Source organism: Onychostruthus taczanowskii, unplaced genomic scaffold (assembly GCF_017590055.1).
Source record: "Onychostruthus taczanowskii isolate IOZ18803 unplaced genomic scaffold, ASM1759005v1 scaffold55, whole genome shotgun sequence".
Lineage (NCBI taxonomy): Eukaryota > Metazoa > Chordata > Aves > Passeriformes > Passeridae > Onychostruthus > Onychostruthus taczanowskii.
The window spans coordinates 2,732,579-2,804,667 of NW_024503124.1; positions in this window are offsets into that span (position 1 = coordinate 2,732,579).

Consider the following 72,089-nt stretch of genomic DNA (forward strand, 5'->3'; position numbering starts at 1 on the left):
AGGTACCTTGCAAGCACAGTTCCAGACTGTTCATGGAAAAGAAACAGCTCTTATGGCAGCAGGACTGAACTTCTGAATCTCCTCTTCTCACAGCACTCACATGTGAGCAGTGGGCTCCTCTCCTTGGTGTTAGCCCTGGTGCAGGGGTGACTATTTCTGCACTGCTCTCCCTGGCTCTGGGCGTGGGGTTAGCCAGCAGCAGCAGGCTGGCCTTAGCCTGGATCCATGTCCTGATCAGGTTGCCCATATCCCACACATGAGCTCCAGTGCTTCACTACAGATTGGGCAGATGGGCTGATAGGAGATCTGTCCCTGGAGCACTGCTTCCACACCAGTGATTCAGTTGTGTAGCTCTCTGCAACCAAACTTACTGAGGATGGCAGCCTGGGCAGTCCCGTGGAATTCAAGATATGTTATTTTTGTTCTGAGGACGGTTTTTAAAGGGTTTTAATTATGTGCATGGTTAATAGATGCCATGCTATCCATCCTCAGTCATGCATACGCGTGTGGTGTGTGCTCAGGTACCCGCTGGCCCTCAGTGAGGGTGATGTGCAGCCAATTTTTGTGACATATCATTGCTTGGATTGCTTTTGGGGTAGGCACAGGAAGGGATTGTTCCCACTACCCCTAACAGACAGACACAGAGTGTGTAAATCTTTAATGTGTCTGCAGCTGGGAAGGCAAGCGGCTGCTGCCCTCTCCGCAGTCAATTACACTGTCTTAATTTGCTCTGACATAAAATTAGTTTTTCCCTCCCCGTCTTATTTCCTCACACAAAGCAGGGACAGAGATGGTTACTGTGGAAAATTAAGGTAGGTTTGGGACCTGAAAGGTGAGACAACAGGGAACATTTGGTTTTCTTAGGTTTTGAAATGCTGTTTGTGGAACAAGCCATTTCTTACTTATCCCAAATCTTGCCCAGATTTTGTGGTGGTGGCAACCTGAGAAGGGTTCAACATGCTGAGGTGGAAGTGTGCCTTCCTAGTGGTTCAGATTGCCATGGAAAATGCCAGCTCCAGCAGCACAGTTGAATCAGGGAATGACAGAACTGTCATGGTTTACTTTTAGGATTGTAATTATTCCTCTACTTATGAAAAAACCCTTTTCATTGCACCCTGCTTCAGGAATACACCCCAGAGGGTTCTTACATTTGGCTTCAAGTGGGAGTTCTGAACACACTGGGGCATCAGCCCAGAATTCACTGTGCAAGCGCACAAGAGAGGTGTGATGATAAACATTTCTCCCCCAAACTTTGTATTTCTCTTTCTGTACTTTCTCATTTGGGTTTGTTGTTTTCCATTGACCACCGGCTATGACCATATGGCTTCTCTTCTGTTTTCCTCTGTGTCTTCTACCCCCCCTGCTCTGAACATGTTATAATGTTCACAAGACATTTTAATATCAGTTCTGGTCTTGCCTAGCAGCACAAAACATCTTGTGTATTTGCATTTTTTAGTTTAATCATTATCTTAATAATTTTTGGGCAGTAGCCACAAAATCTTTTTCTCTCTGTCTCGTCTCATCTTTAAAGCAACAGTTCATGCATCTCCCTACCATGCCCCATTACACACACTTGTTTTAAACCCACAGCTGAGGTGTGGTTTGGAAAGAGGAGATGACACAATAACCTGCCTGTTAGACACTTTTCAGGAGCCCTGGATGCTCCAGCCCTCTCTGGAGCAGGCCTTCAGCACTGGCAGTGATTAGTCACAGAGAGCTCTCAGGCTCCTGCTCAGGACACCTGGAAATGGAACTCCTACGGAGGGATGAGCTGGCATTAAACAAGTTCTGGAGATTAAAATAATCCTGGGAAGCATTGGATTAGCAGGAAAGCCCTCCATTTTATGCACCCTGGCTACAGCAGACTCATTACTCTTTTTTCCATGTTAGTTATATTTTAGGTGCTATAGCCAAGGGAGGCAGTATTCCCATTACCATAAATCCCTTCTTTTTTCAAATCCAGCTTGATTTTTCTTAGCTTGGGGTTAAATTCCCTCCTTTTAATTTAGGTGTAGTCACACCAATTGTGCCTGGGCTAGGTTTGGTCCTGAATGTCAAACTCACTGTTAGCATCTTGGGATTACCTCATGATCTCCTTTGTAATCCTTTTACAAACATATTTTCTTTTCAGCTCATGACAAACCTAATTAGTGGTGTTTTCAGTAAATAGGAATACCTATAGCAAAAGTCTTTTTTCAAATACAGATTTGCCATGACCTGACTTTAGTTTGACCTTCCACGTCGTCTCTCAAGAAAGTATATTGCTCGTGTTGATTAATCAAAGTTCATGAAATGTACTAGACAAGTAAAAATTTGTTATTCCTAGGTTAGAAACAAAAAGGCTGTGGGTCAGAAAACCTTTCCAAAGTCATGGGAAGATTGAAAATTATAGCTAAACTGTCCTGGTTTTTAGACCTCTGCCATATTTCCAAGATGCTTTCCTTACTGACACTCCTGTTCTCAGCTAGCATGTCCTCGTTGTCTTTGCCTTGCTTGTCTTCCCTTAATCTTCAGCCTTTTAAATATTCCAAAGCATTTTCCTTTACTGTCTTGATGAAGTTTGAGAGAATCTCAGCCCCTGGCCCAGGTGACTCCTGAGCTGTCAGGAAAGTGTGAGCTCTGTGGGGAGGAGGAAACACCTCGTGGTGCATTGTGCAGCGCTGAGGTTCCCAGCATCAATTTCAAACTGCTGCATCTTACCCTCTAACATCACCCCACACCACAGTCTGTCACAGCAGCCACCAAAGGCAATGAAACCCTCTTCTCCTTTTTGGATGCTACTCACTGTTCTTGTTTAGAGAGAGATCTGGCTTCAATTATTGATTAAAGAGATGCTGGCTAGAGTTACATACCAGACAAGCTAGGCTGGCTTCTCACAATCTTTTAGGACTTTAGGACTGCCTCTCTCTCTCCATATATACATATATGTGTGTGTGTGTGTGTGTATGTGTTTGTTTGTTGGTTTGATTTTTTTTTTTTTTTTTTCAAAATCTTAATCTTTTTCCCCTTAGAGAAAATTATTTGTAATCATAAATGAGTATTTAGGAAATGTCACCTCCAGGTACTACAGATGAGGCCTTCCAGGCTTATGAAACCTACAGAGGGGTTAGCTAATGTGACATTTTTTAATCTGCTCATTTGTTTTCTCGTCATGGAACAAGGGCTTCTGCATCATTCAAAATGAGAGAAGAGCATTCTAACCAGTTATGTGGAGAAAGTTCAGTTTTTCTCAGATAATCTGCTTCTGAGTTTTGTACATATTCCATGATAATCTAAAAATCAAAACAAGATTGCCCTCTTTTTCTTTTATGTATTTGAGAGAGTTTTTTTTGCACAACTGCCCTTTTCTTAAAGCTAAATAAGGCTTCTGTTCAGATCATATGACTATCAGACACAGTAGATGTATCTTCATAGATTATGAACTTGCTTTACACTTCTTCCTTTTCTGGAACACAATTCCACCTCCTTGGCTTGCTCTCCTTCACTCAAAACTATTTTGTATCTTCAGTGAAATATATTGAATTAAGAATATGGGTTTTCCCCCTCTTTTTTTTTTTTTTTTTTTAATGTGTATGTGTTGACAGTAATTGTTTCCTAAGGGTTTGATTCAAAGGCTATATAAATCAATTGGATTTGGAATACAAATCCAAGGAAAAGAGAACTGGATGGGGTATCAAGAGATCAACTGATCCAAACAAGACCTATTGTATCTATTTAATTTCTAACAGATGATTCTCTAATCAACTCTTAAAAATTTCCAGTCACTATTTTTACTCTTAAGATAATGTCCTAGCACCCAGTGGATTTTCCCTTTCTGTCTGTGATTTCTTGTCCTGCCCATTCTGAATGGGAGCAAAGCAGTTCCCTTCCTCTCAGATGGAGTCTTCTTCACACCTGGATTTTCTTTTCCTGCCTCTCCGTTTCTCTTTTTGAGGATCGACATCCCTGTTTGCTCAGGAGGCCAACGTGGGGACTGCTGAGCATGTTTTTCCCAGGTGGGTTTTAACTGTGGGATGTCCTCTTTGACTTTTGGTGCTCAGAGGTGGATGCAGAAGTCCAGCTGACACCTCCTACCCTACGGATGGCAGACAGGGAGAAGCCAAAGGTCTGGAATTCTTGGGTGCGACCTGCCCAACCCGTGTGCAGTAGGCATGGGTGGCTTGGGGCTTTCCTCCTCACTCTGCTCATAGCTGCTGCTTCAGATTAAGGCTCCTCTGAGCTCTGCCAGAAGCAATCAGTCACGTTAACATATTCCAGAAGCCAAATCTGCCTGTGTGTGGGAAACTGAACCACGTGCTTTCTGATGTTGGCCGAGTGAGATGGTGTAGGGCTTCTGACACCTGGGAATTAGTCTGCTGATTAGATCTTTCACTGGTGGAGCATAAAGTACTCCCTCCCCCCATGTATTTTCTGTGACTTAGTTGTTGATAGCTTACAAATATTCCAGTGCTATCCCTTAAGCACTTCTGAGGGAATGTTCATCACCTGTTTTTCTTCAAATTACTTCAGAAAGACCAAAGGGGGACTGACATGACAAATCATAGGGTAAAACAGATTATTAGAAGCAAGAAGGCATCCTTCAAAATGTTGAAGTTCTGTGTTCAAGAATGAAAAGGGAGGACAAGGCTCACAAATCTTCAGGAACCCTTTGAAGGAGTCCCCAGGCAAATGAACAAAGAGATCTGGATGATATGGTCCTCAGGGAATTCACAAAGGCATTTGAAAAAGTGCTTCACCCAAGGGTCTTACAGGAAATAACCTCCATAAGTTTCTTGCATGGATAAATAATTGTTGAAAAGATGGGAAACAACGGAGAGGAGCAGAGAGGTCATTTCCACAGCCGGAGCTTGCAGAGGGCTGTGCTACAGCCCACATTTTTATAAATGTGCTAAAAAACCAGGGTGAGAAATAAGATGGCAAGTTTGGAGGTGAATGCCAACTTATTGAAGGTAATAAAGGCAAGGGCTGACTGCAAAGAGCCGAGGAAGTGCCTTTTCATACTGTGTCCCTGAGCAACAGAGTGGGAGATGAAATTCAGCGTGGATGTAAGAGAGGTGGGGTGAAAGTCGCAGCATTGCATTGATGGTGATGAGCATGGAATTGAATACTATCACTTGGGAAAAAAGATGTGGTTATAACACTGGGCTTTGAAAGCATCACCTCAGTGCTTAGTATTTATTTTAAAAAAGGCTGACTTACTGTTAGGAGCTATTAGTAAAGTAATACAAAACAAAAGAGGAGACACAAAAGAGGAGACACTCTTCAGCACTTTAGACATCCACACTTTGCCCACATCTTGAATACTTGGTTCAGTTCCAACACTTCAGACACAGCAGGAGTGGAAAAGGCATGGAAAATGAGTGATTAGAGTCAGAGAATGGCTTTGTATGAAGAATCGTAAAATAGTCTAGGATTCTTTAGCTGGGAAAAGAGATGAGGGGATATGACAGGGGGCTGTAAAATGATAACTACCAGCATCGAGATGAAGAGCAGGGAAAGATGGCTCTCATTGTTTCTTCTCATACAAAGCAAAGGAACATCAAATAAAGCTCCTGAGTAAGGCTTTGGGTAAACAAAGTGTTGCTGCTTCATGGCACATGTAAGATACACAGGGAACTTCTTTCTGCAGGATCTTGTGGATGCTGCAAATTTTCAGGTGCTTAAAGCGTGGCTGCTCAGATTTATGTGACAAAATATTTACCGAGGGCTGCTTTATGCAAAAACACTCTGGTTCAGAAAAACCCGTGCAGCCCAGATTGTTAGATGCTGGGAGGGTGCTCAGGGATGTTATGGGGTGGTTGTGTTCTCCTCTTCCCTGGGTATCCGCTCTTTGTGACTCTTGGAGACAAGTCACTGGATCTGCCTTGGTCTGACACGGTGCTGCTGCTCTCATGTTCAGTCTGTCATTCTTAGGGATGCTCAGCCATTGCTAGTTTTAATGAATTGTTTTCAGTGGTCAAAGCAAATTTCCCAGTTACTGTCAAAGAAATCCAGCCAGGATAGTGAGACATGGCAATTGCAAGAGTGCGGCAATATAACCTAGAAGACAAATAATTAAATAATTCTTTAAAAAAACCCCTCATTTCTCTTTAAAGGAGTATTAGGAAGGGGGAAAAAAATGCACCTAAACAGTCATATATCAGAGAGGCACGTAAAATGTCCAGCTGAGGAGTGTTATTAATGAAGTGGTGAACTTTAAGTCCATGCATAGCATGCCTCCAGTAGGAAGGCTCTTATTTCCAATGCCTGGGGTAATCTAGCAAAATCCAAGCCATATCTTTAATGAACAAGGTGGGCTATCAATCAACACGGGGATGACACAAGCATTTCATACAAGCCCAAAACCCGACCCCCCCAGCCCTAAAACCAAGGCCACTGCGATGCCTCCCAAGGCTGCCCGTCCTCGCCAGGCAGGCAAAGAGTCATGAAATCTGCATGTGACTGCTAAAGGCAGAGCTGCTCCCGAGTAGGTGGTAGTTATTTTTAGCAACTAGTTTAAATTGTTCTGATATTGAATCTGCACCGTGCAGGGGTAACATCTTTAAAATGCAATTCTATGGTAGGTGGCAACAATCAAGCTGAATTACTGACATTGTAAGGAAATGAAAAGTCAAACTGCTGACCATGTGTATTTTATGGTATTTAATTAAAAGTAGATAACATAGTGTGAATGAACCACAAATCAGATAAAAATGGCAGTATATTCTCATATTTAACACATATTTGACTTGTGGTTGCTTGACAATTTACCAGAACAGGTCTATGACGGTCTCCAAATATAAAATCAGGAGTGTAATTAAAAATACTGCAGGGAAGAAGCAATATTCAGTTCAACCCTGAACTACGTTAATCACAGCCACAGCTGTATCGCTTCCATTCCCTTTAACAAGAACCTCATTTCTTCTTCTTCTTCTTTTTTTTTTTTTTTAATAAAAGAGGGGGAAAAAAGTGTCCAGGCTTTTGCTAAATCAGAGTGTTGGGTTAGAAAAGTTTAAAATGTGGGTCTGGGAGGAAGAGGAGGGTAGAAGAGGCACAGCATGGTTTATTAGGAGCTCTGGTGCAGCTGCCTCAGCCTGGGGCTCTGCTGTGGCTGTGCACCAGGACTGTGGCTTCCCTTCTGCTTTGGCACAGGACTGTGCTGTGACCTTGACATTATTGCAGCTGGTGCCACAGCTCCTTCTCCTGTAAAGCAGAGCTCTCCTTGCTTTCTCTCCTTACTCCTGTGTTTGGCTAATACCCAGGAGAGCCAACCTTGATCTCACTTGCGCAACAAGCCCTGTCTCAGGGGCATTTAGCTCAGCTCTCCTCCCAAATCACCCCACACACTCATGATGGCTGCTGCAGGTCTTTCACAAGCAAGGAAACACAAGCTGGACCTGGGCTCCCACCTGCTTTTTTTTTTTTTTTTTTTTTTTTTTTTTTTGTTTTGTTGGTTCTGCCTCTGAAATTAGCCAGCCCTAATCTGTGAGGTTCTGCCAGGCACACGGGTGCTCCTGGTGTTCCCCTGTCCCAAGGGAAGGGAGCTCTCACAGCCTGGCAAAGAAAGTTGGCACCACACATCTTTTCACTGAGATTCAGATAAGAAGTCCCAAATTCTTCTTGTAACTCCAGCTGAAGAGGCAGCTCTTAGGGAATGAGTGTTTAGTGTTCGCTTGTTTGATGTCTGTCAGCACAGCTTTCAGCCAAAATAAATAAAGGCAGGCTCTCCATTCAGAGGGAGGGCAGAGAAAAGGGGAGTTCAGGCTTCCCTTGCTCACCTTTAGTATCCTCACAGGTGGTGCCTTGCCAGCTTCTCAGCTCTGCTCTCTGTTCCCCCCACCCACTACAAAATGTTGTTTTCTGCCCTGAGAAGCCCCAGCTGATTCACCTTGCTCTCATCTCTGTTGCCTGCTTGCTTTCACCAGCATGTGCAAATGAGCTGCAGTGAGACTAACTGTGGGGAAAGGAAAAAATCCCTCTGTGTGTTAGTGCGGGGAGTTTTTCCAGGTGACTACGTCTCCTGGAAATCCTTGGGAACCTGAAAGTGAAAACCAGGCAGAATGAATTCAGAAGTACATTCAAATTGAAAAATACAATTTTTCTTTTATTTTTTTGCTGCTGGACAGTTGAGTTTTACTTTTTTTTTTCCCCAGTGTATCACTGTACCAGTGGGGCTTCCAGTCACATCCAGGGATTTGTGCACAAAGAAGGTGTGTTTGGGATAAAGACTAAATAACCTCCTCTCTTTGGTGAAAGAATTCAAGAAAGGATTTCCATGTTTGCAATTCTCATTCCCCCTTCTCTTCAGTGGGTTACAGCTAATTAGGGAGAGGGTGACATTTAGGTTCTGGTAGCAGAATCATATTGTCTAAATCTCCTTGCTATTATTTTAGTTGACATGCAATTGCAGTAGTACCCACTAGTCTCCACAGATTTGTTTATTCCTTTGGGAAGGGCTGGTGTCTCCCTCAGTTTTGTGTGGAGTTTCAGAATTTCAGAGATTCTTTTTGGAGAAATTTTCTTCCACCTTGTAGAGTATAATTCAGTGTTTCTTGTCCCTCTATTGCAAAGCTAATTGTAACACCATTTGTTAACTTGAGAATGAGACTATTTCTTATCTATTTTTAAAATCTGACTTTTTTAGCTTATTCTTGACTTCTGTGCCCTGTAGCCTGAGTGAGCGTAATGCAACACAATGGACTTGCAGGTAATCAATAAAAGCTTGGAGGTCAGAGATGGCATTTGACAAACTTACACTCATGATTAAATATTCTGCTGAAGGAAATACTTAGTGGGTTTCTTTTTGAAAGGTAAACTCAGAGTCGCCCTGATGACCCTGAGGTTTGAATTCTGTGCTGCCATGAGGAGGAGCTGGCTCTGGAGTTCCTTTTTGGGACAACAGAGTCATTGGTTGCTGCACAGAGAGGCTGCTCCTGCTGTGATCTTTTTGAGGCTCCTTTTGGCTTCAGTGGTGCCAAGGTCTCGCTGGATTTGAGAGGTGTAACCAAATCACCTGGGTTGGGAGCCTCAACACCCTGGTCTCCTGTGTCTATCCAGTGGCGAGAAATTATTGCAAAAAATCTCTAGGGATGATGCCTTTTTAAGAAATACCAGATGCAATTTAGAATGCAACAGGTGGCTCTGCTGCAGCTCTATGTGTGTGATTCTCAGGGTTGACTTTAGACTAAAGTTATCAAAATATTCTCACCAAGCACTAGCAGCTATGACAGTTTGGTGTGCACCTGAGGTAGAACTTCTAGTTCTGTTTTTCTGTGAGGGAACTGGTTAAGGTGACGCACCCCAAAACCACCTTGTGCCACTGAGGAAAATCGGGGGATTTGCTTTCCAAGTTCCATGACTGCTCTGGAACAAGACACTGAGTTCTGGCACTGCTGCTGGTCACACGCTGCCCTTGGGTGGGAGGGTGGGAATGCTTTTGCATGTTGACAGCTGAACTGACAAACTCTGGATTCCCTGTGTCTGAGCTTTAATTCTGTCAATGAGCAGTGCAACCATGAGGTCCTGCTGGAAAGGACAAAAGGGAATTCATTCAGGAGGTACTAAAGCAGGATCCAAGTGTTTGACAAAGGTATCAGGCACCTCCAGGAGTAATCATCATCCCGCTGTCATTGTCATCTGGCTGTGGACATGATGGCTGGGAATTAGGATGGTCTGTCCACAGGAATTTATCTTTACATTGCCCAGACTCCCATAGCAAAAAATCCTCGCCAGTTGGACCTCTGTGAAATCCTTCCCCGCCGAGGCTTTGAAGACATGGAGAGCAGAGCTAGGAATAAGAGTTGTCTCCAGACTACGTGTCAGTGAATGATTTGGGCAGAATGAAGTTGCTGAAGCTGGAGGCTAATCAGGACATGGAGGCATTAATAGTAACAGGGAAGCACGGCGTGGTAGCAACAGAAAAATGCAGCAGCAGGAGATGGCGTTGGCAAAACTTTCCCACTCTAGAAGTTAACTCCATGAATTTTCTGAAGTCAGTTGTAGGCACTTTTGGGAAGTGATATTTGGGTGACAGCAGAACGAGTATATTTGTGGCATGGCATCCCAGTATGCCACCGAGCAGCTTGTCTCAGTGGAAGTAAAATGTGAGAGAAGTACATCATTTAGCACTGAAAACATTTCAAAAGGACACGAGCCAACAGACTCATAAAACTTGTCTCTCCAGATGTTCTCCCCAGAGCCATTAAAATAGGTGGTCTTAATATTTGCTTTTTGATCTTCAGCATGTTGCCTTCCCAAAAGCCAGCAAGAAAGCCCGTGATTAAATGTGTGCACAGATGAGTATCCGTGCTGGGGCAGCAGGAGTGGGGGGCACACTGACACCTCGTTTAGTTTGCCACTCCATTTCCCTCTGGCTGAACTCGCAGTCTACCTGCAGCACCTCGCTTGCAATCTGCATGCAGAGTGGGAGGCTTCAAAGCTCTTAAGGAAATGCATTTCAAATGTTCTTCCCGTTATAAAGCGTGCAGTGGAGCAGTCACCCAACCATGGCAGAGGAATCCGTAAAAATGAAGATAGGCTGGCGTAAATCAAAAAGTGAGGCTTGAATCCTGAGAGTTGTGCAACTGCAAGAAGTGTCACATCCAACAGGATGCAATATGTAATGGGTATGTACCACACCAGTTACAAAGCATGACAAATGGCCTCGCAGGCACCATGCTGGCTCCATTTATACTGTTTCCTTGCTGAGGCAGGATGGTAACTCCGTAATGGCTCCAATATTTTGTTGCTCTATTGAACCTCCTCTGCTGAGAGGAGAGAGAGTCGAGCGTGTTCCACTTGCATTCTCTCAGGTATAACATACAAGATCCATAATAATTCAATAACGTGAGAGCTCAGCTCTTGTGTTTGTTGAAAAGGATTTACTTTGCTTTCTTTGGGATAATTATGACTGGTTGTAATAAATACGGATATAAACTCTTGATCTTTGCCTTCAGAAGCACAGACTACAAGTTACATGCAAGTTGAGAACAATTACAGCTTAGTTCAAAGGCTGGAAACTTAAAAAAAATGATGATTGCATTTAGTAGATTATAATTCCACACTTTTTATTCTCTGTTGTTTGCAATTGTTCTGAAAGTTTTACTTGCACAGATGGTTTCCGGATTCCAGAGCAGACCAAGTGCATTTTGCAGTGTTCCTTGTAGATCCCATCTCAAACTACAATGGCAAAGGTCCTGATGGGAGCTCCCAGTCCCTTCCTGCTCCCCTGCTCTTCGGATAAATAGCCAAAACAGATGAACACATGCCAGATTCCTGGGTGAGAATTAATTTGGCTTCAAGCACCTTGACTACTTCATGGATGGAGCCTGGGATAACTTTTTCTGAACAGCACAACAGCTACAGCTTCAGAGGACAGTGGGCTTTTCCCTGGCAGTGCCGCCACAGCTCCTGGAAATGCTGTGGAAGCTGTTGTTTTTTGTTCAGAAAGCCAGGTATCTATGACTTCTAGTAGCCCTTTGCTTCCCTGAATCCGCTGGGATGCGGTATCCTCAGTTTTCCCTGACACTGCAAACAGGTTGAAATGATAGATGAAAGGGGAGTGGGACGGAGCTGTGAGTGAGTGCATTAGCCTTTCACTGCTGGAGTCCCGGGTTCAGAGTCTTGCTTTGAGCAAATGTAAAAAGGGGTTTAATAATTTCTTTCTAACATCCTTAGTGGACATTTGGCAATATCATAAATGATATTTGGCAATATCATAAATGCTGTGCATAGTGTGGAAAAGAAAAGCACAAGTCTCTGGAACAGGAGATGTGTCATGGAATGGAAGCTAGGTAGAAGGCAGAGAAACATCCTGGAGAAACATCCACAGCACCTCCAGCTAGGTGTTTCTAAAAAGCCCACACTTGTTATACAACAAGTGCAGCCACTAATTAAGGAATAAGAAGAAAAAAAGGTAGTTGGAAAGCCTGACTGTTTTCTTTGGGAAATACATTAGACAATTGGAAAGTGCACATAGTCCTATTACTCAAGTTAATTTACACTCACTCTCCTAGTCCACCACAAGAATTTATGAACCTGGAAGAGCTATAAGTCCCTTAACAAAGTAAACAAACTGTAACTCAGGCTTGTGTTCTTCCAGAGACCCACCACCTAAGGGTTTGGGTGGTTGTTTTGGTTCTGGGGTTTGGCTTTTTTAGCTAAAGGTGAAGAGATGATTCAGTACGTGGTGCTGTGTTGCTTTTCTCAGGGGCAAACAATTCACATTGCCAGGATTAGACCATTGGAATAGACTTCAAATGCACAGTGGACCTCAGCAAATAAAATCTAACAGCCTTCAGCTATGACTTGTCTTTGCACATCCAAGGAGTCTGGATAGGGAAGAAGCCTTGACCTGCTGGGCTCCTTGTGAGTGGCTCAGCCTCCCCCAGGCCCTACAAATTCAGAGCAACAACAGCCAGAAGATTAGGCAAGTGTAACTAAAACTATTCTGATGTCAGGCTCCTATTTTAATCTCCTCCAAACGATCCAGAGCGTTAGTCCTTACACCACATCGGCTCCTCCTGGATGTGTGAGGCACTTAAAGAAAGAAAGTTTTTCACTCTGTATACTAGACGACCTTGATGTGATAGACTGCAGGGTTTTGTGACACTGCACACTCAGTGCTATTCAACACTTTGCCTGAAAGGGAGGAAGGAATGGATTTATTGACTTGTGACTTTGACTCAGGCCTGTGTATCAGGACTGTTATTATGTGGAATGATTAGGCTGCAGTGTCAGGGACAAGTTAAACTAGAACAACAAAGGACCTCCTTAACCTTTACCTGGACACAAGGCCATTCATAATGACTTGCACGGTTTGGAAAACTAAGTATATCTTGCTGCACTCAATACTTCTGCAGCTACAGCAAATGAACAGAAATGGAAAAGATGGATTGCTGAAGGAGATGAAATGTAATTCAATTCTGCATAGTCCTGTTCAGAATATCAAGTTCAGGTCCACGTCAAAAAGTGGCAAAGGCATCATCTTTCTGTTCTGAGTGAATTTTAGAACTGGGTACAATACATATCTACCCAGAATTCTTCCTTTTCTTCTTTTTTTTTGGGTGGAGATGGTGGTGGTGTAGCAAATAATGCTTTCCATGAAGGAGATTTCCTCATATGGAGTGTGCAAGTAACCATAATCAATGTTAATGACAGCTGGTGCCAAATGCAAAGAGAAGGTCCTCAAATGGCAAGGGGAGGCTCTTCCACAAAGCCGGTGTGACAATATTCAGGGATCCTATCACTGTGTGTGAGGAACAGAACATCTCTTTGGAGCCAGTGCTGCATGAGAGCCCTGATGTGACAGTCCATTTGTGGTTTTCTATTAGATTCAAAATACTGCTCTCCTTTTCTCCATGGTCATTACCAGAGGACATTATGAATGAGCCAGTGCATTTTGGATGGCTGAGATTTCAGCCCTGCCCAAGCTGATGACAAATTTGTCCCTGTTTTCAGGAGGTGCCCAACTGGGGCTCAGCACTTTGCAGGGCTGAGTGCTTTGCTGTGGGCATTGCCTGGACTCTGCTGCTGACTTGAGAGTGCCTTGCAGGCTTCTGTCCTTCCTAACCATGTTTATTGGTGATATCCAATTGTGGAATCCTGGGCAATTTTCCTTTCGTGATGAAAGGCAAAGGCCCTTCTTGCATGAAGCAGTTGCATAAGGTGCTGTAAAAGTGTCTGCAGAAAGAAATTAAAATAAACATGATGTGATATGGGAGTTGAAGAAATAATGAAAAATAAGTGCCTAAATAGGAATATGACCAAGCTGCCTGGGGAAAGAGAGGCCAGTTTCTGATGAGCTGTATTTGATCTCCAGCACTGCACAAACGTCTGAACTTGGTGCTCCCGAGTGTCCCTCAGTTGCAGAGCTTGGAGAAACCACAGCTGGCCACTTGTCTTTGCTCCTCTCTAGAACAGGCCATCACAAGCTATAAAGGATAAGGAGAATTCTTCTCTTCTGCCTTGATGTGTATGGTGAGTGGGAATTTGTGTTTCAAGCTAAACATACCTGCTAGGTTTGAAAACAGCTGCAATATTGCTTCCCACTTTTGTTTTTAAATGCTCAGTAAAGCACATCATTTTCATGGATGTAAACTGCTCTGCTGGTGTATATGTTTGTAGAGGGGTTTGCATTTGGCTTGGAGCCCCAGAAAGTTCTATCACCTCTGTCTGTCCCTTTTCCTTTACTCTCTCCTTTCTCTATGAGCAGAAAAAAAGCCAAATGTGGTCCAAAATCCTTGGTCATCCCACGGCAGGTGAAGCCACTCCTCCCAGGGGCAAGGTCTGGTCACCAGAAGATTTCAGCTGCTTCCTCCAGAGCCTGTGACCACCAATGCCTGTGACCATAAATACTGGGTGTGTTTTAGCTCATGTCAGCCAAGAAACAAATCCTATGGAGAAGCTGTTTCTCTGCCCTGTCACAGAAATGAGGTGGGGCAAAACTGTGGCAACCATTTATTTCACTTCAGAGTTTATTTGGGCTTTCTCCCCCCTAATGAATTCAGTCAGAATTACAGCATTTCTTCTGTCAAAAGGCATTTGTCACATTTCACAGGTGCGAGTTAATTTAACAATAAGTGTGTTTCTCTGGTGCTATTATGAAAGTATTCTAGTTTTTTTGGGATGGCAGTGTCAAGATCCAGTCATGGGATAGGAACACTGCACATGCAAGAAATAAAATTAACAATAAGAAGTGAAATAATCTCTGTGTGGACCAGATTAATATTAGATAGAGACAAAGCAGAGTAGCTGAGAATTGATTTGAATGTTTTGCTGCTTACCTGAACTCAGGTCTTTTGAACTAAAATCTTCAAATAAATGGTCTTTACCTGCAGGCTGTGGCATATCATGCGTCTACCTGGTTTCTATCTGTAGTTACTCTCAGAGGTTTGTGGGGTTTTTTGGCTCTTGCATTCATTTTTGCTACATAAGAATTTTACTGCTCTTTTTTATCACCTCTAAATTGGTTTGTTGGAAATATCACCATCGAATGCTGTCTTTGTCTTTTATGCAGGTTGTCTAACACCAGAGAAATGCTAGGGTTTACTGAATAAGCCTTTATTAACTGCTCAGTCCTTGTTTAGCTGGTGAATGACAGTGAGCTTCCCTTTGTCGTTCACATGCTGCTTTCATTCTGTCATATCAATATTGCAGCAAATTAATTAACTCCTGTTCATTTTTTTTGTTCATTTAAATCAGAGGGCAGTCTGTTTCTGCAGGAGAAGGGTGGAAGGGCACCCTTGTACTGCTCCCAGATCCTGGACTATCTCAGCTTGCCTATGGGTAAAATCACCTGGAGGAAACCTTGCCTCCCATCTCCCAAGATATGGGCCCCGCACAGGAGGATTTGAAGGTGCTGTGTAGGATATGGTGAGACAGGGTTTCAGAAGCAGGATCCCTGTAGTTCAAACCAGGGTAAAGGACATCTTATCTTGAACAATTACAATCTTCTGCAACTACAGGCATCTGAAAAAAAGGGAGAACCTTATATCAGATGCAAAAGCCAACAGGAGGAGAGGTGCAATGTGTCCAAAATAACGCTCTAAAAGGAAGAACTTCAGGAGAAGCTGCCAAATGTTTCTTTCAGATAGTGCATGGAATGGGTTGTTTTACACAGAACCATAAAATACTTATGCAGAAAGAGAGCTTAGTGTTTGCATTGCCTATTTTGTTTTTCACTGTAAGCACTGAAAACTGTAGAAGAAACCTGCCTTCATATTTTTAAGTGAATCATAGTTTTAATGATAGCTCTTCAGCTAGGATGTTCTGAGAAGTTTTCCAGTCATGTGCCTGCCCTGCAAGAGTTCATAGACAGTGGGGAGGGGAGTTCCTTTACATTTGTGGTTCTCTCAGGATCAGACTTCTTCTTCCAAAAGCCAGCAGTCTCTGCAGGCACCAAAAGATCAGCAACCTCTAAACCGTTTCAGACAAATCCCCTTTTTGTGTCAGAGGGGATGTTCAGAGCAGCATATTAAATATAAGGCAGATAAAGGATCATGCCAAGGTTGGAAGATTCCTTTCTCCTGATTTGTTCCCAGTTAAAGATCCCATGTTTGCAACTGTGACTCCAATGCACTGGACATACTTTTTGGTCAGAAGGGATTGTGAGAGGAAGCCAACATGGGGAAGAAAGGAAGTAAGTGAAAGAACTACTGAGGGAAGCTGGGGGAGGAGGAAGATATTGAAAAGAGCAGATATTTTTGTACATTTTTACCCATGAGGTACGCACTACTGACTAGCTGCAGGTTTCTGGAGCTGCTTGGGTGAGAAAGGCCATCTCTAACCTCACTCACCATCCTTCAGGGCTCCTGTCAGCCACACTACTGGCTGCAAGTTGAAGCTGCCTGAGGCCATGCTGGCTACTAAAATCCCCCAGCTGTGGCAGTGAGTGATCACGAGAGTACAAGGTGAGGAGGAAGGATATGGAGCTGGTTACGGGAGTGTCACACAACCACTGACGTTATCTAGCTGAAACATCAGCATAGCTCTTCCCAAATTGCTCCAGTAATAACCAAAGTGGTCGTGGCCTGGCTGAACAGAGTCTGGCTGAGCCATGGGCTGACCAGGCTCACTGGTCACCATGGCAGCAGAGGTGGCTCTCTTTGAGCACCTCTTCTTTCTGACGCCTCACACAGGACACCGAGTGGGAAGGGACCTTGGGAAATGTCATTGTGCATATCCTTCCATGCTAAGGTGACACCTCCTGCGCCTCTACCAAGAAAATTCCACATGGTTCTTGCCAGTCTCTTCTAGAGCTTCACTGTTCTTGCTGTTGGAAGGACTTTTCCTAATATTTGACTCAAATCTCTTGTCTGCCAGCTTTTTCTTGTGCTTTTGGTCATGGAAAACAGATTGTTCCCTTCCTCTTTGCTGCAGCCTTTTATACACTGGAAGACTGTTATCATGTCTCCCCTCAGTCTCCTCTTTAGAGCAAACAACCCCACTGTGTTCAATCTCTCCTCACAAGTCATGGTTTTTAGACCTCTGATTGTTCTCCCCCCGCTCCTCTGAACTCTCTCCAATTGGGCCATGCCTTTGGAGCAGCGCGGTGCCTGCAGGAGAACACAATGCCCTGGGTGAGGCCTCCCTGGCACTCAGCAAAGTGCAAGCTTTGCTTTATGAGTCTTGCAGACTTTACTTCTGTTTAAACACCGCAGTGTGGCATTTGCCTTTTTCTCAGCTGCACGCCATTGTCGCCGAGCGCTCAGCTCGTGATCCACGGCCCCCGATCCTCTGGTTTCTTTTCTGCGCTGCTGCCGTCCTGGAAGTTGTTCCCTCTTTGCTGCTCGTGCAGGTTAATGCACAGGGTAGATGGAGCAAACACCTACTCCATCTCTCCCGGCCCCCAAATCCACTTAACGCCCATTTTGCGCTTTTCCTACTTCACACGGAGTCCGCGCGCTGAGGGAGTGCTGGGTATCAAATGGATGGGAGAGGTCTTTGTTGAAATTACAAGCACAGGATAACAGGGCAGGTACACAGCAGCAGGCAGTAGTACCTAGGTTGGGGTTTGGGTAGTAAAATGCTGGACTTGGCTGTCATTGGTGGTTATTCCTTTGAATACTGAAAGTGCTTAAGCTACAGGAAAACTAATGTGAGCTCACAGTTATTTATTTAATGATTCTGGGTGATTCCCTTGAGCTGATGTGTTTCCTGCACTTGGTATTTTTTTATTTTCAGAGGTAAGGCATATCCACTGGGGTTATTTGGGTTGGAGACGGCTTTCTGTGTGATGTGAAGAGGTCTGCTCCTCCCTGGTGCTTGTTTGTGGCTGGACAATACAGATGACATGGGAAAAGGACAATTAGCTGGAGCTTTTATTCTTATTACTGGGCCTTTAAGCTGGTCATTCCTCAGCTCCTTGTTTGTAGTTTTACCAAAAAAGTTCTTTATCTCAAAATCTTCTCTGAAAGTTTTGGGTGATGCTTCGAAGTAGGAAATAAATCTACCTCTATTTTACTGTAAGAGAGGGGTAAATTTAGGAGGATTTCTTTGTACATATGCTCCCCAGCCAGAGGACATGAAGGTTGAGCTTCAAGGTGCTTGACAGAGGCAATAGCTCCTACCAGGGGAGTCAGCACATCAAAATGTTGCTTTCTCTGTCAGAATAATGGAGATCTGGTACAGCACCTTCTAATTTTTCAAACAGCACAAAGTGCAATTCCAAATTAACCAGCACACCTCCACCTTAATTTTTCATTTTACTTAACCTCTCTGTGTCTGTTTTACCATCTGTAAAACTGAGATAATACTTACCTACCTCACAGGGATGTTATGAGGATTAATTAATTGATGTTTGTACAGCGCTTTGAATATGCAAAGCGTTATATGTGCTAAGTATTATTATTTAGCTTAAATGTGGCTGAGCAGGTTTAGAATGCTGGGAGAGAGCTCTGTCACTGACACCAATCTATCACAATGTGGCTAATGACACAGCCTTGGGAACCAGGCAGCCAATTTTCTTATTCTGTGCCATAATTAGCCAATATCAGTAACACAAAAAAAAAAAAAAAAAAAAAAAAAAAAAAAAAACAAACCCAAAATCCAGAACCTCACCTTTGCAGGAATTGCAGGGATTGACCACTACAGGATCACTGCTTGAAATCCCAAACTAAATACCTCACAGTGGGATCAACCAGTGGCAAATGGTTCACCCTCAAAAATCACCCAACCCTCGTGGAGATGAGGGGTATCTGTAGGGCTGGAAGAAGGCTGTAGTGCCCCATGGAGAAAGAAGAGCATTGTCTGACTTGATGACCGGAATAAAAATGAACAAAATATTCGCGGGGCGCAGTGGTGGGAGGTGGTGTCCTGCCCAGCTTTTGCAGCCACAGCTGAAAGCATCACTTGCCCCCCTGCCCGTGAGCAGAGGGTCCCAAGCCAGTATTTGTTCTGCTGTGTTAATGAGCAGTGGCAGCCCCAGCAGCCAAGGGGACGGTCGAGCTGGAGACACAAAAGGCTGGTTAAGAACTGGTAATATGGGGTCTGTGTATGCACTGGGGGAGAGCAACTTCTTCCAAGAAATACAAGGAGAAACTCTATAATTTTTCTCTTGGCTGCAGATTTATTTCAGTTTTAGTGGTTCTTATTCAAATTCATCAGGGGTAATTAATGAAAGATATAGGAAGGCCAGCACACACCTAGGATGCTCTGTTTGTAGCTTGAATTATGTTGAGCTGTTTGGTCTATTGGTTCACTACCTCAAGCCTAGTGCAGTATTGTCATCCTTTGCTTTACAACACAGTCATTATATCCCTAAACCACATTGTGATACACTGTGGCTTCTGTTTACGACTCCCGAAACTCCCACTCCATATATCACCTGCCATAAAACCCATCAAACTGCTGCTAGTAAAATGGTGCACAGTGGTCTAAGTAGGAGCCAGGCAAATTGTGTGATACCCTACTGTGGTTAATGAGAGTGAAAATGTGGTTAGGATTTTATTCAGGCGATGTTCATTTGCAGGGCCATTGTAGTGAGGTGGCAAAGAAAAGAGTCTTTTGTTAACCTGAATGACAATATATTTTCTATTGTACGAAGTAGCTGAATGCAGAGTTTGCCAAGTTATACATCAATTGTAAGTAAGTCAAACTGTGACCTTGAATGGCTACATTTTTATTGCTTGGGGGTCTTGAAAACTAATTAATACACTGAGATGTTATAGCGACCATATGAAACCTGTTACTGGGATTTAAACCATTGTGGAGCAGTTCAAACAGTCACTGGCAACTACAAAAATATAAAAAGTAATCTAGCTCTGTGTATCAGGAAAATTTTTTAATTTCTTGTTTGAGTGCTGTTGGGGTGGATGTGCCATTCAATTGTTTAGGGATGTAGGGGAAATAAAAATTCTGGTGGAGGTGTGGTCGATGCTGCAGATCCTGAAAGCTCCTGATTTAACCAACACTTTTAGCCCCTGAGGCCAAGGACACACTCGGCTGCATCCCAAGGCTGTTTTGGGCTGCACCCAGGGTATAAACCTTTCCCTCTCCTCCTTGCTCTTTCCACCCTGGTTTATGAAGGGACTGGATCCAGACATGTGGGACCAGCGCCTGGCCTAAAATCAAGCATGACAAACCCCTCCTTGTTAAATGCTGAGTGATGTAAAAATTGTCAAAGTGATTGTGGCTTGATTATTTTCCCCAGTCCTCATCATGTTTCTGCTTGTCTCATTCCTTAAAAGGCATTGTAGTTTTTTTGTTTGTAGTTGTTTCTGCCTCCCCCCACCCCCGTTTTTGAATTACAAGACCACATCTTCAGGACTATATAGCTTGAATACAGGAGAGCTGAGCTTTACTTCAGATTGAAATTTTACATATATTTTGCCTTGGGTAAAAAGTTGATTTCCCCTCCCCAGCCAACGGAGAGTAAATTAAGGAAGGCGTGTATAACAAAACCAAAATTTTGTAGCTGCATTGTGTGTTTTTTGACTGTTTCTGCTGTTGTACAAAAAAAAAAAAATTACATTAAATTAAAAAGGCCTATTTATAAAACAAACATTTTGTAGGCAAAAAGGAAATGCAACCATAATAAAATTGTCAGTCTCAGCGGAATGACTGTATTGTACTGGGCTTTCGAAGAAAATCAGGCTGGCTCCTTCAGAGGAAATCTGATTTCAATTTAAGAGTCTTATTGAGGAAAACAGCACCACAAAAGGGGAAATTAAACCATAAAGAGTGCATTAAGATAATGTTAAGGATCTAACTTACCACCACCACAAAAAAAAAAAAAAAAAAACCAAAAAAACCCCCAAAAAAAAACCCCAAAAAAAACCAACCCAAAGCAATCTGAAGTGGAAAAACAGAAACTTTTTCCGTGGCTCATCCTCCTGGGTGGAATTATGGCAGCTGCCCCCAGAAAGGAGGGAGGGATGGGGGAGCTGTTTGAGCTGAGCCCTGGGGTGGTTAAGGTTAAGAAAGAGACGATGTAAAAATGGAACCTGCTCACTTCACATATCATCTCCAATGTGAATTCTGAGTCATAGCTGCTTAATCCACTGACTGAAAGAAGTTTTTAGTGTTTCTTTTCCCCCTGGCTAGCTTAGTGGAACCTGTAGAGCCATGGAGAGGGAGCTGGATTATTTTGTGGCTCATGCACCACCAGGATATTAGCTGATGAAAGCTCTGGTCTAGCAGCCACTTCCCAGGGTGTGGAGACTCACTCCTTTCAAGGAGGAGCAGTTCAGCTCAGCAGTGGGACTTCCTTTCCGTAGGCTGAGAGCTCTTTCCGAAAGGATTTTTTGTTTTACAGCTGAAGGGTGTGAAAATCTGAAAGAAGCCAGAAGAATGTTAATTTGTTAGTTTTATGGCATACGAGTATCTTCAGGATGGCTAATTTTATGCAGTTGTGGCTATAGGGGAGTGTTGAGTGGATTCAGGGTTGCTCTGGTCTATGGAAAATAATTTTGCTCCTCTTTCCCTTCCTCAGTGAAATGAGTCTGACTGCCAGGATGGTCTGTACAAGGTTTATGTCCTTGCCAGGCAGACACAGGCTCCTCCTCAGTGCACCTGCTGGAGAGGGAGTGAGTGCTCCAGTACGTGCAAAAATCCCAAATATTTTGTAGTGCCTTTAGGATGAATTTCTCTGAGTTGCCACTGTCAGAGCCCAGAGGGTGCAGAGTCATCCTCCAAGTGCAGGAGGGGATGAAGGTGACCCATCCCTGGCTGCAGCATGACACTGCACTGTGTGCCCTCAGGCTGGGTCAGCTCTGCTCCTGCTGACATCCCTGTGGTCCTGTCACTTCCTTGTGGAAGTCCTTCCCTGAGCATTTTTCATTCCAGAGAAGCACTGCCTATCAGAGTTATGTATGTTTGCTTTTTGAGCTTCCCAGGTGGCTTGCACAGCAGGGAACTATTTCCACTTTGTTGTGAGGAACCCAAGGCATAGAGGGATCATGTGGGATGAGATTGTGGGGTGCTGGGTGTCCCTCAGCTGCATGGGCCACTTTATCCAGCTCACTCAGAGTGGGAAATACAAAGGTGCCTTCATGGAAAGCTGCTGGGAAGGGTTTGGGTGTCATGGTTTCTGTCATGAAGCAGAGAAACAGCCCAGGACTTCATAAAGTCTCATCCTATTTTTAAAATGCTTTCATTACTATTACATTTTATGCAGGTTTGACCTGCAGTATACCTGCCTTATCTGGGTCTGTCATACATATTTTGTGAGGAAAAGAAAACAGGTATTTATAAATAGGTAAAAAAGCAAACTCAAATAAAGGCACCGTTGCCTTGGAGTGCAAAATGATGGATGGATTTGCACACAAGAGACCGCAGCCCCTGTGTGATTTGGGAGCTCTGGTCGTGTGTCTGCACCAGCACCAGTGCAGCCTGTGTGTCAGCAGTCTCTCCTCCATGTGCTTCCTGCCGTGAGGAAGCTGCTGTCCCATTCTGTCCTGTCCCAGTTCTTTGATTCATAAAAATAGGGGCCTGCAGTCGCCGTGGGAGTCAGACTCCCTCGGTGTCAAGGGGACTTCTGGCAGAGGGAAGGAAAGCTGGAGAGCTGGGAAGAACCTTTGTGCATCCAGAAATTGGAGGAAGTTTTGAAGAGAGCAGAAACATAAACAAAAATAAATAAAACATAAACATAACCCCCTAAACTGAAACATACTCATGCATTTACAATCATCAAAATCCCAGGTTAGGCAGATGAAAGAGATTTCAGCGTGTTACAAGTCATAGCAATAATAGCCCTGGGACATTGGCTGGTCTATTCTATTATGTAAAAGTCTTGCAGCCTTGTAATGGTTCCACAGATTAAGAAGTGCTATGCACCAGCTCTAAATATTTCTTCAAATTAAGACTTTCTGCTTCTAAGTGAAATCTCCGCTGAATACAGTGGTATAATAGGGTGCCCTGTTCCATCTGTGTAAATAACACAGAGAGATTTTCTCTTGTTGAAATACCTGCGTTAAGGAAAAAAAAAAAAAAAAAAAAAAAAAAAAAGGCAGCAATAACTTGAGACTTCAAAGGTCTAACTTCAAAAGATTTCTTGCATTCTGCTTGACGGGACAGCATCTTATGCACACATGCTTTTTCACTGCTAAATGCCTTAATAATGAGCTTGGGTTCAGGTTTTGTGAATCAGAGCCAAGTAACTCTGTTTTATTATATTTGCTGGGAAATGAACAAGCTCTGGGTAATTAGGAAAGCAATTTTATTAGCATCTATTTCATAAAGATTGTTTTTTAATCAGAGTCAGAACTTACTAGAAATGATTCTTTTATTTTTATTGCGCCAGTCTCCTGAGCAGAGCGGGCTGCCATGGGTCTGAACCCGCGGCAAAGTCTGTCCACTGAAGGCAGCAGCATCACCATTAACCTGTAACAACGTTGTAAAATAACCCTGGGATGGTAATCCCCTAAATAACGCTGCAGAAGCTGATAATTACTGCAGTGTGCTTTGCTGCACGGTGCCACCCTGGGGCTAAATTATAACTGTCCATCCATTCCTGCAGCAGAAAGACAGGGCATGAGGAGCCTGCTTCCCTGCACAGGCCATGCAGGAGCAACAGGAGCCAGCTCAGAGCCACGGGAGAGCTGCAGAACCACTCAGGATCAGGGGAGGTAGGGGTACAGAGGCAGCATGGGGACCAGGAGAGAAGATTTTGGTTGGATTCTGTATGTGCCTTTAATTTCCTGTAGAGCCTTGATGCCAAATTAGTGATGGTGCTGGGAGTGGGAGAAGAGACCAGTAGGAGAGCTTTGCTCTCTCTGGAGGCATTTACATTTACATACCAAAAGGAAGTGCCACTGTGCCCAGCAAAGGGCAAAGAGCACAAAGGTTGGCTCACTGGCCAAACTGAGGGGAAACCAAAATCAGGCTTGGAATAACCATTGTGGCAAAACCCACCCAAACCTCTGCTTTCTCAGTGAAACAGGAGGAAAGGTTTGTATTCACCTGAATGAAAGGTTTTGGTTTCATTTGTAAATCTCTTATTATTTAATACAGTCAAATTTCTAAACAAAAAAGATTACTTCAAAACGCAAAGTTAAACAACTGCTTCTTGAAAGCGTTTTCGAGAAACATTTTCTGAATGTTTCAGAGTTGTTTTCCAAGTTGCTTCATGAACTTTACCTGAAATTGCAAATATTTTTGGTTCCTCGAAATTTCTTTTGAAATGAAAGGACAGTGACTTGAACAACGCAGTCATCTGCACATCCCAGGGAGTCCATGGGCCTTGGAGCCCTGTGGCCACTGCTGAGCAGAGTGACCACGACTCATCCCGGGGCTGGGATCCATTCCAGTCCACAACAGCCATAAAGACAAGTGTCTTCTGCAAAATTCACACCTACATTTGTATTCTTATTGCAGGCAAACTACTGGTTAGAGGCAGCTGCAGTTGGATTTGGATTCATTCTTTTTCTTGCGAGAATGAGTTCATGCTGGATTAGCAGTAATAAAGGAATGGGTGAGGATGTAATGGAAAGAGTGGGAGGATCTTTTATGCGAAAGAAAGAGTGGGCTGAACTTCCAGAGGTGCTTGGCAGGGCTGCCCACGTACCTGCAGAGCACAGCCTGCCTTTTTGAAAGGGGAGGCATCTGGAAAAGGGCAATTACCTGCCTGGCTCCCTCCATACCAGGATTTTGAGAGTGCAGCTATAAAGTTTCTAAATTTGGTCCTGTATTGCAGCTCTCTGGAAAGGACACAAGAGCTGGGAGGGGAGATGTCCTTTTTGGTTTGGGAGTCTGGGCAGAGAAGGGAGAAACCACTGGAATGTGTGCTCAGCCAGTTCCAGGGAAAAGCACCCGGCACCAAATCTGGAGCTTGACCTGAACCTGTTCACGTTTTGGAGGCCTTTGGGGAGTTTGTTTCAGGCCAAATCACTATGAGATCAAGGAGAAAGTTTATATCAATTTTGAACTGCCTGAACAAAGCAAAAACTTTTTAGGACTAAAAACGGAGAAACATATGTTGCACATGAGAAAAACATCTTATCAGGAAGAATATGGAGAGAGTGAAATGACTAACGATGAGGTTTCTGAGACTTTGCCACAAAAATTTTATAAAAGGAGGCTCCTGAAAATCTTTCAGATGGCTGTAGAGTGATCTCATTCTCCAAGCAGAGAAAGATTATAAGCAAGAATGTATTTTCCAACTTTTTTCCCCCCATTTATACTTTACAAAGCTTATTTCATTTGGACAAAATAATTTAAACCCCTTCAATTATCTAGATGTCAAAACCCACATAGCAGGACAGAGATTCAAGACAAAGACCTTAGGCAGGGATGCTTTCTGTCACCCTCATGGTCCCTGGCCTCATCTGGTGGTACCTGTGGTCCCCCAGAGCTGTTGGCTGCACCCACTGGGTGAAGGGGAAGGATAAATTCTTGTAAGAAAGAGGAAAAACAGCAGGTCCCTCTTCCCTCTGTGCACGCAGCAAAACACAGCTACTGCTGCCTGCTTCTCCCAAAGTTTGAGTGCTTAACTTGGTATCCCAAATACAAAAGTATTTTGGTTCACATATACATGCATACATGCATATATTAAAAAAAATACATATATATATATATATAACCCACACATGAAGAACAGCAAGCAGTTTTATTCCTTTGCTTTGCAGTCGTCAGTAAATTTAGTATATTCATGTGCATAGTTTAAAGAACACGTCCTGTGATCTAAGTGAAAGGGAAAATATATCCACAAGATGATCAAGTGTGTGTAAAAATAAACAGCTTGATTGCTCTTACATGCTCTTCTTTTGTGCAAGCAAAGAGAAATGCAGAAAAATTGCCACATTTCATCATGTAGGACAAGGGGGCCCAGGTGACACCCTGATCAGGTGTGCATGCATAATCATTCCCAAAATAATCACTCTTTTGAATAATTTCACTCCAAATATTGCAGCTTCAACTTATTCTCTGCAAGTGACCCATAAATCTTTACCGTGAATGTGAATCAAGTTTCAGAGCCGCAGGCTCAGGAGCTTGTTGGATTTATTCAACTTTAGTCTTTATTTATAGACATAAAAGTGTATTATTGGTTGTAACATCCAAACAAAGGAAAACAGATTGTAAGCATCCATTAACATTTTCCCAAAAGGGAAATCTGGAGTTTCTCCTGGGTCTTTCAGTCTCTCCCTTGTAATATTAAGATGATGTCATAAACTCATAATTACTTTGTGATGCTCTTATGTGCTCCGTAGTTGCTTGTACAGAGATGGTTATTTATTTTCTGAGCAGAAAAACGGAACAATACAAACAGGTGGGAAGAAGGAGATCGGTCTTTGGTGGTTTAAGGTTTGAAGGACCCCCGATATTTTATTTCATCCTATTGCAATAATTTTCTCTGGAGTATGCAAGGACACAGGTGTTTCATGTAGCATTATTAAAAAAAATGTTTAATTAATATTCAAGTATAGGATGCAAACACTTTCTATCACTTGATAATGGCTGGAGCAAAGAGCAATTTGGGGAGCAGTAATCTGCAGAAAGCGCAGTCTTTACTGCCGAATTGCTCCAGGCTCCTTCCAAAAATCTCTCTCTGATTAAGTGGTGGACTTAATGCCCTCAATGAAGGTCCCAGATTGCAAAAAAATGTATGAGTACATGAAGGGGAGGGAGGAAAGAGCCGGCCCAAGAACCTGGGGAAGTGCAAACCTTGGCAGATACCAGGGGCAGGGCTGGGCAGTGCGAGGGGGTGAGTGTGCACTGTGGAGACTTCCAGGGTGTGGGGCTCCCAGGAACATCCCTAATTGCTCCTGGTTTGAGGGCAGAGCAGGAATTTGTTTCCGAGCCATGTTTACCCGGTAACATTTCTGACCTATAAAAGAGCCTGATGGAGTGCTGCCTGAGTGACTTGAAATTAATAATTGATCTGGCTTTCTTCCTCCTCCTCGTGGAATAATGGCAAGCAGATTGTCATTTCCTCCGCTCCTTGCTATTCAGAAATATCTAATACATTTTTACAACTTTTCTCCCCCCTTATTCCATTGTTCAGGTTTTGCAGACATTTGGGTTTGGCTCCAGCAGTTAGGACTTTGGGCAGCACTTCAGGGAATGGGAACAAGTCAAGTGTTAGAGATTGGGGTTGTTGCAGTGCTTGGCAAAGTGCAGGATGGTCCCCTCCTCCCTGGGACACCAGCAGGGCTGCTGAGGATGTGACAGGACCTTCTGCACACGTGTCAGGTGGACCAGGTTAATCTGTCACGGGTTAGCTGCTGGGTGTTGCCAGCCTTCCCAGGGCTGGAGTTCTGGGAAATCCCTTGCTCAGTGGGATAAAGCCTTCCTTGCTGTTTTCTGCCCTGGTATGGAAAAAGGCACACAAGCGCTTCTCACGCAGAGATGAGCAAATCCCTCTCTCTGGGAGCATACCTGGGTGTGGGCAAAACTTTTCTGAAAGATGGTTTGCTTGGTGGAGGTGCACAGATGAAAGAAAAACCTTTCAAAAGCTGGTGAGAATATTCAGGAGCATATTTTGTTCCCAGTACTCAGTCAAAGGTAATTTGATGGAGAAGAGACAAATCTCTTCCTTCCTGTGCAAGGAGCATAAATATCCATTTCTAACAATCAATTTCTAGCAATTCTTTAAGGACCTAAGGTTTCTTACTACTCATTGCTAATCGTTTTAATTTCTGACCTCTTCTGCTTGAGTAGCTGCAGACCATTCCATGACCCTTTAGGATTCCAATGCTGAGATTTACGTCCTTGCCCAAATTTCTGTGAATTACCACTATGCTGAGCCTCTGACAGAATTTGAAGCTGGCCTTTTTGTTTCCCCTATGCAGCTTCCCATGTTTCTCTCATCCTACTGCTTCCTTTAGGCTCAATGGATATAATTTTAACCTTTCTCTTCAACTCGACACAGACAGTTATAATGCAGTCATGAGAAGAAAGAGACTCAGCTTGGTTGAGTTTGTTGCATTTTTCTCAAAATTTCCTTTGGACTTGTGGATTGTCCATGCTTTTTATTTTGGTTACATATATTTTTTTTTTTTAATGAGAGTCATTACAGCATACTTAGAAGTTTCCTTCACAGTCATCATTACTTACTCTGCCTTTACAGAGAATTATGCTTTTCTTGACTTTGTATTCCACTTTGGAACTTAAGGATGGCCTTTTTTTTTTGGTAGTTCAGGGTCCTGGGCAAGCTGGGGAGAGTGGAATCCAACTCAAGTTGAGTATGGACTGACTGTTCAATCTTACATCCTCAGATTAAACCCAGATCCTCAAACACAAACCTGACTCTGCACAAATGAGTGAGAGGAGATGTGTCACAGGAGTTCCCCTGTGCTCTGGTCATTTCCTGGTCAGGAAAGCCCATGTGGAAAGAGATCTCTGGGAAAAAGCCTCTGGTTAATCCAGCCCTTTGCTGAAGGCACTGGTGGCAAAGCAGCCGTGCTCCTGCACCTCTCTGGGCTGCTGCTTCACAAATCTTGGGCCCAAATATTTCCTTTGCCTTTCCCCTCAGTCTCTGATGTTATCAACAGGCTCAGAAAAGTGCCAGAATTCAGGAGGGAAGGAGTAAGTTTCTTTGCCATCTCTCAGTTCTTCAAGTTCCTTTTGCACCAGGTGGGAGGAAGGGTCAAGAAATATAACTAATGTTGCTGAATCTTAAACAGATTTCTGATCCAAATTCCTTACTGACATGAGACTTATTTGGGGCACATCCTAAAGATAAGATTGATTGCTTTGAGTTACCTCCTTGTAAATACATATCTCTGTTTTTAAAATTACCTCAGTTTTTTCCTTCTCTGGATCACTTTCTTGGAGAGCTCCAAACTCCTAGGGCTGCACTGGCCAGCCTGGTAATAAACCTACCACACAGTCATCCAGGACTCTCCTTAAACTTGGTGCTGTTTACTTGGGATTTTCTCTGGTACAGTTTTGATTCTGGGATTTATTCCCTGCTCCTGTCTGCAAGGATCTGGGTTAGTTATCACTCAGGTGTAGATGTGAACCCACAGTCACTGGTAAAGATGGAAGTGGGCTTGGAATTATCAGCTGGTTTTGATTTTCCTAGAATTTCCTGCCCAGTCCTTTGGTAGACCTTTATAAAAGCCCTGTGTGCCCAGAGCACCATTTCTATTTCTCTGGTGACCTGGGAGCAGGGCACTGAACATTGTTCACATCAGAATATCAGTGCATGAATGAGGGAGTCTTTTTGTCACTATGGTGATGTGCCAACCCTATAGATGCTATTTTATTATTAGAAATTAAAAACTTACTCACAGATTCTGAGGCGGAATTTTGCTTCTGTGTGTTCATTTAGGATTTAGCCCGAAGTATTAATATAAAATTTAAAATTGTGTCCTCTCCACTGAAATCCAGTGTGGTTACAAGGTTCTAATAAATATTATGTCCTTCCATCATGCAATTAAAATTTTCCACCTCATTTCACAATGCAAAACACTCACATGTTGTCAATCATTTTGAAACATGATTTTTTGACATCATATAATTTCACTTCATTTTTCAGACAGACATCACACCGGGAAATTATATAAGAAAGGATCCTATTATATCTTTATTTTTCCACCAAATTTCACCTTCAAATACAGACATTTGTGTACATTTCAGTAATTCTGACAATAAACTCTCAAGGAGAAACGAATGGCATCTACATATCCGGAGATCAGCATATGGAGTTTCCTGCTCTTCAGAGACCGCGGCTCCGGCGCCGGCACCTGGTTAGGAACCGCTGGTGTAGCCACGGGAAGTTTACAAGTCTTCATGCACCAAGTGAAAAGGTTGCTGCTTGAAACAGAGACCACCTGGGAGGCAGGGAGAGAAACATATGCATGTTTTTGAACTTCCCTGTGTTTAACAGTTAGCAGACACTAATGAATTGCCAAACAGCCCTGATTTAAAGCCTAGTAGTCAAAAGTAAGGGGGCTCGCTGCTTGTCAGGTAGTCCACCTGTTCAAGAAACCAAGGTGCCCCTGCCCTGTGCCAGGAGAAAAGCTGCTGCTGTTTCAAACCTCTGCTCTGGGCTCTGTGTGTGTGTGTGTCTCATTGTGCTGCTTCCTATCATGTGAGTCAGAAACGCGATAGAATATCTCAGGCTCATTATACGAGTCTGGTATTCAGCGACAGATTTTGACCAGAGTTGCGTGTAAATCTGGGGGAAATACAGACTGCTTGGAATTTGTAAGTGCTCAGACATAGGCTGGCAAAGTAAGACAGGAGCAAACCAGGCATGTAAAAAGGCAGAATGAAACTTCTGGTTGTAGCTGGGTTAGGTTTCAGATATCCTCTCCTGGTTTGTGATGCCTTTGGAAATTCACACCCGGTCCAAAACCCTTTTGTCCTGTCTCTCAGTGCTCAGCTGGAAATGGCAGCATGTTGCCAGAAGATGTCTGAGTCTCCTCCATCCTTCTAGATTTTAATGCTGCCATGGGGTTGCTTCCAGGCAAGGTGATCCCAGTATGTTCCACATAAAGGTCTGCTGGGTCACACAGCCAAGCAGCTGCTATTCTGCTAAGGGACTGTGCAAAGAGAGCTGCTGACCTGCCAGTAAACCCACTGCAGGTAGATTAGGAAGAAGTGTTCAAACTTCTGCTTGCTGAAGTCAGTGCTAGAGAACCTGTGCTTGGGCTCTCTATCTGTGCAGGTAGAGCTGTGCTGTGGCGTGCAGAGATACTGGCTTTGGTCTCTGGAGTCAGCAAAAATTGTGCTGTGTGGCCAGGAGTTGGGAAGTGCTACCTCTTAACCTGCTGGGACTGAACTTTGTTTTAGGGTTTACAGTAATAAATGACACTACTGAGCTGAGGGAGGAGAGCAGCAGAGTCTGGGCTGCTGCCCCACTCTCCCTTCCTGGCTATGGGGCTGCTGCTTTAAATGATTGAGACTATTCTCTTTTCTATTCTATTTTAGGTGGTGTGTGTCTGATAGTATTGCTGCGACCAAGGGTTTTGCTGGCAGAATTATTCCCAGGCTTCACATGCAGTCACACGGACTTGGGAGACTAAAGTCCTTGCTTTATTTTCCACTCCAAAACCAGCTGGTACTTTGTGAAACAAGGGAGCAGGGCTGGAGACCCATCAGCCAGCAATGCAGCGTGCCAGGAGATCACATGCAGTCACAAGGACTTGGGAGACTAAAGGGGCTCAGTCCTTGCTTTATTTTCCACTGCAAAACCAGCTGGTACTTTGTGAAACAAGGGAGCAGGGCTGGAGACCCGTCAGCCAGCAATGCAGCGTGCCAGGAGAAGAGCCAACAGCCTGGCACTCTGCTGCGTGCTGCTCCAGAGAAACCCTGGTTCATGGGGTGGCACGGCTGGTGGAGAGCCTCACTGAGGCTGAGATGGGCTATGGAATACTCCCGTGGAAAAAACACCCTTGAGGAGCTGACTGTGATGCCCATCTCTGCAGAGGGTGGCTGCCGTGGTGGGGGGAAGTGGCTTTTGGGGCAGCTGTGATTAAAAGAGGGGAAAACCCCACAGCACAAGCCCAAAGTGGTAAATTGGTACTGAGCGATAGTAGAGAGCTGGGGGTGAGCCGCTTCCCCTTGTAACTCAAAGTGGCCTGGAGAAAACTGGCAGTGATCTGGTGGGAGAAGTGTAGTGAGGGCAAGCAAGCAGAACGTCATGAGAGAAGGTTGCTACCACCACTTCCTTCCTCAAGCTGCAGCGTAGCTTGGGGCTCAGGAGCAATAGGAAGTTCCTCCAGCAAAATGAGCTCCCACCCATCAGCTGAGCACACTTGTGTGCACCCTCTCAGCCTGCAACAGTTGCAAAGTAGCACCATTTAGCTTGATTTTTTTTTTTTTTAATTAGAGGCCTAAGCCAGCCTGTGGAACTTTGGTGTGGGTTCAGTGGGTGTGCAGCAGTTCTCCCAGCCAGCTGCAGGGACGTGCTGTGGGTCAGGGAACCACGTGCTAGAATGGTGCATTTTTTGCCTCGAAACTAAGTCATCTCTTAGATAACAGTAGTCAGATTGGTTTCACCTCAGAGACACAGGGCAGTAAATACTCCAGTGGAAGTGCAATGCAAATGATTCCTCCTGTCCTCATCCTTAAACCGCTGGGGTGCGCCGCATAAAAAACCCGCGAGAAATTAGTGTAACAAACAACAAGATGGATCTCCCAAGGGGTCCCTCGTGGGTTTAACATGAGATGTGCTTTCTCTGAATCGGGGCAGAGGGGTGCTGAGTTCCTCTCAGAGCCGTCCCTGCACCGTGAGCACGCTCTCACGGCATGAGCGGCATCTGGGGAGTTCTGGTTCTCGTGCGCGAGCACAGCCCTCTGGTTTGCAGGGCGGGGTGTTAATTCAGAGATCTGTCCTTCAAAGCAGGGAAATGATGAGGTAAGAAATCTTTCTGTATTTTGAATGTATATATATGTACACACATATAAATATAGATGAGATTATTCAAATGCTGCTTGAATATATTTTGCCTAATCCATACAGAGTTTTATCAATATTTCTTTGTTTATTCTCTTTCATGCCAGCTGCTTTCTTTATATATTTCCATTTTGTACATTTTTCAGAGTGATTGGATCATGTTGCACACACTTCTATTGAAATATTAAGTGTTTGCAATCCCCATTCATAGGCACCAGCTCTGTTATTATGATCCATCATTTCAAAATCCACATATTTGAAAAAATAGAGCTTAGCTAGCCCTTGAGTAGCGGAGAGCATTAGACCCAAGGAATCTCATTCATCTTGTCAATAATCTGAGGATTAACACCACCAAATTGTTTGTTTCGTTGGCATGTCCTCATTGTACGCTTTTAAACAAAAGGAGCATGTGGAAGCCCCAGTGAGGTGAGGCCTGATGGAGGTTGGAATTACACTGGTGTCAGCTGGGAAACAAAGAACTTCCCAGATGTGCCCATCTCCCGGGCATCTCGTGATGGGTACGGTTTTGGCAGTGCAGTCAGGACAGGAGATAGGAATCCTGTGATGACCAGGGCAGCTTGTCGGGGTTACCTGTGAGGGAACAGCCCTCCCTGTGCCTGGGGTTTTCATTCCCAGCCAGCCTGCAGAAGGACTCGCCCTTGTCCACTGCTCAAATACAATGGGTTCTGTTAAAAAGGCCCTTTTCCTCACTTTCTGCATCCCAGCGGATCCGTGAAGGTGGAGATGCGGTGGATGAGCAGAGGGTTGACCAGAGAGGTGCACCACTTGTGGCACCAATGCAAGAGGAACCCACAGCCTGTTTTGTGAGCATCTCTGATACGGACGAGCTTGGTGACAGTGCTGGCCAGGGTCTGATGGTGGCCACAGCAGGCTGTGGAGCATCAGCTTTGAGCACCCATGCCTGTTGTGGGTTCTCCTGAGCCACAACACTGCCGTCATTGCTTTTCAGACAGGCTCTCATGACCCCTTGGGGCAGTTTCACGCCCCCATTGGCTTTGGCACCACTGCCTGAGCCAAAAGAGCGGTGAAGCCACTGGTGACACACTGACATCCCCCTGGCCAGGGGATGTCACCAACCATCGTGCTGCCAAAATCTGGCCGTGGCCTTTGCAGGCTCCGTGCCGGTTGGTGGCAGCGCCATCGGAGGGCACGAGCAGCGGTGGCGGAGCGGGGACCGCCGCCAGCCAGGCCATTCATCACCGGCGACGGTCCGTGCGGCACCGTCACCTAGCAACCGCCCGGCCACGGCAGGTGGGACTTCAGAAAAAATATTTTTTAACATAAAAATAAGGCAATAATTTAGAAACGCACGCTTCTGTTTTAGCAAACGTTTGGGGTGGCGGGGCTGGAACTGGAAGCTGGAGACGTTTTTGGTTTCCATCCCTGTGACTCCAGGCTCTGGAGCAGCGGCTGCTGTGATGAGATGGAGCGATCTGTTTCATTTGTACCAGGGTTTAAAGTTGAACCTGACACTGGGTCTGATTTTCCTTCTCTTTTCCCCCCTCACTTGCTATAAAAAATAATATAATTAAACTATGCAGTGGGCTTTTTTAATGTAACTTCTACTTCTGAGGCTGAACTTTCAGGTCTAATTTTTTTTTTAATCAGAGGGAGGAAAAGAAGTATATAAACTCAAATTATCCCTTTCTCACTCTTTTAAAACACCTTTAAGATTTCAGAAGTCTTCTGAGCTCTATATTGGCGATTCATGGTGCAGCAACTCACTGCAAAATCCGCTCGTTCGTTTTCGCTGATTGAATTTACTGATTGTTAATGTGTATAAAAGTGTTATGTACTTTTGAAGTAATCTCCTGCTAAAGGATTTATAGGAAAGACTGTTTAAATGTCGCAGTGTTTCCTCTGTTATGACAGTATTATTGAGTAAATAGTTTAATTTTAGTGCCCTAGTTAAAAAAAATCCATAATGACCGTCACATAAATCGTTTGCTGTTTTTATTTCTATATTTAGTTCCCTCCGAAGATACTGGAGTTGAAAATAGGCTAGTACCTAAGACATGAATTCTGTTAAATATTAAAGAGATCTCATCAATGATTTTATTAGTCTCAGTACTCAGTGAAGGCCTCACTGACATCTGAAGTCTAATGATTTTTTTAATATATTTAAAGCCTCATACTGCACCTTTAAATATTGGACAATATTGAAAAATATAGAAGTACTTTTTTGTATATTAGCTTTAGGCAGAACTGTTGTATGATTTCCACTTCTTTCATGACATTGTAATGATGTTACCACATACAACTTTATCTTGCATGAAAAGGTGAAGTCATGAGTGATTTCTCCAATTTAAAAGCACTCAACCCTCACAGTGCTAGAAATGAATATTTTGCATATATTCATGCAACAATGATTCAATTTAAGATTTCTATTTTCAAACATTGCTTGAAACCTTCGGTATGTTAGTAGTAAAATTGCCAAAATGTGTAATAAGATTTATTATAGATGAGTAGCATTTTATTTAGTATTTCATGTTAACACGCTTTTAGGGTTACCCTGGTTTAGCAGAAGAATTCATCTTTCTTTTCTAATCAGAGCTAGCACTTTATTGTATTATTAAGATACACTTACTGTGGGGTTGTATATCACTGTGGGAGCAGAGTCCCCTGTGCCTGGCAATCCTGCTCCTGGCTGATGCACAGCGCCTGCCTCCTGCACCCAGGCGCTTCCCCTTCATCCCACTTCTTACTTTTCCTCCTAAAAAGCCATCTTGAGCTCTGTGACACCCCCAGGTCTCTCCTCACCTCTCTGCTCCACCAGACCTCAGCTCTGCCCTTGGAGCACCGACAGTGGCAAACCCTGTCCCGGGGTCACCAGCACGGTGACACCAAAACACAAACCACGCTGGTGGTGAGTTTGCTGAGAAGCTTCACCTCCATCACCTGCTCCTGGCACTGTTTGTCACGGAGCTGCAATTTCCCTGGCCATCTGTGGCCGCCTGGGAAATGTGTGGATGTGTTTTGGTCCTCGTGGCGAGGCCACCACGGATCGATTTGCGTGGCTTTGCTGTCGGGGTGCGTGTGGCACTGGGGCTGTAGGAGTGGGAGATGAAGCAGCAGAACAGATGCTCGACCCAAAGCAGAGGACATCTCATTTCTGCTCCCTCACAGCCTTTTTCTGTGCTCTGGGACAGGTTGCATCTCTGCCCAAGCAGCATCATCGCGCATGCATAATTTTTGTGACCGAGGATTGGTAAGACTGGGCCTGAAAAATTCCTGGCATTTTGATCCTTTGACCAAGATCCAAGTCCTGGTGCCTTTTTTTGCCTCCAGTAATCCCTTCACACTTGGCCCCAGTGCAGCCACTTACAGAGGGAAACAACAGGTAAGGGGAAAACCACTACTGAAATGCAGGTGTGAGGGATGTGTGGTGACAAGCTACTGTGCTGGAGTGATGAATATGTTTACATCTTTTAAAAGTTGTAATTCAGCACGGATGAGCTGGCGTCCCCCCCTTCCACATTCATGTTTGATTCACAAACAGAAAGAAATGATCTACTATTAGGAAAGATTTCTCTTTGACTGGGGAGCTGGAGATGGTAGTGAGAGTGGCTTTCATAGATGAAAATAATTGTACACTTTTTGTATTATTATTTTTGGCAAAGAGCTAGCGTTTCAGCTTTCCAGGGTATTACATCATTACTTTGTATAATGCATCATAATGATAGAGTGAATGGAAACGAAGAAATGCCAGCTTCTGTTGCAAGTTTAAAGACAGACACACATTTTCAGCTGGGAAAGCTGCTGTTCAACTAAGTGTTTTCCTAGATGAAACAAAGCTGCAATCCCACTTGGCATTCGCATTAATTGTGGACTTGCCAACAGGCCAGTTTCACTGGTGTATAAATTAGTGGAGAATTATTCAACTCATCTCAATAACTAAGAGAATATCCTCATAAAGCTTGCTGAGCTGTAAGACATCCCCCCTCCCCCCCACTTTCCAGGGTATTTTGCACCCTATACTTAGAAAAATCACAGAATTTGCATGCTGTTCAAAAAAAAAAAAAAGAAAAACAACATACAAAGAAAGGCATCAGGGATACTGATACCCCAGCACAGCAATGTGGTGACTATCTGCATAAAATAGCAAGTTTGTCTGGGAAATGTCCAAATTAAGAGGGAATTTTCTGGTTTGTTGTTTGAATTTTGAGTTTGGGTGTTGGTTTGGGTTTTTTTTTTTTTTTTTCTTTTGTTGTTGTTTTGAAATTCAGCTAGAAAGGCGAAGTGGAAGCGGCTGTGAAAGGAGCCTCATTTCCAGCATCAGACACCCAACATTTTGTGTCTCTCTGTCAGAACAAGAGCCCAGGAAGTGCAAACTTCCCCAAACTGTCCTGCCAACGGGCCTTTCTGACCTAGAGGGGGGATCACCTTTATAGTGACAGGATAATTTGATCTCAGTGCCATCTAATCCTTATTTTCTTTATGGAGACTGCCGGCAAGGGTGCCAATTAGTGCCAATTGTGATGGTGGCTTTTGTGATGCAGACACCTGCCCACTAGGAATTGGACTGGTACCACCAACACACATATGCCACTAAACAGCTGTCAGATGGTAATGACTTTTTGGAGTAGAAGAAAAGGGCAGAATTTCATTCTGAGGCAATTTTCTGAGAAAATTTTTGCAATTTTTCACCTCTCTCTTTCCCCACTCTTTTTTGGTATCTGAATTCTGGGCTTCTGATGAGAATGCAAAATGTGAATGTTAACATATATCTCATAGCACCAACTTCATCCCAAAAACAAGTGGTCCAGATGAGTAAAAGTAGAGTGGGAAACTATATTATTGATATTCTTATTATCCCACATCATGTTTTAAACTTGCTATCTGTGGTCTGCTCCTTGTTTAGGTTACTTATCCCAGCAACAGACAAATGAAACACCATTTTGTTTTGTTTTCTTTTACCACTCTTCTGGCTTTTTGGCTAAATGAAAAGACTGAGTTAAATGTAAACATCAAACTATTATTTTTTTTTTTTTTTTAATGACAGAATGTGGTGCTTTGCAGCACTTCTGCACCTCATGCCAACACAGGCACAATACTTCAGGATGTCTATCATGGTTTTATTAAACTCTCTTGTAATTTCCAGTCAAATCAACAGTCCCTTCTTTGATGCCTAAACAGGGGAAGTTTACAAGCCTGCTTTATCCCTGACTAATTATGTGTGCATGTGTGTGCTTGTAGGGGTGTGTAGACATCCATCTGTACATGCACCTTGAACTGTAACTTTTGGGGTAATTTTGGCAGTAGGGTCACGAGTGGACTGGATTTCTTTATGGCAGATGGGAATTTCTGTGGTGTCGAGGCACATGAACCCCACAGAAATGAAGAACCCTGAGCTGCTGCTGGGCACTGGATGTGTCTGGGAAGTGTGGGAGTGTCTCACAGGAGATATTTGGCACTGTGTGAGGAGGGACCTTCAGTGCTGTTAGAGGATTCCTGTATCCTGTCCAAGCCTTGAGTTGCTGCCGAGAGCTCCCGACTCCTGATAGCCCAGGCAGAGGCCAGGTGCTGGCAATCAGTGGGACCTTTCAGCACTCAGCCAACACACACAGAGCCCCTTCAGCCTCTGCTCTGCCGGGTGTCACACCTTGATTAGCCCAATTGCTCACTGGCATCAGCCACTAAACGTGGATGTGAGAGGAAACAATCCTAAATAAACCCAAGGCTGGTTCGCGGTAAGAAAAAGAGGAGAATTCACAGTCACATTTAAAGGGCACCACTGTTGCCATATAGGTTCATAATATGCGTAGAAAAAGTTTGTATGAAGGTTTTTCAAGTGAAATAAAATTAGTCAGAGGTCACAGAGCTCAAGAAGTTTTTGGACAATCCTCTCAAGCACACTGTATGTCTTTTGGGGATGATGCTGTGCAGGGCTTGACGGTTCTTGTGGGTCCCTTCCGACTCAGTTTATTCTGTGATTCCGTGATCATTCCTTGTTGCTGTTTCCAAGAAATGTAAAGCTCTGCCATAGCTCAGACCAGCTCTATTAGGACTTTCCTGTCTGTCTTTCTTCCACTTATTCATTACTCACATGCTGACCATATTAAAGCAGCTGTAACTGGCTGTGGCCTCTGCCCAGGAAAGGACAGAGTTTGCAGACAGACTCACAGCAGTTTCTGGACTTGGTGGTGGACTGCTCTCCCTGCCTTCCCAGGGAGCTGTAACCCACCAGGAATGCCTGCATTGTCACCAGAACATACTCTGAAACTTCACAGATTTGAAAGGAATGGCAGCCAGGGCAACCAGCATTCACGGGTTTGGGAGAGCTAACAGCAAACCTACAGAGGCTCAATCAGCTGTTTCAGTTTTTTTTGGTAGCTTTTGACCATGTTTTTTTCTCCACCAGTTAGCTTGTTAAGGGCTTTCAAAACATTTTCTCTACATCTTGGGGCTGTTCCAAGGCTTCTCAGTTAGAGAGGACAACAGTGGGGCTCAGATTTTTGAAACCTCAGCCCCTGCTCTGGCACTTACACTAAATGTTGTCTTCACAAAGGCTGCAAATCCTGGGCAGTCTTTTCCTGATGCTCAGACTGTAGAGGGGCTGCTCAGTTAGTTTTGTTCAGTGCACAAGGCACATTATCCTTGGGTGTGGAAATGCTCTGCGCTGGGCTGCACTGCTGTGTTTTGGGTGGGTGAGTAGTTACATGCCTGGGTGAGCAGTGGGTACAGAGTCCAGCCTCTTATCCCATACACTGTCCTCAAAAAGAAGCCAAGGAATCCATGGAGCTCAGCAGGTCTCATTGCTGGCACCGAAGTGAGAACCCCTGTCACTCCAACAGGTGTCCTTGGCCAGTTTTCTAAATGGTGCAAACATGATTCAAAAAGTCCTTTGGGGCTTCTCTTGCACATCCCAACACACAGAACTCCTGGTGAGCATGCAGCGTGGTTTCTAGCACGTGCTGGTCTTCAGTTTTCTAAATGGTGCAAACATGCTTCAAAAAGTCCTTTGGGCTTCTCTTGCACATCCCAGCACACAGAACTCCTGGTGAGCATGCAGCGTGGTTTCTAGCACGTGCTGGTCTTCAAAACATGAAATGTTCAAGGAAAATGCACTAATTCTTTGAACCCCCTATCATTGTGAATTCATATCATATTCATTGTAATAGCATTGATCAAAATGAATTCATTTGGTATTCATGTAAATGTCACATGTACTTCCATAGGTGTTTCATTGTAAATTAGCATTTCTCAGAGGACACTTAAAATAAAGTGTTACTGAAAGTTCTCATTACACATATTGCTGAGATTAGTACATTAAGGATCATGTACTTACATAGTACTAATGCATTTCTGCCACTTAAAATGCTGCATTACCCATTTCTGATATCTAGCAAATATCTACAGCAATTTTGAGAATTACTGACATCCTGAAGGAAGTAGTACTTTTGTGATTAAATTGGTTTTGTGTATTTCACTTTGAGTTACCAAAAAACCCCCAACCAGATAACCAAAAAAACCTCCCATTGCCAGATATTCTTAAATGATTTTTTAATGTCAGTGACTGTAGCATAAAGTGAAACAAGAAAAAAAAAAAAAAGAGAGCCACACCTAATTAGAAAAACAAAACACAAATATTGTAAATGCTTTTGGGTCCTCAAACTTGTCTCACAAGGCCATATTAGCTGATTCTCCAGTACACTGTAGCACAAGATTTCTGATACATTTGCTTTCAGATTATTCCGTCCTAAGAGAAAGCCAAAAAGTTCTGTGGTCTCAGGCAGATGCATTTCTGACGTCTTGAATTGTCCATTACAGCTTGTTTGGTCTGAAGTTATTTTTGAAAAGATGAAGTTTAAAGAAGACTACAGAGCATTTTATAAATAGCTGACAAAAGGTGCGTTACAGTAACTGTAAAAGGGAGAGCATTGTTTGAGACCTGAACACTCTAAAGCTGTCTGACAATGCTGTGGATGTCTTCTGAAAAGAATTCATGTAATTATTTTAAGGCTTTTTTGGTAACACTAATAAAAAACCACTCTGAAGCTTAACAGCAGGCCTGATCCTAGCAGAAACCTCAGGGAAAAAAACGAGGAGATGGCAGAATTTTAGTGTTTATGCTGGAAGAGGCAGATTTGGCCATGAGGAGTTGCAAAACCAATCCCATGGCACAGTCTCCTAGCAAATATTTGCTTGCTCTTCTGCCTTCATCCACATGAGTTGCAGTGAACTTGCAGTGTGGACCTGCAGCACTGGGCTGGGCAGGAGGCACCATTCCCAGAGCTGAGAGCACAAAACAAGATGGAATTGTCTCTGAAACACTGCTCTGGGCTGTGGCAGGCTTGGGACTGCTCCTGCATGTGCCAGCATGTCCCCCCTGCCAGCTGCTTCTCTGTCACTTGTCCTGGCACGGGGTGATGGCATTTTGGGGATGAGCCTCCTGGAAAGGGAGGAGAGGAGGATGTAAAGGAGGAGATCTTGTGAGTTTGAGATCTCTGGTGGCTCATGCAGCTGTCCTGACCTTCCTCAAATGGGGCCCTGCCCAGCCTTGCAGCTGATTTCCAGCTTTGGTGACTGAGCTGCATTCCGAGAAAAAGTCTGTCAAATTTGGGAAGGGACAGCTCCACACCTGAGTGTCAGGTGTACATTAATGCTCCGTTCTGTCTCATGCCTTGCCTGTTTTTCCAGAGGACTGGAGTTTTCCGAGTGTTTGCCAAGTTGGTAATGTGTGCCTGACTGGTCTGAGAACTTGCAGTATGGCAAACCTCTGGACAGAGAGAGGAATCCAGAAATCCATTTCAGGCTGGAGCCATAATTAGCTAATGTGAGATAATAAATAGCTACGAAAATCACATGAAAAAATATGATAGGGCTATAAAGAGTGTTTTTATAATCCTGCTCCTCCCCTTTTTCTGCCTCCTCCTCCTCCTCTTCAACGTATCAAGGACCCTAATAGGCTTCATGTATAAGTGCCTATTTTTATTAAAGACAAGTGTAATCTTTTGTAGTCCAAATGTCCCTATCATAAATGCTAACTGAGGAAAATATTAGGACTCATTTATTTATGAACCCGTTAATAATGAGGTGCAGTTATGAAAAAGGCTTTCTCAGCACAAAGCCCACTGAACAAACAATGCACACTGGGGAAAAGGAGCTAGTTAGCCTTCCTGACTTAGATAAAGCTATGGAGAAATGACAAGTGCCAGTAATTAGCAAAGCCTCTTCACCAAGATAACCCTATACATCTTTGTCTATTTCAATCACCAAAGACTCCGATTCAGTGTAAAATTAAAGCCGGGATGCCATCAATTTCTGTTAACCTCTTTATATTGTTCTGTGTTCATGCATATGTGATAGATAGTTTTTGTCATTTTATTAAATGGTGACATCTCAGTATGCATGTGACTAAAACTGTTTTCTCCTTAGCAAAGTATTTTTAATCATCTCTCCATTGCCTTTATTGCCTCGGTTCTTCTGAGTCCTAATTCCTTTATTGTGCAGCATTGGCAGCTGTTCTGGGGGTGCAAATGTGTGTGCCCACTCCTTTGCCGAGGAGTGAATCTGGAATTAAGGGGTCTGTGCCCTTTGGGGTACTCATGTGAGCAGGTAGAGTAGCTCTGCATCTGTCTGCTTAACCTTCTACTGCATTTTTAGCCCAGCAGGTGAAGAGTTGTTGGTTACAGCGATCAGCACTGGCATGCAGACCCCTGGTTTCCATGAGTGTGGCCTCCCCTCTCCATCCTTGTCTGGATGGGTGGTCTTGGACTGGTTTTGGTAGGGTAGCTGCTGTTCACCTGCTTGGGCCACAAGCCAAAGAGTGTTGAACTCAGCTGATATCAACTCAGTGGTCCTCCACAAACACAGTCTGCAAGCAAACTGCTTTTTTTTCCACCTTAAATGGCAAGCCCTGGGGTTTTTAAACCCTGCAGGCTTCCATTATTTGTGAGCTTATACTGCCTGAATTTCCCCATGACTCTTATCTAAGTCAGTGAACACATTCACCTAAAGCTTTGCAAGGGGAAAAAAAAAAAGTTATAAATCAACCCTGTTTCCTTGACATCAGGGCAGGTTTGCTGGGAGTGCTCGCAGAGCGAGCTCTGAGTGACCTGAGAAGTTGCATGTGGCATTGGGTGTCATAACAAAAGTTCCTGCTGGCTCCATTTTCCTGCTCCGTAATGTCTTTTACTTGTTTTAAGTACTCCAGGCCCCGACTGCTGAGGTTATTAATCTTCATCTGTGCTCTTTTTAAACTTTACTACTAGCACTTTTTTTGCCTCAGATATGCTTTTATTCATTCTTTTCAGCAGCAATAACCTCTCATATTGGCCAAATTAGGAAATAATTGCAAATAATAGAGAATCCTTTTCCAGCTCTACAGCAAAGGATTATATATGTGCTGAGTGTGAGGGATGGCACAGAGTGTAAATACCAAAATGTGGGCATATAGGCAGAGAAGGGAAGGAGGTTGGTTGGCCCTGGCTCTGCTGCTGGCTGTCTTTGTGTTCAGGGCACAGCCCATGGCAGAGTGCTGCTTTGTGGAGGAGGAGGAGGAAGGGAAAAGCAAGGGCTGGATTTGCAGTTCAGCTCATCCCAGTCCCTCTTTAGGAAAAGCTGGGCAGGGTCTTTTAGTCTTCTGAGGTAGAAACATATTTGGGTGAACCAAACTGAGTCACTTGTATTTTTTAAGCAGAAACACGTGACCTTTCTTGGTTTTGTTTAAGTGGCCACCGTAGCCACAGCTTGTTTCTCTTCAGGGCCGGTTCCAGCAGTTCCACCCCTCTTTCCCTGTGCGTTGTATCACTTTTGGATCTTCATCCATTGCTTTGAGACACCCAGCTTTCCAGTCGAGGAGCTGAAACCAAGAGTTTATTCCTGACTTTTATCACAAGTCACACATCATAAGTGGCCAGTAATCCAACCCAGCTATTTGCAAGCCAGCAAAACTGTCTAATCAGGCACCATATTAATAATTATTTTTCAGTAACAAGTATATATGTAGGACTCTGGGATATGCTTGTGCCATATAAAAAGCTTCTTCTTCTTTCAGGTGCCTGGCTGCTCTCATACATAGGGATTTTCAGGATCAAAGCTCCTATGAATATTATTCACAACAAATAATTGTGCCAGCTCTTAGGAAGAAAATACAGAGAACATTCATGTAATGCTGCTGTCTCAGCTGGGGAGCAAGGAAATACATTGACTGTAGGAGAGAGCAAAGCTCTCTCAGTGCTCTCATCACATTAACACTTACCTTCCTTCCTTCCAGTCAAAGTTCTCTGAGCTGCTTCTTTCCATTGTTTTTTATTATTCATTTGAATCACAAAATAATATTTTTCCTCCCTAATTCAGGAAAAATTGTCATTGTCCACCTCCTGCTGAGGCAAAAGAGTGCCAGAGCCCATCTCCTATAAGCTCCTTCTCACTTCAAATGCAGCCTGCGATGGCTCCTTTGGAAATGTAACAGGCTATTATAGAAATATGTATTTACACAGTATTTTAAGATGCACATTATCTACCTGATAGACCATGACAGCTCACCATTACAGCCTATTGAATAAAACCTCTTTGCACCATTTTTTTTTTTTCAAAGCAGATACTTTTTATGTGATGAATTGTGAGACTATTGTGTAAAAGTACAAGTTTGTCATGCAGGGCCATAGGAGGACACCATTTATCTGTGACCCTCTGCAGTGGGAAAGTGCTCTCACCCTGCCCCACAGAATGAATTATTCTGACCAGAGGGATACAGATTGAAAAAAGTGAGAAAAAAGCTTCATGAACCTGATGGGAAAAGTGACAACATTTGTTTAGTAGCCTGCAGTATATTACAAGGGAGATCCCTCCTGCAGAGTAATTTTTCTTCTTCCTTGGCTGATCCTATTTTTAAGGGGCTCCTCTATTTTGAAAGCATTTCTGCTTGGCCTTCCACCCAAACTTCCTTGTGTGACTCAGTCCAGCTGATCCATACTTGAACAGTTTCTCTGTTCCAGGGATTCACATCAGAACCTGCCCTGCCCTAGGTACCATCTCTCTCAATGTCCAAGGATACTCCATTGGAATAGAGAATAATCAAAATTGTATTAGCCTGAAGCTAGGCATAAGGACTCTTCCTGTCATTGCCTGTGAGTTTTAACTTAACAGGAAGCAAAAGGCAACAGGGAAGGCTACAAGACCCCAAATTCAAAACAAAGCTGGCAGCCAGTGTCCCTACCATCAAACAGGCTGAATAAGCTGCAAATAGATACGATCCCCAACTTGTTATAAGATGAAATGGAGCCCAGCCCCTGTTGAGAAACAATTTTACGTTGCAGATGTTCATGAATGCATGCAAAATGTGGTGACTTCAAGTCTCTTTTCTTTCCCTATCTTCAGGATGTCAAAACTGATTTTTAAAGATAAACTCTCTAACAGTTACAGTTGACTCCTGAGAAGAACTTGCATGTCTGGAACAAAAAAAAGACTCCCAGCCAGCTGAACAGCGTTGTCTTCTTCCCTCCCCCCATTCAAATTAAGCATACACAACAGAAATACCAAACAGGCATGGGTTTTACATATCATGCCAATTCTGATCCGAAACAGTTTATTAATATAAATCACCTCCAAAAAAGGGAAAGATTTTAAAGGGAAGCAAATAGCTGCCAAAAAGCCTTACACACAGAGCCAGTGCCTAACATTAAACCTAGTGGAAATCGTGTATTTCCACTCCTCATGAAGCCAAGCAGTGGGGAGCCAGTGCTTTGAACCCTGCGTGGGACACTTGCTGTGAGCCCCACTAGAGAGCATATGGTTTGAGAGGAAACAGAAACCCCATCCAGGAACGTGCTGGTCTCTAACCAGCGGATCTGTAAAGAGTCCAAACCCACTCCCCTGCAGGAGGGGACCCACGGGCCCCATCCAGTCTTTGCCAGGGCTCTTCCTCCCTCAGGGAAGGCAGCGTGAGCTCCGACCCCTCTGGGATGGCTCCTCTGTGTCTCCCGAAGCAGGAGGGCACGGCTCGGAGGGGCACATGTCTCCCTGAGGGTGCAGAGATCCTCTTGGCCATGCCTTCTCATGCCAGGCTGCCATGCCTAGGATTCCCTCAGCGTGAGGACACCCCCCAGCTCTGCTCTGCTCCAGACCTTTCTCTGGGCACTCCCAGGAGGGTTTTCCTGGTGTCCAGCCTGAGGATGGAAGCTGACCTTATGTCTGTGGTGATATCCCAAGCATGTCCTCCTCCTTGACTCTTGACTCTTTCACCAAGCAGGACCGACCAGCCCGAAGTTGTGGTTTCCTGGATTTCCTGGGTCTGTTTAGGAAACTCGTCCTCACTTTTTAAACGGTGTATTCGGTTTAATTTTCATTATTTTTAGATGTTAAATTTTACATCAATACAGTATGTCTTAAACTACTGTATTAGAATGCTGCTTGACTCACTTCCAAATTGAAGACCTTTTAAAAAAATTGAAGCAGTCCAATAATTTTAAATCACTCTGCACTGTGCATTGCAATTTAAAATTATTGGAGTGCTTCAAATTTTTATAAGCCCTTGAATTTGGAAGTGATCGAGGTTCTGGGCATACTCAGTGTAGAGCAATTTAAAATTATAAGAGCTGTCAAATTTTTATATAAGCACTTCAGTTAGAAAAGGGATTTGGGCTCTGGGCATGTGCAAAGGGGAGCAATTTAAATTATTAAAGTGCTTCAATTTTTTTTCTAAGCACCTGATTTTGGAAGGGTTTTGGTTTGTGCAGCCTAAAATGACAACTTCCTTTGAGAGTTTCTTCTTTAAAAGAATTTCAATCTTCCAAACTAAAGTATTCTTTAAAATATGAATTCACTGATACTTTAAGAACTGATTTGCACAGAGCTTGGTACCCAGAACATCTATTTTTTCCCCTCATTTTATCATTTCACTCTTTGAGGGGCAAATTGAGGTATAGAAATAGCTGCCTCTTTGGATCCTAAATTTTTTCCAACTGTTGCACTCATGTTACAAAAAAAAAAAAAAAAAGAAAAAAAAAAGAAAAAATTTTATGAGAGGGACTGAATGCTTTTTCCATGGACTATCCTGCCTGGCCAACAGAATTTAGAAGGCATGCAAAATTGAAGCAATTTGTTATTAAATCTCATTTTAAAGTCTCTCAACACTTGAAATGAAAGCCATGTGACAGCTGATTGATTCTGAAGGAAGGAAGTTGGAAAGCAGCTTTATTTGCACACTCACTCTCTGCACTGAAGTGATTCCTGCCAGGAGCCGTGCCAGGATTGCCATCTTTGCCCCAGATCCAGCCACGTCCTTCAGCATCCCGGTGCTGGGCAGCAGGAGCAGCGAGGGGAGCAGGGAGGGTGCAATCCAGGCAGCAGATCCCACTCCACTGCAGAGGGAATCCACAGCCGAGCCGGAGATCGCTGTGTCCGCTGCGCAGGAAAGACGAGGCTGAGGGGTGCCCTCACTGAGCTGTCAGAGCACAGAGACAGGGCAGATGAGCATTTCCAGCCTCTCCACTCATGTTTCCCTCTGCTATCCCTTTTTAAAACCAGGGATTCACTCTACAGGGCAGGGATCAGGGTAATTAGTGGATGCATAAGGGCACCGTGTACCTTAAGCCTGGCGTACCAGGAGTACCCGCGGCGTGGAACCGTGCATTTCATCAAATGCCAGTTCAGTGTTTTCTTCCCCTTGAATGCTCCTTTCACTTGTTACCATGGAGGTGATAGGTGACCATTTGTAGTTGTTTATTCCTTGGAAAATGAAGTTTTTGAATAAAAGCCAGTGATCAAATTAAATAGGGGCAAAGATCTGCCGGAGGTGAAATTCAAACAGAAGCCAGATTAATCATATAGTCAGGAATGAAGGGAAAAAATCCTGAAAGCATTTTGCTTTTTCCCTTGGAGTTTTTTTTTTTTTTTTGTTTTGTTTTGTTTTCCAAAAAGTAAAAGTATAAAAATGGTTTCTTACTGTCCATGGTATTACCTGCATCATTCTTTTGGGATGTGAAACCCAGGGGCTGTTCTGTGCCAGAAGGACAGGGAATGGGAGACCAAACATATTTTTGCTCGATATAAGTTGGCCTGGACTGTGCTTTCATTGAATCCTTGTGGAATTCTGTGGCAGGCATTGGCTAAGTTCTATCCGGAGATGGGGTGTAAAGTAAAAGTATAAAAGTGGTTTCTTACTATCCATGGTATTACCTGCATCATTCTTTTGGGATGTGAAACCCAGGGGCTGTTCTGTGCCAGAAGGACAGGGAATGGGAGACCAAACATATTTTTGCTCGATATAAGTTGGCCTGGACTGTGCTTTCATTGAATCCTTGTGGAATTCTGTGGCAGGCATTGGCTAAGTTCTGTCCGGAGATGGGGTGTGCTGGGGGCTCATGTGAGTGTGGCCAGCAGCCACCGTGTGTGGCTGTGTCACTAGTAAGAAAAGGCTTTCCTGGGAAGAGCTTGGCAGAGGTGGGATCTGTCCATGCCTTCTCTCTCTGCCCAGCATGCAGGCGTGGGCATGGATGGGATTAAAGATCTGCCTGGGCAGAGGAGCAGAGGGGCAGCTCCAGGCTGTCCTGCCGGCAGGTCCGCGCAGGGTGTGTCGGACCCGGGCGTGCGAGGGCAGCGGGGGATCAAACACAGAGAGACCCCCTGGCCCTGCCTGCTGAATTCCCATTCTGGCACCAAACAACAGAGGGAATCAGGCTCACCTACCAGCACCAGGCTGCCTTAAAGTTCCCGTCTTGCTGCCTGACTTCAGGCGCTGCCTGCTCGAACCACGCTTTTGGGCTGTATTCATGCTAATGTTGACAGGTTTTTTCCTCCTTTGTTACATCGTGCAAACCAAATAGAAAGTGAGGTGAGCTTGTCTGAGCAGATGAAAGATGGCAAGAAATTGGCGCTTGGGGACCAGTGTCTTGGTGACATCGACTCTGCAGTCCTTTTTTTCTCTCTCTCTCCCTGGCTTCCCCTCTCCCTCTCATTCTCTCTGAAATGGTCTGTGCCTCCAGTAATTTACATAATACTCTTCTGACACCTTTACTTTAGTCATCAATCACGGTACCTTCTCTCAGTCTATCTTTTGTCTGAGCATGTCTCTTCTTTATCAGGCCATGCACAAAAGATTAATTTCACAGTTTTTCTCCCTTCTTTCTTTCCTTGCAAGATACAAAGCTCATGAAATGACAGAAGCAAGATAATGAAAACAACAATGCAAGCAATTTTTTTTTTTGTTCTTGCTGGTTGGATCTCAAGATACTTTTTTTAACCTCATTGTGTGCCATCTGTCTTAGAAAAGGTCTGCTCGGTATTTTTTAATACAATTCTGATGCTGTTCTGTAGACTACCTGGGGAAAAAAATACATATTTTAATCAGGCCATAGGTACTGATTCAAAATTAGAAAAATAAATAGAAGAAAAAAGGAATTTGCGGAACAATTAAAGCAAGGGGTCCATTTCTAATGGTGGCATGGGCTACTGCACAGTGCCCATGCCCCAATTAATATTAATGATCTTTTGTGCATAGCAAATTTATGGCATTTGATTGACTCACACAACTACACTTCAAGCTGTCACGTAAAGTGAAATATATGGGCACCATGGCCTAATTTGCATATGCATATGTTCTTAATATTAATTAGTCTAATGGATCTAAGGACCTGGAGATAATTTGAGTACTGGGAGAAGAGAAGCAAACAAACAAAACAAAACTCGCTGAACAGTGCCCTGCTATGGGTTGGTCCTACAGTCAAATAACTCTCCCAAAATGCAAAATAATTGGCATGAATTTCTCCTCCTTCCCCACGTCTCTCCCAGGACAGGCTGAATTAAAATCTTATCCCATATAATGCATTGTTTTGGCTCTGACCCTGACACTTTTTAATTTGAAATGCTTAACATGCCAAGTAGATTACAGAATTACAGACAGAGGAGTTTGAGTGCAGGCTTATGGGCGTAGGTCAGGGCCATGAGAGTCGCAGCCCTGCGAGGGGGCCATTTCCCAATACACCTGTGTAATTCCCATTAATATTAATGGGAACCGTGCGAGTTTGTTGGGGGGAACTTCGTCTCCCCAGCTCGGCTTTGTGTTTGCATTGCCTGGTAATGGTGGTGCAGATCTCCAGATGAAAAACAGCCACTTTTCACCACTGGGCTTTCAAAGTTAGTGAAAATTCATGGTTTGGATTCTCCAGGGAGCAGGAGATGCCAGAGCACAAAAGCAAGGAGGTGTCGGGGTAATCTTTTCTGTCTGACCTGTGAATTGGCTTGTGGGGGGCTGGTCCTAATCCTGGCTGCCCCCCTAAGTCTGTACAGCTCCCCTCTGCGATAACCAACTCCAAGATGAGGAGAACCTTTGTGTGGTGGTGAAGAGGAGAGGTTGGCAGTGGGGTCCATGCACTAAGTCCTTCCAGGACCACAAAGTGCCGGCAGGAATTAGCGAGGGGAGGGAGGGATGGTCTGGTGTCCCAGCAAACTGGCTGAAGTCAGGAGATCCATCTTGGATCCTTTGTCATCCTGTGCTGTTTGCAAGCAGGGTTTTATGTTACCGATGGAAAAGGAGAATAGACTCTGCCTGGGAGTCCTTTTGGAGTCCCTGTGGCTGGGGACATCCCTGAGCAGCACTGCAGGAGGGGTGTGCAGGATGCCTGTGGCTTTTCTCCAGGCTGTGGGGCTGTTTCTGGAAAGGTGACAGAGGAGTGACCACCACCCCTGTCACCAGGGGAGCTCCTGCCTGGGCAGTCCTGGGGAGGCTTGGGCAGCCAGATGAGGAGCTTAGTGGGCAGTCTGCAGGGATCCGAGCACCACGTCCAGCAGGCAGGGATGAAAATCCCAAAGGCCAGAGCACGACAGAGATTTCCAGGAGATAAGTGTGTTTCAGAGCTGGGAAATTTGTTAATGCTGTTCCTCCCTCGGGGGATGTGGGGACCTCATCTCAGATCCGGTCCCTGACTCACCTGGGTTATTTTGGATCCGGTCGTGACTCACCTGGGTTGTTTCACCTCCCAAAGAAAACAGTCCATGCTGCTCCAGCCCATTGCCAGCCCGCAGAGCTGTAATGAATCTGCAAGTTGCTGATTGCCTTTACAAGGTGCTAAACACCGATGGCTGCCTGATGCCAGGCAGGGAAGTGTCAGCTCCTGCCCGGATCAGGTCTACAGCGAGTTGTTCTATAGAAAAAAATGACTTTCCTCTTCGAAGGCATCACTTATGTACCGAATATATATAACAAAACCTGGAAAGCCTCTAGTCACTCATTTTAGCTGCTAAAATGCCTTTAGGCCAACATTCCTGCTGTGAAAGGGGTTATGGACGTGTCATATGGGGGTCATCAGTGAAAAATATACCCAACTTTTGTTATTTTTAAGTCTAAATCAAAAACCTCTTTTCACAATCCACTAAGGGACGATTTACTAGAGAGTAGAATGTGGTATCAATTATTTCTGTGGGCATCCTTTTTGTTATAAGAAGCAAAGAGGATTGCTTGAGAGTCAATAGCATGACTCCATCTCAGATTACTAAATAATGAAATGCTAAACTTGGCCTAGAGTAAGGACTATTGCTGTCTCAAAGGGACCAGGGGCTTCAATTAAATCAGAGGACGGTGTTCAATGAATGAGAAAAGCATGCTTAAGGTACGATGACATATTACCGGATTTTACATTTAATTGCAGTGCTTTGTTCTTTTAATAAAAGCACAAGAGCAGTGGATCTCCATTATGGTCATCTGGTAGCATTGTTCACTGTGGACAGTTTATTGTAATTTATTGGCTATGTTTAATCCCTCTGTTTTTCATATAAATGAATTCTGTCTGCTTTATTTTATGAATTTTCTTTGCTTATAATAAAATAGCACCTAATAGTTATTTACACACAAAAGAGCTTTTCCACTGAAACACTCAATGGTGCAAGAGAGAAACAACCCAGATTCTGTGAGACTGCAATGGAAACAAGTCCTTCTGCTCAGAGAGGTGCATTTCTGCATCACCCAAGCAGGGATTAGCACTTACTGAGCAACCTCAGGGGTGACCAAAATGTCCTTGTTGGTTTGGTGGGGCTCTGTGCTGCTGAACTTGCCTGTGCTTGGGCTGTGGGCAGCAGGGCCTGTGCACAGAGTGACTTTGTGGATCTCTGGTCCGGGAGAAATTGGCTCCAAAATCCCCTGCCCCAGAGGCAGGTTTCAGCCTTTCTGCTCGGTGTCCTAGGATAATGTACAACACATGGCAGCAGTTTAGCTGGAAAACCACTGGAGCATATGTATGTGATTATACATATGTGTGTGCACACGTGCATGCATGTATAGATATATTTATGGTTCTATGTTTGCATATACAGTGATATGTATTTGTTTTAAAATCTAAACCTACAAGTGTTTTTAAAATGGTTGTCAGGCAAATCCCCCCTTTTAGACATTTTTGCTGTGACTTGTCTCATCTGAGCACGCCAATCGCGTCCCGTTTCATGAATGATGGGATGGTCAGTGATTTAACTAACGTAACCTAATGCATCAAGGCAACACTGAGGTTACTGTTGGCTTAGGAAGGCAGAAATTGAGACCTTAGAAACTCAGATCCTCCTCTAAATTTTTAAAGTCTGCTTTGACTGGTTTTTCCTTCTTATTTTTTTATTTTCATTGAAAGGTCCTTGTGCAGGAGAGGGGTTCTTAAATTCAGCTGAAATACCATGTGTATTGAGCACAGGCAGGGGAGAGAGGCTCTCTTCAGGCCTGGATAGTGCATGCCTGGTTTTTTGGGCAGATCCTCCCTGGAACACGGTCACAGTGAGTGGTTCATTCCCCGCAAACAGGTTGGGTGTCTTTTGTTTCTGCCTTGTTTGAGCTTGTGTCAGAGCCTGTCTCTGGAAACGTGGCAGCTCAGTGGAGAGGGTGGGATGAGCTGACTCTCAGAAGTAATGGCACAAAACGAGTGGCAGCCAGCCCTGCTCAAACTGCCCGAGAGGCTTCTGAGCCCAGGGAGAGTTGTGAGCTGCGTTGCCTACTGGGAGAAATCCCTCCGTGCTTTTATCTGAGGGGTTTTCCAGGTGTGTTGCATTCCAAGGAGGGTGCACTGCTTTTCACAGCCCGGAGTATCTAATTTTTACAACATCATTCAGCCTTGTGGCAGCGTCAGAGTAATGAATTCAGGAAGTGTGCGGCGAGGATTGTCTGTGCAAGAGGGTGCAGCAGTACTTAACTCCCCATCGATTGCCAGTGACTGATAAACAAGTGAGTGCCTCCTGATCCAGCCCAAAGGGTGCTGCAGGCCCCAGGCACGCAGCTCTTCAGGTGTGGCACTGGGGCTATCATCTGCAACAGCAGCATTTCAGCACCTTTTCCTTTGCAATGGTCAGCTCAGCAGGATTTACTTTTGCTCTCACTGGGATGGTCCTCTTCGAGGGTAGTGGATGTCGGAAAACTCCTCCAAGGCGGCTGCACGTGCAGGGCCGGGCTGTGTCCAGCTGCAGGACCCAGCATTGTGCCCACCGTGCACGTGGCTGATGTCTCACATGCTCTGGACACGCAGTCGTGTGCTGTGTGGAGGAGGATTATGGCTGTGAACTGGGCAGTCAGGGACCAAACCCGCTCTGTTTGTCACAGCTGCTCCTTCCAGGGGCTGATGCAACGTGGCTCTGCCGTACGCACATTTATAAATTACCAAATGATGAATATGGGGCCATACCGCAGCAGAGTCTTCCTCTTGACAAAGTGCTGTGCTTATTCCCAGCTCTCCCTGGCCTCTGTTTTTGTTAATTTTACACTGAAGGATCAACATGCCCAGGATGCACGCGTGCATCCATCTCTCTCCCTCTCAAAGGAAATTAGTGCTTTCCTGTCACCGCAGGTGATATGAGAAGGGGAGGAAGTACACAAACTGATTTATCTGGAGCTGTCAGCTGTTTTGAGGATGTTGACTACTAAGGGTGTCAGCTCCTCCTCAGTAGTTGGCTGACTCTGAAGAAGACCCCATTCCTCATTAAAAGAGCACTGAGCTGCACTTGAAAGTGACTTTCCCACTTGTTCTCCTCTCACAAACATCACAATAACAGATTCGCTGTTTAAAGTGGCATGATCTTCATGCCAGGCCCAGGCAGCTTTGTAAAATACACCTCTGCAGCACTCGGTAGCATTGGTACCATCCATGCAAAATTCATTTGAGGTATAAACTAGAGACTATCATCACAGATGACAGTTATAGCAAATCAGCACGCTGTGTACAGTTTCATCCTTTATTCACATTATGTATCATAATAAACGTCGTCCTAGCAACACAGTTTGTTGAGAGTCAAACACAATACCCCACAATGCCTTGCCACAGATGGATGTGAGGAATTGTGGCTGTAAGAGCCTGGTGGAGCCTGAAAAGGAATCGACAATTCTTACTGTCATTTTAGGGGGCTCTTTCCTCCTCCCAGCACAGCCTTGGCAGAGAGGTGAGCAGGGAGCCTATGTGAACTGGGGGTCTCTGCTGCACTCTGGTCCATGTGGGAGCAAAGTGGAGTGTCAGAAGCACTGGAAACTCGGTCAAAATGGGTCAAGGCTCAAAACTGGAAGGCTGGAGGAAGAAGAGGAGGGATTGTCATCTGGTTAAATTGAGAAATATTGGGGAAGAAATATTACTCAGGTACAAGACTACATCTTCTTTTTTTTTTTTTTTTTTAATAACTGCTTAGTGAAAAAGCACTTCCAAGGTATTGAAAGTGAAAGAAAAAGAGATCCTAATGTAAAAATATATGCCTTTGGTATAGAATTCCACTCAGACCTAAGAGAGATGTTTCTGAGTGGAGTCGGGTGTGATTCACATAACATTTTGCCATCCCCTGGGGAATGTCATCTCCTTCTGATGTCTCCATTTGCAGGAAAGGCTTCATTGCAGGTGCAGCTCGAGGCTCCCACACCAAAGGGCTGCGCTCGCTTTCAGACCCTGACGTGCTCTTGCTCTGTGAGATACAGCAGCACATTTTCTCTAATCCTTGCCCTGGCACCTGCTCCAGCACATGTTTTTCCTTATCCCTGCTCATGATAGCCCCTGCTGACATGCTCTGTGTTACAGAGGAGCTGCTGCCTCCTGGGGTGCCGGTCAGCCCATGGTGAGGATGCTGCTTCCTCAACACTGAACCCCTGGGGAGGCCACAGGATGCTGTCCCCTGTCCCTAATGCAAATCATGTGTTCCCACTGCTGGGAAAACTATGGGAAGAGAGGCTCCAGCTCCTGTCTGAGGTGTGTCCTCAGAGAGCCTAATGAAGGATTCTGTTATGTTGAAAAAAGCTTTTCCAGGATGAAACATTATTTTCACATGACCCTGATTAATTTTTTTCCCTTCCTCTTACTATTTTGAACAAAATCGTCACAATGTCTCTATGAAATGGGAATACATTTATCAATATGCTGTTAGAGAAAAAAGGAAACATCTTGGAAAATCACCTTAAGTGTTGCTAAGATGCACCTAATTTCTGAATGAGCATGGAGCCACTTTCACAGCAATCCTTGTCCAGTGTGTAGTTTGGCAGTTCAAAAGCGACAGAGCCAGTGAGACATAAATGCCAGAGACATAAAGTCAGCCCTTCCTTGCACAAATCCCTTGGGAGAGGAGGTAACACAGATACCACAGGAGTTCAGGCTTTACACAAAACAAAGTGTAGTACCAAGCAGAGGCCTGAAACTTTGAAGGCTGGATAGCAGTCCAGAACAGAGCCCTTCCACCCTGGGGAGAGGTTTATGTCTTTCTCAGGGGTGCCATAAAACAGGATCATCCATCATCTCTCAAAGTCTCTATCTGGATCCAGAAATAGGTTTTGGGCTCCACTCTGCATAATTCATTGTTATTGTGGAGTAGTCCTGTAAACCAAAATACGTTCTCTTGGGGATTTTTAAAGTTTGTGCAGGTTTTGGTGTTACAGGAAGAACATTTGAGATTCTGTGGGAGGGAACTCAGAGCACCACCAACCACCAAAAAAAAAAAAAAAAGAAAAAATAAAAAACCCTTATGGTTATTAATCAGAATTTTATATACTTTTCAATTCTCCTCTCCAGGACCGATTCCAGTGCACAATAATTAAAAAGGAGCCCGTGCCGAGTGCGGTGCGCCCCCGCCCGTGGAGCGGTGCCTGGCTGATCCCATTGTCTGCGCCCTGAATGCCGAGCCCACAGTTAATAATTAGTGAGCAGCGCTTAAATGGAACGGCACAGCCGATCCCCTGGCAGGCTGGCAGAGGCGGTGGCTGAGCCAGCCAGGACTTTGTCATCTTGGCAGGGAGCAGGGCAGCTCGCTGCCATCCCGCAGCCAACGCGCCGGGCAGGGGACCTGGCGCGGCCGCCGCGCTGGCACCGCGCTCAGCCCCGCAAAGAGGTGCGGGCAGGATGGGAAGGGAAAGGGGTTTTGCCATCTTCTGTAGGAGAAAAAAAAAAATAAAAGGAAAAAGGGACTCTTTTTTGGTATATGGAGGTTTCCTGGAGATGTCTCTCAGGTTCATATTTATTGTTTATTGCCCGTAAAACTGTGTTTCTATGCTTCACAAAGCCATCATTTCGATGTAGTCTGCCTAGCCTGAAATGATAAATGAAAGCAATGAAGGGAGAGGAAGGGTGTTCTGGTGATTAAAACTCTGGATTTGACTTGAGAAAGTAGGTTTCAGCTCCATCTCTGCCACAAACTTTGGGGTGACTTTTGACCAGTCGTTTAATCTCCTTGGGCTTATGAAGCCTGGGGAGAACAGGGATTTCTCCCTTTTAAATTTTTTTTTGTGGGTGCTTTTATTTCCCTTGTCTGGCTAGGCTGTCCAAGTCTTTCCATTGGGAATCCTTTTTACTATGTAAAATGTGGCCAAAATGGGGTGCCACTGTAATTTAAACTCCTGTTCCCGGTATTTTAACAATGCATTCATGGATATACAGAGGGAGAGTAGTACAGTAATTAGAAAGGAGGTGAATGGTGAGAGTGTGAACAGTGGCAAACCTCAGAGAGATCCTTTCCTGACTGGAGCAGGTTTATTTCCCTCAGTGGTGATTGAAATTAATATGGGCTCTTATTTTATGGAGGTACTCGTAAACTGGAGGAAGTGTGATGGCCTGTAGATGTAAAAGGTCAGAGTAAATGATCTAATAGTCCTTTTTAGCCTTAAAACTATGAAGGAAAATGAAGACTTAAAAAAATTATTCCTTTTTCCACAGTTAGACAGGAAATGGAGATGGGATGGCAAATCTAACCCCCAGGCTTGGACACTGCCTATCCCTGTCCCTTTGCTCATTCCTATGCTGGTAGGTTTCCAGTGGGGCTGGATGTCCCAGAGGGTCTCTGAGCCACCTCCCTAAAGGGTGCCTGAAAGGCAGTTGAAAAAATCTTGTTGTCAGGAGGCTTTAATTCACTGTTACAGGTGATCACCTCTCCGTTGGAAGTGTAAGGGTCCATAAATCAAGAAATGGTTGAAAACTTCTGCTCTGGTCTTTGCCAGCTCACGTTAAAGACAGCTCACGTCAGCCACATTTATGTGCCCATCCTGACTCCCTGTGCCTGCTCCTATTGCTGAACAGGGCACTTCTTGACACCACTGTCAGACCAGCCTGTGGCCCTCTTTTAATTTTCCCTTTTTTCTACTTACCCTGCAATTAAATACCCCCAAAGTGACAAACACACAAAGAGCTTAATCCACAGCCCTGTTGCACACCAGACACAAGAGTGCACCTTGGTGGGAGGCTTTCCAGACAAAGGCACATAATCACTCATCAGGGCCATTGTTTTTGCTGCACGTGTGGTCTGGATCAAGGGCTTGGCATGCACTCGGCAGTGCAGTGATTCCCTTGGGGTTTGGAGGTTCCAAACTTGGACCAGCAGCCTTCTTGTGGCCATTTCCTTTACTGTCTCCAGGCAGGGAAGGGCATGCCATAGGCAATTCACACTGTGAGGGTGACGTTACAGCCTCCGGTGTCACCGTCTTGTTGTCAGGATGGAGGTACCTGGACAGGGACCTCTCCCTTCCCAAGCCCTATCCAGGTAGGATCCCAATCCACAGGCCATGCAGGGTCATTGTGCTCCGTGGAACTCCGCTATAAATTTGTCTAAGGTGTTTACAATCCATTTGTATTCCTGGCCTCTTCTACCTGCTGTGCGCTAAGTTGCATAATTTAGTTATTCTTTAGTAAAATGTTTCTTATGGGCTGTTTTAACCCTGCTGCCTCATAATTGGGTGTGCCCTGGTTCTTGTGCTGTGAGAAATAATGACTTAGTTCTTTTCTGTTTGCTTTCCCTATACTGTTCATGATTTTATAGACTTTATTGTGTGTTGTCTGATTTTCCTCTATCATTTTGTAGCTTGAAGGGCCACATTTTTTACAGAAGTCAGCACAATGGGAGATAAGTAGAGGATTTGGTGGGTTATTGCAGACCTTGAAATGTAGAAGAAAAATTGATCATCAGCTGAACAAAGCATTAAATTTTAGACTTTTTATTAAAAAAAAGAGTTAAAAAACCCCAAACCTTTAAAAGACCAGTTTGACGTTCGACATTAGTTCCATTTCAATATTGAATCCTTTTGTTTTTATGCAAGCTGACAACTAAATGTCAGAGTCCAAGAGATTTTATACAAAAGGATTGAGACATTTTTCATTTGAGAATTGCAAAATGTTTGCATAGTCCTCTGCAATTTTCCTCCTTAACCTGCCCATTCTGTCCGATAAAAATCTCAGCAAATCTGCAGCTTCCTCACCCAAAAGGCCTGGTTTTACCCAGGTAGGAAGAGAAGCTGGCTTGAAAAACGTAGCCTAAAACACACATATTAGACTGAATATAAAAACTCTCCCAACACAAATTTGTCAGAGGTCTCGTGCCAGGCACATTTCCCATGGATTTTACCTCATGTGTGCTAAACACTCCACCAAACAAAGCCCATCCAGAAACGTGAACTCGAGAGCTGTTTAACACCGTAGATTTTCCCCTTGTATAACAATTATGGAAACAGGCTCGCTAATTGACATCGGATGCGACACTGTGAATATGTGAATGGTGTTCAATAGCCATCAAAATTCCTCGTTTTACTGCTTTTGGTGGCGTAGCCAGTGGTTGTGTGTAGTAGGAGAGAATACAAAACACGCCGTTCTAGCGCCAAACTACCTGAAGATTATTGCTTTTCCCTGCTGGCCAAGTGTGCCTGGATTTTCTCACCTTTTCAAGCTCAGGTCTTTGTTCCTTTATTTATGTTTTATAAGAGGAAGAAACTAATTAATCTCTTTCCCGAAGAAATGCAGGCGTGTGCTTGTTCCCACCTGAATTTTGCTGAGGGTGAATTCCTCACTGCTGCGGTTTAGAGTCCTTGGAAATGAATGGAAATGGATTTGCCTGCTCCTGATGTCTGCTGGAGCTGGGCTGCCTGGATGGCTGGCCTGAGGTCCTTTTGGAGACCCAAGAGGCTAAAACTTATTGGTGAGAGTTTTGTCCCTTTTCTGCCTGCCAGACCCATGGGTGCTGGGAAGATTCCTTGTCCGTAGCACAGATATTGTCCAGGATAGTTTGATGGTTGCCTGTGATTGCACATGAGAGTTCCAGCTAATCTAAGCAAGCTTTTGTTTCCTTCCCATCCTGGTAGTGTGGGATTCAGTCTTAGTCTCTCTATTCCGAGTCTGCCTAAAAACTGATTTTTAGTCATAAAAGGAGGAATTCATTTAAAAATTTATTCAACCCAAATATATAGACTTTGCTTGAAATATTCAATATCCAGTTGGAAATCCCTTGTATTGTATGCTGGGTTTATTTAGAGTAAATCTAGGAAGATCAAGACACATTTTAATATACAAATTACATTTGTTTTTAAGCTACAGTATTCTATCTGGACTCAGCCTGCTTCCATTCTTTTAAACATTAATCTTGCTTTTTGCCCCTAATCCTTTCTTTGCTACAATGAGCTTTCACTATGTGTGTGTGGGGAGGGAAAGCCCTATTAGATTATAACATTTTATGAGTTGTCAACAATATAATGACATTAGCCACCTGACTGAGAAAGTAAAAACCTTTGTGGTGTCACATAACAGGTTAGAATGGGCTGGTAAGCCCTTGTGAAATAAACAGGGTAAAAAAAAAAAAAATCCCCCAAATTGTGTATTTAAATGGGTGGCTCTAACCCCTCCCTGCTTATTAGACCACCGAGAGCACATTAAATATTTTATATGTGTATATCTTTCTGCTGCTCCAAAATAGATAGAGATAGGCACACACACATCAGTACATGCACACAGGCATAGACACACAAGTCTTTCAAAATCAGAAAGGTCTCAAATTTAATTGGAATGGAAAATGCTAACTAATTGGCATCCAAATTTGATTTACTGTAGAAACCTCATATTTGTTTGAAACACAACACTGTGTCTTGGAACACAAGCCCAGTCCTTCAAAAATCATACATGAGAACTGTGGAAGAATCAATTAAAGTTGATTTGGCAGATCTGCTTTTGACAAATATAAAGAAATCTCTGATTAGGCTGAGAAGAAAAGAATCCCTCTTTCGTGCTCTCTCTATTCTCTCCCTCTTTAAAGGCAGTAGATGTCAGAAGGGGGTGGGTAGTGATATGCAAAACATGGCCTCCATAACCAAAGTAGCCTGCAAAATTAGGTGTCAGCATGCAAAGCTTATTGATGTATGAATGCGGAAAATGAAAGCCGGCAGTAGACAGACGGGGCTAAAGGTGAGACAGCCACAGTGAAAGCAGCTGTACATCTACGTCAAGGTGTTGCTATATGAGCCTGCTTTTTTCTGGAGGGCCACAGCCTAACAAGCTGTGCCTGGCCATAAAATGATGAAACAATACAATGTAGGCACACACTGTGTGAATACCAAATAAATTGACTCGGGCCCCCCCACCCCTCCACCCCTTCAAAGTAGGCCTGTGTGTTCATTAATAAATTCATATTCTGAGTTTTCAATAAAAGAAGAAAATGCAGTGTAAACTGGAGTTACTTAGTGACACCCAGCTCATTGCTTTTTATTGTTGCTTGCAGCTACGAAGCCTTCGCTGTGCACTAGTAGAATTTATTACTGTCTGTCTTTGTGGCAAGTTGGCGAAGTGAGCCTTTTGAAGAAAATTGACCCACACTTCATGAATATGATGAAAAATGCCAATAACACTACAAAGACAAAGCTCTTGACATTAGTGTGCAAAGAACTAAGAGACGGTAATGAAAATATTGCAATTACAAATCATATCCCTCCTCCCCGGCCGAGGGGCGCGGGCATCCGGGGGCTGCTGGGGAGCCCCAGGACCCTGCTGGACATGGGCTGGGCTGGAGAATGAGGGGGGGCAGGCACCCTTTCACCACCCGGTCCCCTCCCCATCCTCCATGCTCTGGAGGAGGGAAGGGGTGAGAAGAGGAAGGCAAGCAAAGTGCTTAATCCAACAAGGATTTCCCTCCTAGAAGGTTGGCCCTCTTCCCTCCGAGCCTGCGCACAGAGGGAGAGTGGTCTTGTTGCTAAGGCACAAGATTAGCAGCCGTGGGGTCCAGCTTGTGCCTGCCCTTTGTCCATGCTCCTCCTAGAAGCTCCTGGACACAAACCACTGCAAGACTGTGCCTTAATTTCCCCCTCTTTAAAATATTTTTCCTTTTTTTCTTTACGAATGGAGCTTCTCTGGCTGGCATCTCCTCTAAGCTACCTCATTCTGCTTGTCTGCCTGCACCCCTCCACCCTTTTGGTATTCCAGTAACAAGTTAAAAATCAGCATTTTACAAGCAGAAAGGTCTGTCTCACGGTCTCTGTCCTGGAAAGAGACAAGAAGAAGGAATGTGACATGCAAAAGTTCTCAATTTAATTCTTAACCTGGTGATACGCAATTTGATCAGTGAAAATCCATAAGGAACAAATAGGGTGGGCTTTTTTTTTCCCCACCTAGCAGCTGATGGAGCACTGGAACAAGGCAGCTAAGAGGAAAAGAACTAAAAAAACCAAATAAAATAGTTAAAATCAGCAATGAAAGGTTGTTTAGCCCTATGTTGAAAATTTGCCACTTTCTGAACTTATCATCAATCAAATTTTCCGTCACCAAGATAAACTGTAAGTGCCAGGTGCTTTGTTTATGCATTCGGCTCTTATATTTATTGTGGAGAGACCTGCTAAAAATCAAATAAAAAGCAAGCATGCTATCTACTAAATTTGGATGTGACAGTCATAGGTAAAATATCTTGCCACGCTGGAATACTGGTGCCTGAACAAATCAGTTGAGCTTTGCCGTTCTCGTGCTCCTCTTCCCGTTTGTAGGCGGTGACACTTGTAAGTGACAGCAAACCACAACTTTTCCTTTGTGATACGTGGCCAGTGATGAGATAGATAATTGTGAAGTCAACCAGAAAAATTCTGCAGGTCTGGATGGACTTCAAATATGAGCTGGAACTCTCAATACCTGGGAATCGCTCTTCCATCCACTTGTGCCACTTGTGGATCCTAGGTGTGATTCCTGATGTAGTTTTGAGGTCCAGGTACAGCCCCAAAGCACTCAGACCTCTGAATGCACATCAGGGTTATCTCAGCACCCTGAGCATCTCTTTTCTCATGGTGTGCTCTCATTTTTCTGTCCTGGTCACGGAAGACCTGCCACATCTGAGGAGTCATCAGTAGCTGTGTCCCTGGATGGCTGAATCCTTCCATGGAACATCCTCATTAGAGGCACCATGAACCCAGCAGGAGGAAATGACTGCTTTGAGGCAGACTAAACTGGATGTTATACACTTTTCCGTGTTTTATAAATCACTTAGAGTTTTACAGTAAATTATGAGGACAAAAGAGATTGAAAAGGAAAGTGAGTAAAGAAGCATCCAAACAGCAGGAGCAGCTACTGTATAACAGGTGGAAAAATAGCAAAATGGACTGATTATGTCTGAACATCCATCCTTCTGAAGCAACTGCAGGTTAGAAATCATTGCTTGTGTTATATGGCTTTGAAAACAAGGCTGATACAGAAAGCTCTGGAGGAAAATATGAGACCATCACATAGATCAGAATGATGCCAGAGTAAAGAAGAAAAAAACAAAAGAGCCTGAGAGAGCCAGCAGATTGTCCAGCTATAAGGAGCAGTGTTGAAATCCAGAGGAAACTTTCATCAAGGGCTGACTTAAGTGCAAAGGTTCAGACCTGACTAAGGAGCAGCTCATTTTCTGTTGCTCCAGAGCAAGACCTGTCCCCCCAGATCAGAGTGAGCAAGCGAATGTTCTCTTGCTCAGTGGAACGAGACAGTGGCACAGGCTGGCCACAGATGGGGAATCTCACAAGTAACGATGAAGCCATTAGATAACATATTGGAGTGACTCTGCTGAGCAGGCTGAGTGCCTGCTCAGTGAAAAAAAAGAGGGGAAGAGAAAACACTGTGTAATCATACAGCCACCGTGTACTACCTTTTCTTTCTCTTCTCTTCTCTTCTCTTCTCTTCTCTCCTCTCCTCTCCTTCTCCTTCTCCTTCTCCTTCTCCTTTCTCTCCATCAACATTAGTCTTCTGCACCTCTTTCCTTTCCAGAGCATTTTGTGGCTTGTCTCTCTGGCAGGTGATGTCCCATTTACAGTAAATACCCTTCCACAGGAAGCTACAGGTTTCATGATGGGACACACCTCCTTGCTGCTGGGAACATGGACCAGCCTTGTAGTGAGCTGATCCCCCAATCAAAAATGTTTGTTCACTTTATTGCTTGTATTTCACAAAAAATGCAACCAGGTAATGGGGCAGTTTATTTGGCATGATTGATTATGGGTAGTGATGACTGGAAATACAGCTGTGACACTGCTGGACTTGTCTGCAGGTCAGATATGAGGAGATATGTTTTTCAGGTCTTGGCATGTTTAGCATTTTGGGATGAACAATTTATCTACCTGGGTTCATTCTGCTGCTCCCAGAACTGATTGCATATTAGCATGTCTCATGAAAATCATGCGTGACATTACTCTTGCATCTATATATTGAAAATAAATGAAACTGGGGCCGGATAAAAACCCTTTGAAGTCGGTGGAAATGTCTCCCATCAACTTCAATATGAACAGATGAACATAGAAACGCAGGATTGGAAAGGACCTCCTGGATCACTGAGTCAGTCCTCTGCTGTGCCCTGCACATCCCTTCTCCACTGGTTGTTTCTCTTTAGCCTGTCTAAGGCTGAGGATGTGCTCAGCATATTGCTGGAATGGTTATCCAGAGTGGGATTTGTGCGTTACAGGTAAGCAGCGTCTCCCGCGCGTTTGATTTGTCAGCTCTTACAGGCGCGAGCAATTCCCACCGCGTCATCTTAAAATCATCGTCAGGTGGATGAACACAGGTGTCAGCAAGGCTGGAGGGGGTACAGGGCTATCTGCATTCCCTCTGTGTGTTTGTCACAGCTCTGAATACTCACATCACAGTTCCCAGCGAGTGGTGGATGGGATTCTTCATCCTTGCAGAAAAGAGTGGGGACTGATCGCAACAAAATGAAAGGGCCCCAGTTTTGTGGCAACCTTAAAAGTTATAGGAAAAGGAAGCCCATGTTCTTTGGGTTCTTTCTTTGTTTTTGCATGGTGTTCCAGATGCTGAAAGTGAAAAGAAATTATTGAAAGGTAGGACAAGGAAGATTTCATGCCATTTTATTAAATGACAATTACTTATAAAGAGAAAATAGAAGAAAGGGCTGGAAAGGGTTAAAATTAAAAGCTGTTTCTAAAGCCTGCAATAATAATACAATAGACTGGTGGTAGCCACAGGCAGAATTTACTGTCCTTGGTCTAGTGAACCAGTATTAACCCTTCAAGTGTCCATGATGGCTCCGTGCACAGTGTCACTTTCTGCTCCAGTGTATGGATGTATGCTTTCTGTCAGATTGCTCAATTAATTATAATTGTCCTACCTTTAAAGGGATGGCCCTGGGCATACTAGGGGGTGTGGCCCTCATGGGGTTTTATTTCAAGCCATATCCTACTGTCTCCCACTCAGTCAATGAATCTTACTCATCAATATTTAATGACCCAAGTGTACCTTCCTTTTTTTTTCCCCCTTTAAATTATTCTTCTACACAGCTAGACAGGTGCATTGTCTTCCTGTTACGTTCTGGTGACAGAGAAGATGCTGCCTCGCTCTGTGTTAGCATCTAAGGAAGAGGTGGGTTAGAGCCACCCAAAATTTTGAGCAATGGGCATTACAGACCTCCTGTGCTCTGAGGTGTGACAGTAGGTGTCTCACTACAGACTCATTACCCAACAGGAATTCATCATCTTCAAAGCTGCTTTTACTGGCTCTAGCACACGGGAAGAAATCTGTTTTAAGGAACAGAGCAGGACAGACATCTCAAAGACTGTCCTTATTTTATTCTGTAGTGCCATCTCAGCTGCTCTGAAAGCTACCAGTGACACATATCGTGCTGTTCACACCTTGGTATACTCTTGGACAAGAACCACATCCTGTGTATTATTGATATTTTATGACAAAGTAAAGCAATTTTAAAACATCAGGCCGCCCATCTGCTCTGAACTACTTTTCACAATATTCAAAATAGATGTGTTTCCCTTTTCTGTTTTCATATGAGGGAAATGCAGACCACAGTTAGGTTATGAGACTGGGGGCCAGGAATTTTTCTACTTTTAATCCTGTCTCTGACATTGATTCCTTCATTAGCCTTGGGCAAGTCATTTCACTTGGATATATTCGAATCACCACATCTATAAAATGGAGATGCAGTGAGGTGTCATGGAGATTTATTAGGCTGTGTCTGCAGCATACTTTGAAGAAGTCAAACCTTATACACCTGTTAATGAATGGAATTTTAAAATATGAATGAAAACATTTTCTCGTTTCAGAAGCCCAAGTTCTGAAGGAGTGTCCCACAGACCCGTGACTCCTGCCGCAGTCAGCAGGTAGGATTTTACACTCTCTGCATAAACTCATCCAAGAAAAATTACCTGGAACTTAATATTGTGGCAGCACCATGACCAGACCGCTTCCTGGTCAGAAATGTGTTATTCCTGGGTATCTTATTGTTCCTGAGAAATGAAAAAAGGCAGTTTTTACAGTTAAAAAGTCTCCAGGAGTAGTTTAGGGAGTTCGTTATTCCTGGGTATTTTATTGTTCCTGAGAAATGAAAAAAGGCAGTTTTTACAGTTAAAAAGTCTCCAGGAGTAGTTTAAGGAGTTGGTGCTCTGGGACTGGGAGATATACAGGGAAATTAGATAATTTGATCACTAAGGAGTAAAATGCTAGGCTTGCATGAGTGTTTTGCTACCAGCCTGGGTGAAGCCAAGATCTCATCCAAGTGACAGGTAAGCTTCAGTGGGAGACTTGGAAGATTCATGAGGACTTGGAGCCTTTCCCGGCAGCGTGGTCTGGTGAAAGTCAGTGATTAGCAGAAGTGTCTTTAGCCTGAAGAGGAGCTTGTGAGATGAGTTGGTCCCATTCTCAGTGCCTGCATTGACTCAAAAGTCCTGGCATGGGCAGAAAGGCCTGGAAAAGGATGTGCGGCCCGCTCTGCCTCCCCACACACCTGGGGATGACACACAGCTCAGCTGTGGCACTGGCCAGACCCGAAACAAGCCTCTGCCACAGTTACGTTGTGTTTACTCATGCTGGGCTTTCTGCAGATGAGAATAAATGGAATAAATGCCCTCCATGACTAACCTGTGTGTGACTCACCAGCGTAGCCCAGCCGGGCCTGGAGGAGCTGTGGGAATCCGCGGTGCGCTGAGGCATGGCTGAGGCCAGCGCTGACCCCTCGCAGCAGCCAGCGGGGCTCTCACAGAAACTCCAGGTGGTTTCTGCAGAGCTGGGGCAGCGAGGGCACAGCCACAGCATGGTCCCCAACCCTGCTGCTGTCCCCTGCCCAGCCACTTCCATCAGCCCCCCAGGCTGCCAGCTACCAACCCGTCATTGCTGCTGGCTTCCCAGTGTCTCTGCACAAAGCAGCGCTGCAGGGATTTTGAGGAAACCTCATGGAGCAAAGTGGTGGTGGTGGTGGTTCAGCAGGGAATGGGAGGAGGTGGTAGGAGCCCAGTCTGAAGAGAGGAAGACACCTCTCTTAGGAAACTGGGGTGTCTCCAGTGACATCCCTACAAGGAGATTGAACAGCAACAGGAAGGGTGAGTCTCCTGCAGAAGATAAAGTAAGCCCCAAAATTCATGGTGCCATGATAAGATCGAGTTCATTTTAGACACCCAAAGCAGTTAGAATTAAGCTCTTCCCTGTCCAGGCATATTTAACACAGAGCTCAGCTGTGGCTGTTTCCTATGAGGAAAGCTGACAACTTGCTTCTCTAGCCCCTGCTTAACTTCACAGTCATAACCAAACCCATTGTTTCTGCTAACATGTAATATTACCAAAAGGATGTTTAAAAAGTCAAGAATTTCCCTGCATGGTCTAGTTGCAACACAATTTTAAAGCCTGTGCTCAGGCCTTGCTACTCTGTGAGCAGAAAGCAGCTGGGAGTGTTTCAGAGGGAGCTTGCTTAGCCCTAGGGGAATGGGTGAAGAGGGTGTTTCTGTGACTTGTTTGCAAACCCCTGTGGCTGTTTTGAGGAGAGGCTCCTGGGATTTTACACAGTCATGAACATCCCTTCTGACTCGGAAAGATGGCTTCTGTCCAGGGTTTGGCAAAAAAAAAAAAAAGGAAAAAAAAAAAAAAGGAGGGGCCCCCTTCAAAGGCTGAGTTTTGCTGGTTTAGAAATAAAATGTAGTTAATGAAACCGCCATTCACCACCCTCCTTGCAGTGCTCCTCTGCCCATTCCAACATTAAGTAAGGAAAATAAGGAATGAACGCAAAAGTATCCAAGTTAGTTGTGGGCAGACCCATGGTAATAAGAGAGCCTTGGGCTCCAGAGGCACCTGGAAGTGCGGATAAGATCAGATCAGGTCAGAGAGGGAGCCTGGCAGCCATGGTCCTGCTGTGTGGAGCGTGGTGAGCCGCAGCCCAGCCTGCCAGGAGCAGGTGCCGCTGGCCTCTCTTCATCTCTGCACCATTCCAGTGAGGGGCTGGGTCCTTTCCCTGAGAGACCACGGGCTGTAGAGGAGGGAAATCAAGCAAAAGTGAAGTGATTTCCACTTTCATCAGTATCCCCAAGTTGCTGCGTGCTTGCTAAGCTTCAGGCTGTTTGGTTTTCTCTTTCTGAAGCTGACAGTGTCATTTCCACACTGGAAGCCTGTTTCACCGTGTTTCTGGCAAACCCCTTTGGTTAGACTTGTTTCACCACATCGTGATCTCTTTTTATAGCCTGCATCTGCCAGGAAAGCTCTGTCATTCATTGTCCTCCTCTCTGCCGTGTTCATTTCCAGCTGGGTCCAAAATGCCCTTGTGCTTCTGAAGCAAAGCAAAGCCTCCTGGCTCGGTGGCCAGAGCAGGAGGGATAGAGGGAGCGTATTCCTTACACCACTGGATATAAGTGGTGTTCACAAGTGGGGAAGAGGAGGGAAAAAGAGATCCCCAGCACACACAAAGTAGGCTGTGGGACTTCCACTCCCCTTCTCAGTGACATCCCTTCAAGACGTGGCTGCCCCAGGCACCTCTAAGTTTACCTGTGTCCACTCCTGGTTTGTTCTTGTGGAGAGGAGCTTTTCCCCAGGAGAAATTCCATATTTGCCACTTTCAGGGCTGCACTTTTCCTCCCTTTCCCTGTTGCTCTTCTTGTTATGGATGAGAATTGTGTCGGTGTGAGCCACTGTGTTTAAACCTGGGACAGAACTGAAGCACACCTGTATTTTTGGCCACTGGATTTCCATAGCCATAGTGGAAGAGTGCCAGAAATAGGTATTAATACATATAAAGTTGTTTAATTGCTGTTCTGTTGACAAGGTGGCAGAAGTATCCATGGCAGAATTCATGGCTACTTTGCACAAGGCCAAGGTGGGGGACAAAAGTCCTTTTGACCATGGTTTTGCTACAATCTGTCTTGGACCATGTTTGACAAAAGGCTTTCTTGAAGTTCTTTGAAGAAAGTTGATTTTTCAGCAAACTTGTTTGGGGTGAATCTGGGATGGCTGGAGATGCAGATATAAATCTGAGGGTTTGTGTAACATCTGCTCAAAGTCACATCAGGGCTGTGCTTGCTGCTCACTTAGAGAGCTGAAACCATTTTCTAGGCACAGACCATCTCCATTTTCCAGAAACTCGGGCACAGATGGACCAATATGGGAGCAACAGTTGTATTCCACTTTCTTGCTAGGGGTGGATTTGGATTCCTGATTTCAAGTATCCATTTTTGACATTTTTGCTATCATGTGACTGCCTTGAAAGCAATGAGCAAATTGTCTTTGGCCTCGGTGGGCTCCAGAGGAGAAACCACACTGAGATAGAGGAAAGGCAGATGTGGGAGCCAGATCTCTGCTCTTCACCACCAGAGCCCATCTCGCTCCTCTGTATCTCGCTTGTACAGAGACAAATCAAAATTCAGGGACTTGTGCCACACTCTCTTCATAATGCATGTGTACAAATATTTGCATGCAGCAGCGGTTCAAAGGAGCCTGGAGATAGTATCTTAACTGTGGTGCTTTCCCAGACCATTGCTGTGCTTTGCCTTTGTGAATAAAGGCAGTAGTGTCTGCAGTCAGGAGATCTCTCATATAGATTTAATCTGGCTGTTTTCCTCCCTAGGGAGCAGAGTTGAGGATAGCGAAGTTCAAGGTAGCGTGTGTTTGAGTTTTGCAAGCAGAATAGACATGGAAATTTGAAGCCTAAATTGCACATTCCAGCCTTCTTATGGAAATGGCAAGGAAAGAGGAAGCAGAGCCTTTGGTACTGATCATGTGCCAGTTTTTAAATACCAATACAGATCCAGAGAGTTTATTTCCAAACACCCCATGTGTGTATGGGCACACAGGCACAGGATGCACACCTATGTGTGATGTTTATAAACAGTGCCCCACCCCTCTCTGCTTCTAGATCCCATCGATGATTGCTTTATTCATCTCGTGGCAGACCCATTTAAATGAAAATACATTCCCTGTTCCCTTGCTACCATAAATTCCGTGCTATGGGGAAGCAGCCGAGTGCTCTAGCTGTACCTCCATGGAGAAATGCCCTGTTGAGGAGAGGAGTATTATACAGGGAACAATTGACAGCCCTTCACTTCAGTGGGTACATTTCTCTTTACAGCTGCATCACCACTAATGATAAATGAGTAATGTTTGATAGCTGGCTCCGTTGCCTGACAGCTACAGTTTTGGCCAGAGGGCCACGACAGGCTTTAGACTTCTGTTCAAAATGAGTTAAACATATTAGGTATTACGAAGCCACAGAAGCCTCGAGAATGAGTGCTGAAATGAGTTATCAAGGTATGCTCCTGGGTACACAACTTGCAAAGCAGATGTCATTCTAATAATGTGTGATATAGAACATGTCTGGCCTAAACCCTGCTGGATGAAATATGAAGCCCCGTTGGTGATATTTAATACCATTTTATGAGGTGCCATCTTATAAAGACAATGCCCGCCTTATGTGGAATGCTTAAGGTATTTTGCCAAAGGCACTGGGAGGTATCTGAACTAAGTAGAATTTTTATTATTTTATAAGCCTTTACTTTGTAATATTTCTGTTTCTACATTATTGTGGTACTAGCTGCACTAACCCTTTGTCTAGTGAACTTCATGAGTGGTTTGCTGATAGATTGACTGATAGCCACAGCTGCCTGCAAAGGCCAGCTCCTACCTAAATATATTCCTAGCAAAAAAACAGAGTAAAGCAGAAAGCAGACTTCAAAAGGAAATAAAGCTTTACAGGAGGCACTCTTGGAAGAGAGGTCCTTGAAGCTATGAGATATAGAGGTTTCAGTGTTTATTAAGGGAGTAAGGCCTGGCAAGGTTGTGAGTTTGTGTATTGCAGCTGCTACATTCATTTTGTCTTGAATTCCTGTTGTAAACTTTGACTTCCTGTTGAGATTTCTGGGTCCCTTTGCCGACATCCCAAGGACATACCTCGAGTCACCTCGTTTTGGGAAGACGATGAGTGTTTTCACTCTCCAGTTCTCTCTTTATTTACATATTTTCATTTAAGGCTGCCTTTGTGGAACCAAATTGCCTCCTAGTTCAGGTCTGTTGGAAAGCAGAGGCAGAGTGAGTGCAAGCGGTTATTCTGAGCAAATTAGGTATCTGCTCCCTGGGCTGCAAAGCCCGTGCTGACAGCACTGTGGAGCTAAAGACCCCAGAGGGGGTGATACTTACATTTCAGTGATGCTGAGTCAGTGCAAATGGGCTCTGTGCTCAGAGCCAATCACCACTGCCAGAGGATCTGGTCCACTGCAGCAAGGGAGCAGTTTTCTTGTCTTAATCCTACATTGTTCTGTATCTCACAGTTCTTCTAGTCTTCCATGCTTCTCTGTTTTGCCTCTCCTGAGAAGATAGTGCCCATGACCTAGAAAGCAGCCACTTCCCAGAGCACTCACCAGGGAAGGCTGATGCAGCCCAGCTTTTGCTCAGTGGCTTGATCCAGCAGGGTGTCTCTTGCAGGGCACGCCAGGGACCCCAGTTCTGCTCCCTGCAGGGTCTCCTGCTCAGCCATGACCCAACTTGATGAACCTCACAGAACCAGTCCTTGTGACTTTTTCAAGCTGATTTGCTTGTCTGAACAGACATCAGCACTAAAGAAATTACTCAGCTCGGTGTGTCAGTGACCACCACATAGAATTTCCAGTTAGAAAGACGTCCCTGAGCTAAAATATGTGGTGGTCCTTGCTCTTAATCCTAATGCTCTCCTTCTGCCTCCCCAGGTAAGCGATCTCTCAATGTGTGGTAGTGCAGCCTGATGCAAGGAGGTGTTAGGTTAATTCCCTTTGATGAAACCCTACTAACTTTTTTTACCCTTGAAAAACTTGCTTTCCCTTCCTAATGCATCATCCTGCAAGCCCAAGGTTCACAGATATTCAGATTCATCTTCCTTTATACCATAAACATGCCAGATATATATAATCCATTTGGACACTGGCAAGTGATGACTATCAGAGGCAGAATGGGTACTGAGGGGCCCATAGTTATACAGTAACATCAGCTTGGCAGCAGCTCATCCATCGTGCTGGATGATCTGTCCATCTCCCTGCCTATGGCTTGTAGCACATAAAATACAGAGGAAAAGTCAGACCAAATATTCTACGAGCAACGCTCGTCTCATCTCAGCCCGGCTCTTCCAGCCTCAGTTTTAAATGCACTCGTGGACCAACTGTCTGGCCGAGATGCTGCTTTTGGAAAGAAACATGTCTTAGAAATTCCTGAAAGTCGCTGCTCAGTGTGTGACATGTCAAGTGTGTGATACATCTGCTGTGTCACGAAACATCAGCGTGTTGCGAAAGACCATAATGAAAGGTGACAAGACACGCTGTAAACAGTTTCGGTCGATGTTTTTATTTATCCCAGAGCAAATTTCATGCAATATCACGATCGTGGGGAGAATTCACCTTCTGTTCCATCACTCAGCAAAACTTTTGCCTGTGGTGCTCTGAACATTTTGGTGACCCTGAACATTTTGGGTGTGGAGGTCGGTCAGCCTTCAAGCCGAGTGTTCTCAGGATCACCGCCCCTGCCCCAGCACGCGTGGTGGTGTGTCTGTGCTCGGCAACCCCAGGGATCCCTGAGGGGTCAGGAATGCTGGGGTGGCATTTCCCCCAGCCTCAGCTGTGTCCCAGCACCCACGCATGTGCTGCATGGGGAATTCCCCCCCTGTCTCCCAGCAAATGTGTGACCATGCACGGGGCTCCCCCAAAGGAGCTGTGCGGGATGACTCGGGGTTCCCACGATGGGCTGGGGCCCTTCCTGGGGCTTTCTTTGCCTCTCATAAACCCATTTGCAAATCCTCCGTTTGAGATGTACAGGTGGCTCATGTTTATCGAGGTTTTCTACTTGGAGCTCATTTCCTTAAAATCTGTCCTTATGTTTGCTAAAATCCACACAGTCCCTGTTCCAAGCTGCGCGAGGCTTTTAGCTCCTTTTTTCCTCTCAGCATT